This window comes from Pistacia vera, unplaced genomic scaffold, assembly GCF_008641045.1.
Source record: "Pistacia vera cultivar Batoury unplaced genomic scaffold, PisVer_v2 Contig173, whole genome shotgun sequence".
Lineage (NCBI taxonomy): Eukaryota > Viridiplantae > Streptophyta > Magnoliopsida > Sapindales > Anacardiaceae > Pistacia > Pistacia vera.
Window position 1 is genome coordinate 1,104,256 of NW_022195823.1, and position 59,154 is coordinate 1,163,409.

A 59,154-nucleotide genomic window follows, 5' to 3' on the forward strand; every position below is an offset into this window, starting at 1 on the left:
GAACAAAACCCACCTCACCTCACCTCACCCCACCCCCGTTAGCCTCGCAAATCGTTGGCAAAGCCCGATTGTTGCTATTGCCAGTTTTTTTCGATTTTCGGTCAATTCACTCACCGGAAATCAACTCTGTTGCCACCATTACACTCACCAGAAGTTTCTCTTCAAAAGCCACAACATCCTGACCTTTAATTGTTCACCGATTCATCCTAAATTCTAGGGTTTTGGGTGAATAGGAAAAATGTAAACCCGACCCAGTGAAGCTTCTGGGTCTCAATTAAACTGGCTGGGTCGGGTCTCAAAACAATGGTTAATAGGTTTGAAATTTAGCAAATATACCCTAAATACAAATCGGTCGGCGATTGGTTGGCAGCAACGACACCCCAAATGCAACCTCAATCGTCTCTTGAGCCTATTCCCCTAAAAATCTACCCAAGATCTAGTTGAAATCGAACCACTGACTTTGGCGTCGGCATTCTAAGTCAGATCTCACTGACTTTGGTGTTGACAACTCTCCTTATCACCCTGAAAATATCCCCCCTTCCTCTCGACCAAAACCCACCTCACCCCACCCCACCCCACCCCCGTTAGCCTCGCAAATCGTCGGCAAAAGCTAGTTGTTGCCGCTGCCATTTTTTTCAATTTCTAATCGATTCACTCACCGAAAATCAACTCTGTTGCCACCATTACACTCATCGGAACTTTCTCTTCAAAAGCCACAACATCCCGATCTTCAATTGTTTGCCAATTTCATCCCAAATTCTAGGGTTTTAGGTGAATAGGAAAAATGTAAATTGACTTGGTGAAGCTTTCGGGTCCCGGTTAAACTAGCTTAGACTGACTGGTCAAACCGATTTGACTGGGACTGGGCCGATTGAGGCAAAAATCGAAAGCCTTAATCCACCCAGTTTAACCTATGGTTGGACCGTCAGTACTGTAGCAAACCGCCGGTCTAACCAGTTCTTTCCAATAAACCGAGTCAACTTAAAAAAAAAAAAAAAAAAAAAAAAAACCCTTTTTATCCCTAAACCCAAATTCCAGCGACATTCACCCATTTTGCGCCATTTCCCTTCGACTTTTTGCTTTGAAAATCTTCTACTGTGACTCCCATTTGTGTGATTTCCTCTCTTCACCATCGATCTCCTCCTCTTCGTCATCAACTGCAGCTCATCTTCACCAGGTATCGTCGTCCCTTCCTTTTAATGCTTTCATCTCTCATCGATTTCCTCCTTCAACGACAGCAGCTCATCTTCAGCAGCCTAGTTTCATCAGAGGTGGAGGCTTGCAGCCTTGTTTCATCAGAGGTGGAGGCTTGCTTTCATCCTTGGCAGCAGCTCATCTCGTCGTCAACTTTAGCTCATCTTCTCAGGTTTGTCGATCTCTTCCTTTCTTTTGAGAACTCGATTGAGGTTTGTGTTTTTGGTTTGAAGTAAATGAATGGAGGTGTTGACTGTTGATTATGGTTCTGGTGGGGAGAAGTAAATGAAAATGGTTTGTGTTTCTATGGGATTTGTTTGTGAACTGGGTACTGCATATTGTGAGCTTGATTTTTTGAGATGAAGGGAGAGTGATGAATAAGAGAGAGGGGTTTGTGGGAGTGTTGAAGAGAGGTGAGGTGAAGAAGAAGAAGAAGAAGGAAGAGTTGCGGTTTAGGGGACAGGTGGGATTGTTGGAGACATGCAAGGGGACTCGTGGAGAGAAATAAGAGAGTTTGTGAATTGGGTTTGAGTTTTGTTTATTTTGCGGTGATGATTTGACTTTTTCTTCTTTGAGTTGGAGGTGATTGGATTGGGTTTTTCTTAAGGCAGTGAAACACAACACTTTTATGTGTTTACTAGATGGCACGCCCGCGCATTGCGTGGGTTTATTTATTAAATTATTTTTATTTTATTATTGATTTTTTATATTTTAAGAAATCATAAACGATTATTGTTTCACAAAAAAAAATGTCAAATATTAATTATAATAGAATATTTTGTTATTATTATTTTTTTGTCGGGTTTTTTTATGTTTAAAGAATTTTTCTTTGGAAAGTTTTCGGTTCGATTAAAGTAGAGTATCTTCTGGCATAATGAGAGAGTTGTTATCTTTTATTCATAAGAAAAATACATAAAGTTTAGTTATAAATTGAAGACTGTAATAACAATTGTAATGGCGAGAGAAATTGTTTCAACATCAAATGGTCAGCATTTTTTATTTATAGGTTTCTAATTATTTACTTGTCTTCTAATTACAATATAAAATTTCTGCTGATAGGGTTTCTTAGGGTTCTTAGAAATAAAGCAACGATGGCTAGATTCACCCAATGTGATTGCACGATTAGAAAGAAATCAGAGGATTCTAGAACTTGAGAAGGAAAAGTGTACTGGGGACAGAATTTTGTTACAAAAAGAATCAAAGAAACTGTAAATGAATTAAAGACAAACAGGAGATTGTAAAAGTCGTTGGAAAATCTTGTGCAAGAGCCGAGGAACAACTTGATGTCCTTAAGAAACAGGAAAAAGAATTACTAGATGAAAATGCATACTTACAATCTGCTCTTGCAAAAACAGAAAGACAGAGAGATCAAGCTGCTGATATTGTGACAGACATGTTTATCAAAACCTGAAAAGCTTGTGCTAAAGCATTTAAATCGAGTTTCCCAAAAGCCAGTGCATATTTTTTAGAAGAAGCCATGCTGGAAGACAGTATCTTTGCTGATGTCAATAATCTTTGAAACATTAACTTATATAAAGTTCGCAGGAAAAACCTGTTAATTGCTTTGTATGTTTGAAACTGTTTGTAAATATTTATGTTGCACTAACAATTGAAATTTTGTATTCTACCAAAAAACATGTTGCTAAAAATAGATACGAATATCTACTTTGTGTTAGTTAGTAATAAATATTACATGATAATATTTAAAAACTTAAGAGAAAGAAGAAAAGGACAACAATTTTCTCAAAATCTCAATTTTTTCTTTCTAGAGCTTTGATATCTCTTACCAACAGCTGAAGGTTCATCAATAATATTTTCTATATGTTCACTGTATTCTGGCTCTTGGTGTTTTATTCCTTCACCCTTTTCTTTACTTATGTTTGAGGTACTTGAATTAGAAGATTGCATTGTACTGCATTGTTCTTGTTCTTTGACAGATGATTCAGTAGTTGATGTTTTGTTATTAATTTTTGGTGTTAAAACCTGATGTTGAATCGCATCTGCTGTTAAGGAATCCTTTCCATCTTCCTTTTCAACTGCCTGTAATTTTTGTATAAACTATTAATAGCATGTTAATGTCAAGCAACTATTGCTATCATTTGAATTTTTAAAAATGTGTTACTTAAAATAAAAAATAAAATATACTGACCTTTTCCAATTGCTGTAGCTTGTAATCATTTTCTAGTTCATCATTGACTGGAAAATTTTTGATACAGTATAAGACTCATATCCTTGTTTCAAATCAGTTTCTAACAACTTAATTTTGAAAACAAAAGTCTTTCCACTAAAAGCATTTACAACATCTGGAATTCTTTTATGATTGTTTTCTTGGGTTTTCAATAACTGGGATCATGACAATCCAACCAATTTCTGGCATACTGAATCAAACATTATAGAAGCCGCCTCAACAGTGCCATTTGTGACTGCATATCAACTTTATACCTGTTATAACAAAAAATATTCATTAATAAATATCAAATGTTAACGTTATAATGCATTGTCTTACAACAATTATTTAATTTTCAATAAAAAAACTGATTCACCTCATTTGTGGAAATTTTATCTCCTTGTTGCATTTAACACAGTAGAAATTGCTATTGTTCATATCAGGAATTTTCTTCTTACAAACACTGCAAGATAAGTAACACCAACCAAATCTGCCATTGACTCCAACTATTTTTGCCTTTATTGTATATTCTGTAATCCGATCCCAGTTATATCACATAAGGCTGGTAAGATATTTCAAAGATACTCTATTTTGAAACATCTCCTCTCAATCGATATCTCATTTAGCTTTCTCTTTTGCAATTTAACAATTGGAATATTTTCATTACTGCAAATTGTACAGCAAATGAAACATAAATTGTATAATTATTTTTTAAAATATTTGCAGAAAAGGCTACTAAAACATATACTTTCTCTGCAAAAGATGGACCTCGTCAATTTCCAGATTTATATAGATTCTTGATCCTGAAGTACTATTAAGATATATCTTGCCTGTATATTTAAAATCATGAATTATTAAACCATAAATTTCTATCCAATATCAAAAGCCTAAAATACCTTGGAACTCTTTAACGTTTGTTGATGTAATAATTATGACAACTGATTTGTCATCTCCCATTAGTAAGCTCTCATCAATTTTTTTCGAAATTTCTTCCCATAATGAAACTCTAAATGTCTCCTTGAAAATAACATCGATGTAAGATAATCAAATTGTACCACATTATTACGATATTCAGAAAAGAACTTACTGTTCAATCTGCAAATAATCCATTTTCTGTAGATAGCCAAGAGAAAAGGAAGAGTTAGATATTTAAGAATTAATTGACAAATAGAGATTTCAATAATACAACTTAAGTAGTACATCCTTACTTCCAATGACTGAGATGCCACATTTTTAACAACCTGAAATGCCATTGACCAAAAGTTAAATAAAACAGTACCAAATATATATTATAAATTAAATTTCGATCATACTGAATTAACTATCATTCAATTTTGAAGACGATAGCAATCAACTAATTAATCCAGACACAAACTCAAATTGGTTGCAAGTAACATTCAGTATTGTTTTAAAAATAGGAATTGACATAAACCACGGTTCAAACTCAAACTTATTGAAAATCTAAATAAACAAAATGAATCTACATGAAACTAATTGAAATTGTTTGTATTTTTCTCTAGCAGTTCCTATACAATTATGAATTAAAATTCTTAGTATCTTTATTTATGTATTATTCTTTACACTTCATCAGTAATAGAAATTGTTATGCTTGGGAACTTAAGGCTGACGTGGCACCCTGGTAAGTGCGCAAGGTCAGGCCTTAGGAAGAGCCTATTGCCATCTTGACGCAGCTGCTTCGTGTGATCACGGTGGCACCCACAGCTTCCTTTCGTCAGAGTAATGGGTGCACATCAGGCCAGCAAGGAGATGTGGTAATCCCGCGTGTCCAACCCCTGCGGCAAATCACGTGAATTACTCTAAACAAAAGATTTGCACGGATCATCTCACCAACTTGCAGATTCAGTGATGATTGCCTCAAGACATCCTACTATAAAATGAGAGTTCCTCTCTCATTAAAGGGATTCGCACATTTTTACTCTTGAGAAAAAACATCTCTCTCTAGAAAAGACAATCTTCGATACCTTGTATCATCAGTGTAAAGTCAGCTGTATAAAGCGACCTGACCTTCTTCATAAATAAAAATATCAGTGGACGTAGGGTTTGCTTCCTTAGCATCCGAACCACTTTAAAACTCTTTTCTCACTGTATTTACTTTCATTTTTCTAAATAACCTTTCACGTGTGTCTTTTGGGGGCAACTCAACATTTCACACGTGCTTTTAGTTGGTGTCAAAATCGTGCATCAACAGTTTGGCGCTAGAAGGAGGGCCTGATTTAGTGTTCATCCTTCATCAGAAGAATCTCCAACCTATCAGTCCTACAGTAACAAATGGCCCGCCAACCAGAACCTGAGCAGACCAACCGGGGCGCTGAGGGGCTTCTCCAAGTTCAGGGGGACACCTCTTCCAGAAAACCTCCAGCCCCGCCAAGTGCTGCAGGAGATATCCCGTCAAGTTCACAGCTTGACCCTGTTATCAGAAGCTACCTGGAGAGGTTTGATAATACTCTCCAGACAGTCAATCGAAGGCTGGACTGTTTGGACCAAGGCGTGCCATCCACGTCAGCTGTGGCAGTACAACTGCCAAAGACGCCTGCAAGTCGCGCGAAAGCACGGCAAAGGGAAATAGCCCATGCCGCGAGCACTGCAGCGCGTAGATGAAAGGGAAAACAAGTGGCAAAAAGCAAGCCCACGGGCTCCAAAGGGCCAACGAACTCTGATCGCATCCCGAGCAAAATACCAGTCTCGCTGAGACTTGGTGAAAGGACGCAGCCTAAGTTGTGCCATGCCACATCGCAAGAGCACCCCCCTAAAAGTGATGGTCGGGGCGATTCCTATCACCACCAGCAAAACGATTCTGGTCGTCATCCTGCAAGAGGGTCCCACACTTCGCGGGGCAGTTCTTACCACCACGAAGGTCGTGAAAATACCTCGTACCCCTCATCGCCATCACACGCCTCCAGCCGACGTGTATTGAGAGCGGTCAGAACAGCTGGCCGAGGCGAAGAGGAACCCGACCTCAGGACATTCCTCAACCGTAATTGTGAGGGTCGAACTCGCATGAGTGAAAGCAATCCCCAAGCGGCTCCATTGTCGCAAATTGAGGAGCTGCAGCGAGCTCTAGACAGACTGCAAGCTCAGCAAAACGAGTAGGGGCAGGTCGCATCTGCGTCCCCCTTCTCTACCGAAAAGTGCTAGCAGCTCCACTCCCACCAGGATTTAGGATGCCCGATATGCGGGCGTTTGATGGGAACTCCGACCGGTAGGACCATTTGTATGAATTCAACGACCTGATGGAGCTTCACCAGGTCTCAGATCTAGCCAAATGCCGTTGTTTGGCAGTGACCTTGACCTCCCATGCCAAACGGTGGTTCAGGTTGCTCCCAGCAGGGTCGGTCAATTCGTGGCCTTAGATGAGCGCGACGTTCCTGAGGCATTTTCAGGCAAATCAGAAGTTCTTGATGCCTTTGAGCTACCTTAGCAATATAAGGCAAGAAAGGGATGAATCCCTCCAGTCCTACATTGATCGTTTCCACAGAGAGCTCAACAAGGTGGCTCATACTCCTGAAGAGTCTGTTCGAACTCTCATCATAGCTGGAGTCCATCCACAGACCAACCTGTGGAAAGAATTACAGGCTGAGGACGATGTCTCCCTCACCGAATTCTATAATCTTGCGGAGAAGTACCTCCAAATAGAGAATTCAATGGCGGCACTCCACAGTCGCAACCACGACGCTTTGGGCAGTGCACCTGGTTGGCGAGATAATAGAAGAGCTGATCACAGGGGGGACATAGACGATCAGTGAAGAGGGAAGAAGCCTCGTTACAAACCTAAAAAGTCCTACGCCCCTGTCCCTTGTCGCGATCTTGACAAAAACCAATATACTCCACTAAACGCATCTATATCGGCTATCCTCGATAAATCTGAGGAGGCTAGCCTACTCGTAGAGCCCGAGCCCATGAAAACTCTAGCGACAGCTAGAAATAATAAAAAATATTGTCGCTATCATCGGGACAATGGGCACCATACCGATGAATGCCGAGCTCTCAAGCAGGCGATTGAAAACTTAATCAAGCAAGGACATTTCAAAGAGTATATTGATGACTCTGCTCCCTCGCAAGAGAAGAATCAGGGGGAGTCAAGTAAGAAGCGCCGCGATCAGAAGGGTGTGTGCACCCTCAATTTAATTTTCGGGGGATCGTACTTCGTGGGAAACTCGCGAGGTGCCCAAGAAAGGTATGCTTGTGAGGCACACCACGAGCCCATAAGAGCGATGAGCATGGCACAGCGACCACTAAAGGTTCACCGGGAGGAGGAGATTTCCTTCCCCGAAAAAGATGCGGCCCAGCTGCATCATCCTCACGAAGATGTCATAGTGATAACGCCCCTCATAGGGAGCCATAATGTCCAGAGAATGTTAGTGGACAACAGGAGTGCTGTGAACATCCTGTTCGCTTCAACATTTGAGAGAATGAATTTGGAGAGGCAGACCTGAAGCTTGCCTCGTTCCCCCTATATGGCTTCACGGGGGACCACCTGCTCCCTAAGGGCATGATCTCGCTCCCAGTCATGTTGGGTGACTTCGACGAAGTGACCAGAGTAATCGAGTTCTTGGTAGTAGATTGCCCATCCTCCTTTAATGGAATTCTGGGGCGACCTCTGCTGAGACACTTCAAGGCAGTCACTTCAGTATATCATTTGAAAATGAAGTTCCCCACCCCGACGGGGATCGGGGAACTTAGCGGGTCTCAGCGCGGTGTCCGAAACTGCTGTATGAAAGCAATTTAGATGGCATGCAAAGGCCAAGGCACTTCACGCGGCGATCACAACCAGACAATGGTGATCAACCGGATAGAGCCACAGCCTGGCCCAGTCGAAGATAATTTAGATCCTCGCATTGCCCTTCCAGTGGGCCAGTTGAAGACTTGGCTGAAGTTCTGGTCGATCACACGAAACCGAGCAGGGTGCTAAGAATCGGTAAAAATCTCAACGCCCAGCTTGCTACCGAACTGACCAGCTTTCTCAAGGAGAACATCGATGTGTTCGCCTGGTCGCACGTAGACATGGTCGGGATCAGCCCGAATGTTATTTTTCATGCCTTAAACATCGACGGTGAAGCCAAGCCAGTTCGCCAAAAGAGGAAAGCGATGGACCCGGAACGATATGTTGTCTTAAAGCTTGAGGTAGATAACCTCCTTCGAAATGGGTCCATCCGAGAAGCACTCTACCCGGCCTGGGTTGCTAACCCAGTTCTAGTAAAGAAGCCTAACGGTAAATGGCGGACCTGCGTCGACTTCACCGACCTCAACAAGACGTGTCCAAAGGACAGTTTCCCACTGCCAAGAATTGATCGGCTCGTGGACGCCACCTCGGGGCACGAGCTACTCAGTTTTATGGATACGTACTCGGGGTACAATCAAATTCTGATATACAGGCCAGACAAAGAGCATACATCATTTATTACAGATCGGGGACTGTACTGCTACAAAGTTATGCCCTTCGGCCTCAAGAACGCTGGTGCAACTTATCAGCGACTAGTTAACCGGATGTTCTCTGAACAGATAGATAGGTCGATGGAGGTATACGTAGACGACATGCTGGTAAAATCCCACGTCACCTCAGATCATGTAGTGCATCTGGCTGAGATGTTTGGCATCCTCCGGCAGTAGCGAATGAAGTTGAACCCCCTCAAATGTTCATTCGGAGTATCCTCAGGAAAGTTCCTAGGGTACATGGTTAACCAGCGGGGTATTGAGATCAACCCCGAAAAAATCCAAGCTTTCCTCGATATGAAGAGCTCGACCAGTAAAAAATAGGTTATGAGCCTGAACAGGCGCATAGCGGCACTAAGTCGCTTCATATCAAGGCTAACAGATCGCTGCCTGCCATTTTTCAATATACTCAGGGCCAATAAGAAGTTCGAATGGACTCCTGAGTGTGAACGGGCCTTCCAGAGAATAAAGGAACACCCCGGGAAGCCACCACTCCTGTCCAAACCTCTCCCACAAGAGATCCTCCTTTTGTACCTGTCCGTCTCGCAGTTCGCGGTCAATGCAGCTCTTGTTCGGGAAGAGAGCAGAACTCAATGGCCAGTGTACTATATGAGCAAGCGTCTGTTGGATGTCGAGATACAATATCCAGAAATGGAGCGATTAGCCTATGCCCTACTGATCGCATCCCGAAAGCTGTGACCCTACTTCCATGCCTATACAGTCCATGTATTGACTAATTACCCGCTCAGGCAGGTCCTCCAAAAACCGGAGGCGTCAGGAAAATTGCTCAAATGGGCCATGGAACTCAGCCAATTCAATCTCCATTACAAACCAAGAGTAGCTATTAAAGGGCAAGCTGTTGCCGACATCATCTCAGAGTTCTCGCATCATCCTGCGAACGAGTCGGAACAGCCCAATGAAGTCATCCAAGAAACTGTTCAAAATCTCTCGACGTGGACCCTCTACGTCGATGGATCATCGAACAGAAAGAGGGCTGGAGCAGGCCTTCTCTTGTTGAGTCCGGAAGGGGCCCGCATTCACGGCATTCTCCGGTTTAGTTTCAAAGCAACTAATAATGAGGTCGAGTACGAAGCTCTACTCGCTGGTATCAAGTTGGCTAGGGAAATGGGCGCAACCGCGATCAGCATCCACAGTGACTCCATGCTGGTCGTGAACCAGATTTTGGGAAAGTACCAAGCCAAGGAAGATAACATGATCAATTATCTGAAGAAAGCAAAGGCCGCACTCGAGCTGTTCAAGCACTTCGCAATCACTCAGATCCCCAGAGAAAACAATTCTGTGGTGAACGTCTTGGCAAGGATAGCCTCATCATTAGACTAGGATGCACCGGAGAGCATTCCAGTTCGATTCATCGAAATCCTAAGTATCAGCCCAAACGAACAGGCAGTGAATGTAACGGGTTCAGACTCATGGATGACCCCCATTATTCAGTATCTCAAGGATGGAACCTTGCCTGACGATAAGGTCGAAGCAAGGGTTCTACGAACGAGATTTGCTCGCTACACCCTCATCGGAGACTAGTTGTACAGGTGAGGATTTAGTGCCCCTCTCCTCCGATGTGCTACCAGCGAAGAAGCAGATTATATCATGCGGGAGATACATGAAGGAATCTGTGGTAACCACACCGCTGCATGATCTCTTGCGAACAAGGTTGTTCGTCAGGGGTACTATTGGCCCCGAATCCAAGATGACGCCTACAACTTTGTCAAAAGGTGTGATAAGTGCCAGCGATTCGCGAATATACCGCGAGCTCCCTCCTACGAGCTGGTAACCATGACTAGCCCTTGGCCTTTCTCTATGTGGGGAATCGATCTCATCGGTCCCATACCAATCGGTAAAGGGGGAGTCAAATATGCCGTGGTCGCAGTGGATTATTTCACCAAATGGGTTGAAGCTGAACCGCTAGCCGCGATCACGACCAGGAAACTAAAGGACTTCGTTTTTAAGAATATTGTGTGCCGCTATGGAATTCCTCATACCCTCATCTCGAATAACCGGAAACAGTTCGAGAACGAGGAATTCAAACAGTTTTATGATAAGCTGGGCACCCATAAAAAGCAAGACCACAAGCAAATGGCCAAGTTGAAGCTGTCAACAAAACCATCAAGCACACTCTGAAGGCCAAACTTGGCGCAGCCAAAGGAAATTAGGCCGACGACCTCCCTAAAGTCCTATGGGCGTACAGAACTACTCCAAGAACCTCCATCTCAGAAACACCTTTTTCGCTAGCTTACGGATGCGAAGCGATGATCCTTGTAGAGGTGGGAACTGGTTCACTTCGGAGGGACATGTATAATGACGCCAACAATGAAGCACTTATGAGAGCAAGCCTAGACCTTGTTGAAGAACATCGCGGCAAGGCATCGCTAAGGATAGCAGCCTATCAACAACGCGCGAAGAGGTTCTTTGATTCAAAGGTCAGGCGAAGAGACTTCCAGGTCGACGACCTTGTGCTAAAGGAAGTTCTTCTCGGTACCAGGGAACCAAGTGCGGGAGTGTTAGGATTGAACTGGGAAGGTCCATACCGCATCGATAAAGTGATAAGACCGGGGACTTATCATCTCAAAAGACTGAACGGTTCCAAGGTACCCCGAGCTTGGAATGCTGAGCACCTTCGACCATACTATCAGTAATTTCAAACTCAATTTTCCTTGTAAAATTAACTTGCGATTTTTGTAAATAATTTCCTTGTAAAGTATCATTTTGTTCGCATGTAATCTTGTTCGTGTGAATGTATTATGCCATCACACTTGTTTCAATTGATGTAAGCAATCAGGGAGTATACATGTATAATAAAACGAACAGAAAATTGTAAAGGCAAAAAATGTATTTCATTACTGTGGGGTACAGCAGGCAAAAAGACATGATTACAAGACCTAATCTGGCCCCTAGAGCCGACCTCCTTGTCCTAGGGCCTGTCAGCTAAGGGTTTGTCCGCGGTGTGTCCTGAACCTTCTGCTCGGGAGGCCGCCGCTTCATCATCCTCCCGCGCCATGGACATAAGTGTGTCTTGCCAGTCTTCTGGGAGGTCGGTCATGTCAAGTCGCGGGTTCTTCGGTCGCAGGGCATAAATAGAATCAATTGCCCATTCGACAGCCTTCTCCTTGACCTCCGCCGCCTAATCCTGCATCTCTTGCATCAAGGAGGCAACTCTTTCCTGACTTTCCTGAAGTTTAACTTCAAGAGCTTGCCTTTCCTTCTCGGAAGCCTCCCTCTTTTGCTTTGTTCATAAGACTTGCAGAGAGGTCACTTTGAGCTCCTGGTCCTTCTTCCCGGCCTCCTTAGAGAGCCTAGCTATGGTCCTTTGTAGCTCTTTTACTTCCTCTCCCTGCTTCTCAAGCTGCGCTTTCTGAAAGTCCACCGTGCGAAGAGCCGCATCTCTTTCGTTCAGATACCTGTTCGTCGACTCAGAAGACAGGTTTCTCTCTGTTTCGATAGCTTCTAGGCTTCGCTTAAGCACTGCGTTCTCTTCCTTCAGAGCAACACCTCCCTTCGCGGCTCCCAGTTGGACCTTTTCCATGGACATTCGCATGGAAAGAAGAGCCTGCGAGCAAAGAAAGAAAAAGTTAGCTAATCAAAAGAAGCTAAGTGAAGTCCTCGCCGAGGATAGTTCGCTCACCTTACTCAAGTGTTGGACCGACGTGGACATTAGGTCTACATCGCTAGAACTCGCGAACTGCTCAAAAGATTCCGAGAGTCTGCATTCCAGTAGGGCATATACCACCGGCTGCAGATACTCCGACAGGTTCCCCAATGAGTCCAACACTAGGGTGCCCTTCTTCGCGGCCTCAGCAGCCGCTGTGTCTTCTATAGGCGCCTTGCCCGACTTACTCGCATCTGGCCGCGACCTCTTTGATTGGTCGCCCTCAGACTCGGTCTCTGATTCTTTGACCTGAATCTGCTTCCTCTTCTTCCATTGGGTCGTTGTCTTCAGCCTCGACCGAGCAGGAGACGGCTCGGAAGCCTTCGTTTTTTACGTTGGTACGTCCTCTGACGGCTGTGCCTGAGGAGTCTCGGAAGGTCGCGTCGATGGGCCCAACGTCGCACCTTTGACCAGTGGAACTACAAACCGTATTTCCGCAAGCTCACGGTCATCACGAGTTTCTTCACGTCACGCTGATCCTCTGGTAGGGAGCCGAAATGCATGATCCTACATCTATCGAAGAGCAGCCCTAGGTTGGTCGTCTTGTTAACTATCAGAAAGAAACCAGGTCATTAGAAAAGCACGGTTCAAAAAAAAAAGGGAAGAAGAACAAAAGGGACCTACTCGGATCCTGGAAGCGGCAATGGCCATCATAACGAAAGAAGAAAAACTTCGTTTCATAGGCACCTGCGTTACTCAGATAGCTATGTATCCCATCGGTGATAGTGGGTCGCTTGGACAAGTAGTAGGAATCCTTGTCCTTACTCTTCTTCAAATAATAAGAGCAGCCGACGTCCATCGCGGTCAGCTCGCCCAGTCCGTTCTCTTGGCACGTGATATACATTGCAATAGCAATGACATACGCGTTTGGGGTCAACTACATCGACACAACCCGGAAGTGGTCTAAAAGCGACCTTATAAAAGGGTGGAAGGGGATCAATCCCCCACCCTTGATGATCTCCTCGGAAACCGTGGCCAGACCACTTAATGGGTATTGCGATGAGTGCGCCACGTCTAAGAAAGCATCCACCTCGATAGCGTATTGCTTTACTACCCTCTTGAGCTCCTCCCCGGTAAGCACCGAGAAGACCTCGATAGGGATGTTTGGAGCATCCTGTGGGGACGAACTAATTCCCTGTTCGGATCTGGTTATTGAGGGGTCCCTCTTGCCGGTCTGCAAAAGCGACAAGCAGAAGGGTCATTTAGCCTTCGTACGATGATGTGGGAGAAAACAAACTCCCAAAATCCCAAAGGAAACCCTAACGGCATGATTTGAGCCGCCATTCATGGCTCAAACTAGGCCTAAGTATTTCATCTTCGATAGGCTATCGGAAGACAGACGCCACTCAACCATGAAAAATAACGAAACAGAAACAGGGAGAAGCTCTTACCGTATGAAGCGTGAGAATGACTTCCACTTCGAATGCTTGAAAACGCTGGTTTGAAAGACAAAAATTCCAAGTTTGCGCAAATCCTTTACTCTCTGAGAAAAAAGGCTCTGGTAACATTGCCTGAGAACGACTCGAGGTTTTTATAGCATATGAATCGGCGCTTGGGTTTCTCATAATGGAAACGACGTTTGGGCGGCAAAGGTTTCTCACCATTGATCAAAGCCACGTGTCGTGCATCAACGGAGAAGAGTGAGCGTCACGACTGGATAAAGTCAGACCTTCATCCCTTCCATTGAGAAGCCCAAACGACGAACATTCTCTCTTTCTCAGAGCATTAATTGCGTTTCAAATCCACATTTAATGCTCTGGTAAAGGGCGTCGTTCCAACATACTGCACATTTAATGTCCTAATAAGGCGTACTGTGTCAGCGTACAACGCATTTAATGCATCTGGCAGACACTTATCATGCACAAGGCACGTCTGTCAGCATAGGGATTGCTTCATTAAATGCACCCATGGCAAATGGACAACAAGTGACGTCTGACGAAACTAGGTCGCTCGTCCCCTACAAACAATGGACATGTGAGGTCATTCTCGAAAAAGTTCCATCTCGACCTACTTTCAGGCAGGTCGAGGGTTTCCAGAATTTTTGGAATTTCCAGAATCCCCGAGAATCATCCAATTGCGGCATGACTTGTAGTTTTCAAGGTTCGGTTCTCGAACCTTAAAAACTAGGGGACTTCTGTTATGCATGGGAACTTAAGGCTGACGTGGTGCCTTGGTAAGTGCGCAAGGTTAGGCTTCGGGAAGAGCCTACTGCCATCTTGACGCAGCTGCTTCGCGTGATCACGGTGGCACCCACAGCTTCCTTCCGTCAGAGTAATGGGTGCACGTCAGGCCAACAAGGAGATGTGGTAATCCCGCATGTCCAACCCCTGCGGCAAATCACGTGAATTACTCTAAACAAAAGATTTGCACGGATCATCTCACCAACTTGCAGATTCAGTGATGATTGCCTCAAGACATCCCACTATAAAATGGGAGTTCCTCTCTCATTAAATGGATTCGCACATTTTTACTCTTGAGAAAAAACATCTCTCTTTAGAAAAGACAATCTTCGATACCTTGTATCATCAGTGTAAAGTCAGCCGTATAAAGCGACCTGACCGCCCTCATAAATAAAAATATCAGTGGACGTAGGGTTTGCTTCCTTAGCATCCGAACCACTTTAAAACTCTTTTCTCACTGTATTTACTTTCATTTTTCTAAATAACCTTTCACGTGTGTCTTTTAGGGGCAACTCAACATTTCACGCGTGCTTTTAGTTGGTGTCAAAATCGTGCATCAATAGAAATCAAACGAAATTAAAAGTGATAGTAAAAGTAGGAACCTAAGGGAAGAAGTTGGAGACATCGAAGCCCTGAGCAATGAGCGAGAAATCGCTTAAGAGCCTCGCACTTCTTTGAATCAAATATGTTGTCAAGTAAAGGCGCGATGTTAACGTTTTCCGTAAAGGCAAATTCAGAAAATACACAGATGAATTGAGAGGACACATACTCATGTTAGGCACAATCTCCATTAATTCATCTTCTGCCATAAAATAATCCTGGTCATCAACAATTCAAACACCGATTGCAAGTAAAAAACATTGAATTTTTTTTTTTATAAGTTAAATTAATATAGAAATCAAAACCTCTTCTGGAGAAAACAGAGAGATGGGAGAATCAGATTGACCAGCCATTCTTGCAAGTACAATTAGTTCGAATTTGAAGCTGGAGGAGACGTAAATGGGCCTTAGAGAGTCATGGAGCCATATGTGAAAGGTGGAGTCAGAGATTGATATTTCAACTGCAAATAAACACATATAAACAAACACTTGGGAGATGGCTCTTGGTCTGATTGCATGTCATCGACTACATTCTAAGACCAAATTTTGTAACATTACAATAATTCAAAACTTACCCAATTCTCAGTTTTACTTTTTCTGGAAGAAAATCATAATCAAATCAACAAACTCACTCAGGGAGGAAGAAGAAATGTTAAGAAATATGAATTTTAGAGATGAGACTAAGAACCGTGCAAGGTTGATTTGAACTTTTGGAATACCAATGCGTGCATTAATATCTCTTTAAACCACAACCTTTAGAATATTAAAAGAGGAATGTGGAAGATCTCAAATTAAAAGAGGAATATGAAAGATTTTTATTGAATACATTAATTGAATGCATGTGAATAATTCTTATGGGCTCGAGGCTTAGGCTTACACTAGAAAGAATGCTGCTAATTGCCCACCAATTATACTTAATACCCCCCACATAGTGTAAAGAGCCAACCCGATACGTCCAATTCACCCACGTAGTTTTTGGAATGAAGGTGGGTAAATTTTGTAACGGGAGTTAGAGAGAAAATTGGTGCAAAAGAAAATTCATTGGGCCAAGTTCAACCCAAACTAAGGCCCATTAAGGTCTTGAGAAACTTCTCCGCGAAGCCATTCTCTCGCCATTCCCCAATACTTTTGGCGCCCCACTCAACCTTTTCAAAACATCATCTCTTTCATTTCCCTCCATCATTCTTGGCCTCTTTCTCTAGGGTTCAACAAAGATTTCTGAAACTGAAAGCATAATGGAGCAGCAGCAGAGGAATCAGAAAATAGCGCAACATCAACAACAACAACAAAATGAGGAAGTCGAAGAGATTCAGCATGGCCCTTTCCCTGTCGAACAACTTCAGGTAACTACATATTTCAACGTTTTGTACTTCAAAAAACTCCATGGTTTTCTTCAATTCATCTGATTTTTTAGTACAAATGAGGATTTTTCGTTACTGGGTTCTGCGTAAACATGCTAAATTTGGGTTCTTTATCACATTTCTTGATCAGTTTGTTGAAATGGTATTTTATTTATTTATTTGTCTAAAATCTTTCAAACTGTCAAAAGGGTTTTCTTGAATTTTTGTCATAATGAATTTTAGCTAATGTTGATGACATAAGGACTTTTCCTGGATGGGTTTCTTTTCATTCTGTTTTAAAAAGTGATCTTTATTAGTTTTCTTGGCCAATTTGGTAACTTCTCTTGTTTACTGGAAGGGTTTTTTGTTAGACTTCTTGTACAATGAATCACAAGATTCTAAAAATGAAATCAGTTTTGCATTAGTGTTAATTTTGCCATTTTCTTTTTTGGATGTTGTCCAAGCTCGAGTCTACAATCCTGTGTTCTTTACTTAAACTCATTTTTGGATGTTACACACACACACGTACAAGATTGTAAATTTTTGCATGTTCAAGTTTTTTGCCGTACCCTACTTTTTTTTTGGGGGGTTCAGATGTTGCTTGGAATGTAACAAATTATCTTTCTTATTGCCTAAAATGTACTGCAACAGCTTAAATCTGTGTCTTGAATGCATTTTCAGCTATCTGAAACACTAAGATGAAATTCTGTTTTATTTAAGGATTGTTTTTATACGCCTTTTAATATTTTCTTTTTTATTAACTATGAGATATGTTTAGTAATAGTTTTTGTCTTTCTACTGTTGAACTCAAGGCATCAGGCATTGCTGCCCTTGACATAAAGAAGCTTAAGGATGCTGGTCTTTGCACGGTTGAATCTGTTGCTTATTCCCCTAGGAAAGAACTTCTGCAAATTAAGGGAATCAGTGAAGCAAAAGTTGACAAGATCATTGAGGCAGGCACGTCTTTTCCACACTAGATCTTTTGTTTTCTTCTCATTTTTGTCAATGGTATTTACCATCATTCCTGAAACAGCTTGAAATTCATGGTTGGTGTGTTTGCTTCCTGGCAGCTTCTAAACTTGTGCCATTGGGTTTCACCAGTGCTAGCCAACTTCATGCGCAGAGGCTTGAGATAATTCAGATAACATCTGGATCAAGGGAGCTTGATAAAATTTTGGAAGGTAGGTCATGTTCAATGTTCCAGTTAAACATTGAACAATGCTTGGAAACTGAGCATTTCATTTACCGATTTTGGAATTAGAGTTTGTATTATAACGGTCTAGTGATTTTCTGTCTTCTAAGTTCTAACACTCGTGTTTATTCTTTGGCAGGAGGAGTTGATACAGGATCTATCACTGAGATATACGGTGAGTTTCGCTCTGGAAAGACTCAGTTGTGTCACACATTATGTGTCACATGCCAAGTAAGTGCTCTTCTTTTTCATTTACTGGCTTGGCATTAAGACACACATCAAATCACTGCCATGTGAAATAGGTTTATACACTTTTTATTATGACTAAAATTAAAAGAGAAATCAACCATATCAGGGGAGTAAACGGAAGAGCCTTTGCCACTAAAATGCTTCTTACTGGTTTGGTTTCTCACTATGCATGAAATTTATTTTTATTAAGTGGGATTTTAAGTTTGTTTCCTAAGATCTTCCCGACACTTTGCAGACCTGTCAAACAATTATTTTCTTATCACTTACTGGAGGAACTTTAAAAGAATTCAAAGAGACACAGTTCTTATCATTGGTTTGTTACGTAATGACTAATTTAGTTATGAAACACTCTGCACTATGATTTTTCAGCTTCCATTGGATCAAGGAGGTGGTGAGGGAAAAGCTATGTACATAGATGCTGAGGGCACATTCAGGCCACAGAGACTCTTACAAATAGCTGACAGGTGTTACATTTCTACCTTGAGATGTATTACTGCTCTTCAGTGTGTGGTATTAACAGTGAATGTTGCTCAATGCTGCAGGTTTGGATTGAATGGAGCTGATGTCTTGGAAAATGTGGCCTATGCTAGAGCATATAATACTGATCATCAGTCACGGCTTTTGCTTGAGGCAGCCTCAATGATGGTGGAAACAAGGTATAATTGCGTTTGTTGTTGCAGCATTTCTTTTAACATTGTCATTAGTGACCACAATCAAGAAACAATATAGCATATGAAACACCCAAAAGTGTATGTGAAAGTTCCATAGCGCTTCCAAGTCTAGATCTTAGTATGTGTAATTGAGTTCTGCTTAGTCCAATCCTCATTCGCTAAAGCGTGATTAGTTTTTTAGTTTCTCAACGTACAACTTTTAAAGATTTTATGAACTGCACACATGTAGCTTGTTGGATATATGTTGAGTTTGGGATAACTGTTTTGGGTTAAAAGTAATTAATCAATGGATTCTGTAGGTTTGCTCTTATGATAGTGGACAGTGCTACTGCTCTCTACAGGACTGATTTCTCTGGAAGGGGAGAACTGTCGGCGCGGCAAATGCATCTTGCAAAGTTTCTCAGGAGCCTTCAGAAGTTAGCCGATGAGGTAGATACTCTGTATATCATACTTTTAATTGGTTTAGATTGCAAACATAATTGCTTGTTGCAGCATGCAAATAACGTACTTGTTCATCAAGATACCCTCTATATTGTCTGTGATTGTAGTTCGGTGTTGCTGTTGTGATTACCAATCAAGTAGTTGCACAAGTGGATGGCTCTGCCATCTTTGCTGGACCTCAAATTAAACCTATTGGTGGAAACATCATGGCTCATGCTTCTACGACAAGGTTTAATTTTTTTCATCACAATTTGACTTCTTGACTAGGCAGGGTTCTTTAAGAATTTACTGATTCTCTACTTATGACAGGCTTGCTCTTCGGAAGGGAAGAGGCGAGGAGCGCATTTGTAAAGTAATAAGCTCTCCTTGTTTGGCGGAAGCAGAAGCTCGATTTCAGATTTCTACTGATGGTGTTACTGATGTCAAGGACTGAACATTTTTTACCATTTCGGCTCCTATTCCAGAAATTCTGGGAGGTCCTTTTCTATCTCTTATGTTCTCGTATGTATCACTGGATTTGCAAGTACTCAATATGTCACAAATTTGTAATTTTTGTGTACAATTATATGCCCAATTTCTGAAGAGCTGTCCTGAAGAATTATGGCTGTGTTCGGCTGCTTTTGAGAGAATGTTCTCTATTTGTTTTTCTTTACCCTATATAATTTTTTTCAATTCATCTACACCCACTTATGAAATAGAAAGATTCAAATAAATTAAGAAACAAATTATGAGCATATTATATATATATATATATTTCTGATGTTTTACGGTTGGAATTATAAAATCATCTATTTGTTTTTTATTTTGTAATTATAGTGAAGTATACTAAAATAATTTATTTATGAGTATGCTACTTATTCTAAGTAGTATCTCAAATCTATTGTTTATTTATAATTTATTGGGATAGATAAGGGTTAAATAAATATTATGTTAATTAGTAATTTATATGTTAACTTGATGGTGGAATAATTTTTATGCCCATATTAAAGTCAAGATATACAAAATTTTAATTATATAAATATTTTTAAAATGCTTTTTTATTATAAATACAATATATCAATAATGTTACACATATAAAGTTAAGATCCCAAATTCATATTTTAATTTATGTGATAATCAATTTGACAGTATGTTCTTAATTGTAGGATAACAAGATCAGTGAATTAATTTGGCAACTATAAATAAAATACTGTTAAATGTTTTTATCGTAAATGTGAACATTTTCCTAAATTCTTCTCACCCAACCTTTTTTTTTTTTTTTTTTTTAATAGGGCGAGGGATTTTGATTTTTGAGCCATTTTTTTTCTCTAAATTACCTGCGTGTCCTTGCAGAGGAGGTTATCGCTGTCCTGTCCTCTCGTTCAATTCAAGTCTTCAAGGACAGTAGAAGCTACAAGCCTACAAACAAATGCTAACTTACCGGAGAACGTAAACGAGCTCCCTCTCTTAATCAAACCAATAAAAATTTATTTAAAAAAATGGCAACCAAATCAACTCCTCCAAGTCTCCCAAAATCTGGAGCCGTCTCCAAAGGTTACAACTTCGCTTCTACTTGGGAACAGGTTTGTCTCTTAGATCTAGCTTTACTCCCCTAACAATGCATCAGATCCGTTGCAATTGAACCATAATTCGACGCCCTTTCGCATCGATTAATGCTTTATTCTTTGCTTTTGCAGAATGCTCCTCTATCAGACCAACAGCAATCGGCTATACTCACTCTGTCTCATGCTGTCGCTGAGCGTCCATTTCCTCTCAATTTGGTTCAAGAGAATGTCCACGGCCAGGACAATGGCTTATCCGTGGCTACCAAAGACTACAAGTTTGGAGATTCTGACACTATCGAAGCTGTTTTGGTCAATACGAATCAGGTGATCATAACATTTTATAATTTCCTAAATTGTGACTGAAACTATTGGATTTTGAGAATTTGATTAATTGTGATTCTAAATAGTTTCTTTCTTTTACGTTTATTTTGTGCAGTTTTATAAGTGGTTTACAGATCTTGAATTAGCTATGAAATCCGAGGTTAGTGTTGTTTGGTTGTGGAGTATATCTAGAAGCGTTCTTATTTCACCTAATTGCATCATTTTCTTAGACAGAGGAGAAATACCGGCATTATGTTAACACATTGACGGAGCGTATACAAACATGTGATGATATTCTTGGTCAAGTATGTTTATGTTGTTTATGTCTCAGTGAATTTCTATATTTGTTTATAAATTCTGTTGCAGATTTTTTTTTCTTTAATTTAATTTTAATGTAATCTTACCATTTTTTTGCAGGTGGATCAGACACTTGATTTGTTTAATGAACTACAGCTTCAGCACCATGCAGTAGCAACAAAGACAAAAACTCTTCATGATGCATGTGATCGATTGGTGTGATTTTATGTCTTTTCTCAGTGATTATTGAATGTTCTTTTACAGTTTGCTTTTGTGTCATGAGAATTATGAAGTAGCATGATCAAGTTGAATCATGGAAGAAACCTAATTTTTGAAGCATGTAAATGGGTTTATGAAGTATTGCTGCAGATCAATTATTTCTCACTATGTCAAATATTAATAGTCATCTAAATTATTTAATATGTTTGTCTCATTTTCTTATTCATTGCAGGTAATAGAGAAACAAAGACTGATTGAGTTTGCAGAAGCACTTCGGAGTAAGCTCAAGTATTTTGACGAATTGGAGAATGTAAGGTTTGAATGCTATCTTACCTAGATTCATAGTTTCTTATGAAAAAAAATGCTATCTTACCTAGAGATCAATTTGTTTCAAATGTTGGGTTGTGTCTTTCTTTACTGTTAATGCTTAATTTTCTTTCCATTAGACTTGGGTTCTGTTTGCTGGTTTTCCGTATATCAGCTATGTAATATCTTTGGAGTATCAAAAATCATCCCTGGACCTTTCACATACCACACTGTATGGCGTACTTGACATCTTAAGTCGAACGGAGGATTTGAACTTCAGAATTAATTATCAAAGGAACTTTATAGCATATCAATGAGTTACTCTCAATTGTTGTACTGTTGTGCATATTAAGTGTAATGGTATGCTGTCAGTGTGAGTTATAATCAACTATAAATACAGAAACCCTAGCCATATAGAATATCACTGAAATGGAAGAAATCTATAATATCCACCAGGTCCTGTATTTTAGAAGCAATAACTCCCTCTTAAACTTATATATTTGATGTATCTACAAACAAATTGTAATCTGTATAACTTGTTAGTTACAATAAAAGTCCTTAGTTTCAACAAGGGGCCAAGAGTTCAAATCCCCTGGGGCCACCTTCTTGGGAATATTATATCCCGCAAGTTTCACTTGTAGGGTCTGGAAATAGCGTCCAGTTTAGATTAGAGCTTGGTGAACACATAGGGAATGTTGAGGAATTCTGGATCTCGAAAAAAAGAAAAATGATTAATTTCCATATAGTTGTGTTTAAAGTTATGGTGATTAGGAAAGTTATATGCACATGATAGAACATTTTAACAACTATGTTCACGTATGTTGCCTCATTTATTATTGATTAATTCTATTTTCTAATTGAATTTTTTATTTTTGTGAAAAGAAGTATGTATGGTGGCCAAGCATGACATGTTTTGTCAATTGGAATTTGAGAATGTCGACTTATATTAAGATATCATATGACACATATGAGAAAAAATGTATACTTGTTTCTATAAATGGCTGTGAATTTTTATTAATCGTCCAATTGTACATCCATGTGCAGATTGCTACCAATTTTTATTCTCCAAACATGAATGCTGGAAATGGAAACTTTCTCCCGCTGCTCAAACGTCTTGATGAGTGCATATCGTAAGTGATGAATTTAATATTCTCTTGCATTGCTTTGTGCAAACCTGCAAACTGGAAAACTTTAAATGTTGTTATGATTATTTTAGGTATGTTGAGAGTAATCCCCAATATGCAGAATCAAGTGTTTATTTGCTCAAATTTCGACAACTCCAGGTACATAATTTATCGAAGTAATTTATGAAGTGATCAATAAGATAAATACAAACCACAAATTCATTATTTATGCATCTCTTGTTTTGGTGTTGGTGGTTAGGGTGGCAGTGGGGTTTCAAAACTTTTTTCCATCTCTGACATTTTTTTTGAGTAAAAAAAAAGATCTGAGAATTTACATTTTTTGTCAGTCTCGAGCCCTGGGCATAATCCGCTCTTATGTACTTTCTGTTCTCAAAAGTGCTTCATCTCAGGTGAATTGCCCTTATGGAAGTTAATAGTTTGTTTTCATGCATTTATTACGATACTCTATGTTGAGCATATTATTGCCTTCGTCAGGTCCAAGCAGCAATCCGGAGCAGTGTTGGTAGCAAAACATCTGTTTCTGAGGGTGTAGAGGCTTCTGTGATCTACGTCCGTTTCAAGGCAGCAGCAAGTGAGGTAAGAGTGTCCTGTCTCTTCCATTTTGGTTTGAAAGCTGTCCTGTGCCTGAACATGAATATAGGTTACCTTTACAACAGTAAGTGGAGTGGAATGTGAAAACTGGGTGAACTTTGGTTATCTTTCTGACAGAAAATATTTTAGATATGGGGGAATGATGTTATGTTACAATTAGCTTTCCTTTCAGCTTAGGTAATTAATAAATTTAAGTAATTTCAGCTTAAGCCAGTGTTGGAGGAAATTGAAAGCAGATCTTCGAGAAAAGAGTATGCTCAGATCCTCGCAGAATGCCACAAATTGTATTGTGAACAGAGGCTTTCCTTGGTGGGTTGTTGGTTAGATGCTTGGTTCATAATTCTGTTCTGTTACTCCAACTTAATAAGTTCTAATTATATGCTCCTCTGTTCTATGCTTTCTAGGTCAAAGGTATAGTCCAGCAGCGGATATCTGAATTTGCCAAGAAAGAGGCTTTGCCATCATTGACTAGATCAGGATGTGCATATCTAATGCAGGTAATGTTGATTTACAAAAGGTATTTATTAATTAGTTCATGTTGGTGGTTGTCAAACCAAGATCTCTTTGTTTATTGAACAACATGTCAAATGCGTGTTTGAGCCATAAGTTATTTAGGCTGTTGAATTTATCTGGGTATATATATTTGTATGGGTTAATTCCATGGTCACTCTTGTTTACCACAAAGGTGCTTATGGGATTTCAAATCAAGTTATCTTAATGAGGATCCTCTAGCTTTTAGTGGTGTGCAATATTTTAAGATAGAAAATAGTGCTACATACCAAAATATTAGTTTCCCATGGTTGTTTTTCCTAATTTTTGAAATACATGACATCCCCCATTCTATTTGTTTAAGTGCAGAGGGAATCATAACTAGTCACTACACTGTTGCTGTCTCGGTGATGTTTATTGGATCATATGTTGACTGACAATTACGTTTTTTTAATTCTGAATTATTCATTCTTTAAGCATATGATAGTGCCTGAGATGGGCATTTACACATAAATTTTATAGGTGATGCCTTGTATTTCTGTAGTTGATGTTGAGTACTTATTGCGATCCCTTGTATTTGTGTAGTTAAAAGTCATATAATGTAAGATGAATGTCTGTTATGGATTAAGCTTATTCATAATGTGCAACTTTTTTGTGTAATAGAATTTTGTTGAGTAAAGTTGTAAAATACAAACTGAATAATGGACTGATGTGAATGGGTACAGGCTGACTAAATTGAATGTGCCCATTTTCAGGTTGGCCTCAAGATTCCCTTATTTTACCAAATTTACCAAAACCTTTTGGAAGGTTGTGCATTGAGGTTATAAGTGGGCCATGATTAAAAAAGTGGATGGAAAAAAAAAATTACAGCTTATCATATCCTGCAACATTTTATTATAACATTCCTCTAGTTTGGAAATATTGCACTTCAAAATTCAACTGCATTGTTCTACAGGAGTCTCTTTTTTTCCCCCTTATGCCAATGATGTGTGTGTGAGCGTCTAGATATTTTGTCTGGATCTATCATGTGAATACTTTATTCTTTACATGAATCAGAAGTATCCATCTTATGGGAATGACAAAGTTTTGGATGATAGAGAGAATTTCTGGATGGTTCTTTTGACTTTACCATAAATTGCAGGTCTGTCAGCTGGAGCATCAACTATTTGATCACTTTTTCCCATCTTCTTCAGAGGATAGTTCAAATTTGGCTCCATTGGTTGATCCTTTGTAAGTTCTATCCTCATGTTGTGGGTCACTTCTTGTTTTAAACCTTTCCATCTGTCCTCTTTTTAGGGTTAATGCAACCACTTTGTTATGATATTATTGCTTTATTATAAACTGATTGGAAACAAATCAAAGAATTTCTTTTAGTCTAGAATAAGTACTTTTTGGTTGAGCAATTGGATACTTTTCATTGGATGTCTTTTTGGAAGATGATCTTCCTGTCGCTTAAGGTTATGGCATTTAAGTTGTTTCCTTTTTTTTCTTTCTGTAATTTTTCTTCACTTCTCCAATCTTTTACCAAAGTACCATATCCCATGGTGTAGTCCTTCCTTTATTAACAGGTAAAATTTTAAATTCGTAAACCTTCTTAAATAGGAAGACCTGTGTGCACGTAAAAGATTTTGTTATTTCTAAATACATAGTCTCAGATTGTCTTTTTTGTGCTGGAGTTTCAAAGGGATCTCCATTGGTCTTTCACACCATACATATCTGTCCTGCTTATCCCCTGGGAGCCACCTATTTGGGATATTAATCTCATGGCTTTCATAACTACTGAAGATAGTAGGTTTTGACCAATTTCCAACTGAGCCTGGCGCAGAGCTAATATGGCAGTCGAATTTTTGGCTACTAATAGGAGAATATAGCTGTTCTGCTTACACAATAGTGCTAATTTTTTTTGCAGGTCTACTTACTTGTATGACACACTGCGCCCAAAGCTCATTCATGAAACAAATGTAGACCTTCTTTGTGAACTTGTTGACATCCTTAAAGTTGAAGTCCTGGGAGAACAGCTCAGTAGACGAAGTGAGTCATTGGCTGGTCTGCGTCCTACATTAGAAAGAATCTTAGCAGATGTTCATGAGCGATTGACTTTCCGTGCTCGAACACATATTCGTGATGAGGTGTGTTTTAGTCTTTATAAGTTGTATCAACAGCATTCATGCCTTCCTATATTTACTATTTTTACAGGTGTTCCTTTCCATTTCGAATCATAGTTCTTTTACACGGCTGACCTTTGAAGTTATTCAGTCCATTCCCTTATCAGAAATCATGCACACAAACTGTAATTGCCATTATCTTCTAGACTTCCACAGTACCTTGTTGAAGTAGGAGCCCTTTTGAGATGATGGAATTTACTTCATTAGCAATGAAGAAATAAAATGCATTGTGAATGATCTATTGCCAGGAATATCATTCTTTGCTGTTTTATATGCATGGAAATTGCAGACATGTGTGTTTAAGTGCAGTTTTAGATTTTTAGTACAATGTCTCCATAATTGAGCATTTGCAGTATAATAAGTTTATCATCACTGGGAGTGGAAAGAACTTTAACAAGGTCACCCATGTTTGAGATTGAATTAGAAATTCCTACAGCCTTGATTTATGGTCTAAAATAGCATTGCTGTGAGAAATTTTTAATTCTTTATCAACTTTATTACCTTGTTGAACTAGTGCAAGATGTTGGAATTGCACCATGAACATATTTTCACTGAAAGCTTTTGTTTTTAAAACTACATTCATTTCATGCTGCATTTGCATGAGGCATCTCATTTGGAAGCTTCAATGTTGATGGATTTATTGTCTCCTTTTTCATAAGGGAAATCAGAGAAGTCTGATTTTGAAGGTTCTTCTTATTTCTTTTGCAGATAGCTAATTTTACTCCTGCAGATGAAGACTTAAATTACCCTGCAAAGCTGGAGCAATCTGCTGAGATAAAATCGGAAACTAATTCTGTACAGTGCCCTACACTTACTTCACTTTGTTCCATATAAATAAGAATGTGTTTTTTACATTGCTTGACTAGGTAGTCTGTATACTTGCATTCGTCATTGTTTCTCTTGTTTCAGTGCTCTTTGCATCTATATTATCAAATTTTGTTTGATTTCTGAGATTTAATTCCTCGGTTGCACCCTTTATCTCGTGTGCTAGTGTGAGAAGTATAGATATTAATTTCCATCTAGGTAGTCTGTATACTTGCATTCGTCATTGTTTCTCTTGTTTCAGTGCTCTTTGCATCTATATTATCAAATTTTGTTTGATTTCTGAGATTTAATTCCTCGGTTGCACCCTTTGTCTCGTGTGCTAGTGTGAGAAGTATAGATATTAATTTCCATCTAGGTGTTAATAAATTGTCCTATCTTGAAACCGTAGGACATGGGAACACTACTATAATCTGATTGCCCTTGTCCTTTTCTTTTTAGCCCTTGGAAAGAAAAATATCAAGTATGTATGTATTTTTTCTTGCTCAATATTAGTATATCCCCATAATAAAATATTCTGTGGCAAAGAAACTGAATACTAGAATTTGTTGTATTTGTTATTTAGTGAACCATGAATTCTTTTGTTAACTATGACACATTTCATACCTATCTTGACATGATCCTAGTGTAAAGGACGTGTTTAACATGTTCCACGGTATCCATGTAAAGTAGGTTTTTCCGCCAATAATGTGGTCTAAGTGGGTAGGCTAATATTAGTTCTACATCTATGGCTGCTGCTGGCTAATGCCATTTATTTTGTTTTCAAAATTATAAACGTGTCTTTTTTATTTTTTATTCTGTATCTCAATGTGTTCTCAACTTGCAGGCTGATGGAAATCCGGATGTGTTCAAAACTTGGTACCCACCACTAGAGAAAACTATATCCTGCCTTTCAAAGTTGTATCAATCTTTAGAACCAGAAGTCTTCACTGGTCTGGCGCAGGTGCTTGTTTCTTAGGAGTTTTGCTGAAAATTCTTGTCTTTTAATTTTGTAAAATAAAATATTGCCCATTTCTTATTTTGTTGAATGAAGGATTTTTTTTATCAAAATTTTCAGGAAGCAGTGGAAGTTTGCTCTGATTCAATACAGGTAAGCTACATAAATATTGTGAAAAATGTATTAGGCAGTGATTGAAAATTTGTTTGATATGTACAATTTTATATGGGATCATGGTTCTATCCTTTTTAACAAGTTGGATTTGATTTCCCAGAAGGCAGTGTTATCCATTATTATGGATAACCTGGTACCTGGTAAGTTGCCTTAACAGGTTGAATCCCTTTATAGGTCTAATTCCAGCATGTTGCAAGCATATATGTAAAATACTATATTTTTTTGTATGCACAGATTTGTATTAGTTGGTGCTCACCCTTAAAAAAAAAAAATTGCTGCAGAAAGCTAGCAAGCTTGTTGCAAAGAGATCAACACCTATGGATGGGCAGCTTTTCCTTATCAAGCATCTTCTAATCTTAAGGGAACAGGTTAATTCCCTTAATTTCTCTCTTTTCTCTCTTTAGTTGTTATTTTATTGAGTGATGCAATATGATTTCTTGACTCCTAAGTTTTGGCCTTCCAGATTGCTCCATTTGATATAGAATTTTCTGTCACGCACAAGGAACTTGATTTCTCGCATTTGCTGGTTAGTTTCTCTGGAACTAAAATACTGCCTGATTTGAATGCATTATTTGGCCGACAGCATCATATTTTTTCGATATTTTGGGATTTTGAAGGTACAATCACATGCTCATTTGTTTTGGGTTTATAGATGACCTTAAGAGTAAAAGCTAAAAGGTGAAAAATGAAAAAGATCATATATTAAAAAAAACTCATGTTGTTCAGTCAGTGTTAGCTAGTCCATGTTTCCATATTTTTTATTAATTATGTGTATATTATTCTGAAAGATGAAGTAGTCTATATGTCTTTGTGATAGAATTATTGTCTCATTTGTATCCAAAATGCTATGGGCAGGAGCACCTGAGAAGGATACTTAGAGGTCAAGCCTCGCTGTTTGACTGGTCTAGATCAACTTCATTGGCAAGGACCTTATCTCCTCGTGTTTTGGAAAGTCAAATAGATGCCAAGAAGGTGAATATATTTCAAATGAATTTATTTTGCTGTATTGTTGCTCTCATTTTGGCTGCATTTACTGCTGGAAGAATTCTGGATCACTATGCCATGTCTGTGTTTGAGTAGTGAAAGATCATACAGTTTTCTGCAGATGATTATATGCATGAATAAGTGAAAGAATTCAACTCACAAATGATGTATGAGAGTTATGATCAATGTTGTCCTGAAGCTACTTTGGAATATAAGATCCCAACACGCTCCTCTATCTTGTATCATGCATTCTTTTGCATTATAATTTACGGACATTAAAAACATTATTTTCATTGTTCACAATATCTATTTTTCCCTCCAGTAGTTTTCAAAGAATTGGTTGGTGAAACCTAGGAATAGTTTTGATGCTTCTTCCCCTGCTATCAATCAGTTTTGGGGTTTTATTTTCAATAACAAACATTAATTCTTCCACAAATGAGCCGAATTTACATTCATCTTTCCTATGAAGGTGCCATGTGCACCATCGAAGTGAAAATTTTGATTTTGGCAGTAGTTGGTTGGTAATTTTATTCAACTTCTGGTGATGCTGATATGTTAAGACATAACAATTTTTTTATCTGTTTCTTGCTGATTATTTATTTACTTAAATTTAATTTGCCTTGTTATCATAACATAATTTCAGGAATTGGAGAAAAGCCTAAAAGCTACTTGTGAGGAGTTCATTATGGTAGTTACTAAGCTAGTAGTGGATCCCATGCTTTCATTTGTCACCAAGGTTTGTCTTTATCCTCTGAATTATAAATTTAGAGAACTTACTATTTTTAGACATTATGTGGAGAAAGAGCGGGTGCAACTAAATAAGAGTTCAGATCCCTTGATCTAAATGTGGAGACCTTTAAGAAGTTACTGGTTATATGGACATGATAAATGTTATTTCCTTTTACCTTTATATGCAGAAGATACCAGAAAATAGTCAATTTCTGATAATATGGTGGCAGGGCTTCTATCTTCTCACTTCCTTAATCAACTTCTGAGGATCATTATGATATGAAAAATATTAAATCCATTACTTGATTAACTGGAACTGGAAGTAATCTACCAAATTCCATACATTTGTATGCATATTAAAATTATAAAGTAGATTTTTTTTTCTGCTGTAGTAACTAAATTTCTTCAAATTGTAAACAGTTGTTACAATTCTGTTGCTTCTTTAGGTGACGGCTGTAAAAGTTGCTTCCTCTGGTGGTCAGAATAAAAAAGTAGACTTGCTTATGGCAAAACCACTTAAGGATCAAGCTTTTGCTACTCCAGATAAGGTGGCTGAACTTGTTCAGAAGGTATGTCTTTGTGATTACTTGAATTGTTTGCTGGTGTATTTTAGAGAGTACAAGGCAATTGAGTTTTCAATTTTGAATGAAGACAAAATAAGCATACCATTCAATCTATAATAAATATTTAATTGAATCTGGATTCCTTGAATGGGTAAGGAACAACCTTCTTTTGTATCCCTGAATAGAAATACTTTTTATTTCCTATCATAAAAATAATAAAGCTTTATGTCAATAAAAGTGTGGATGAAGAAATTTAACACATGGTTTTTAGCAACAAGAATATCTAATTCTGAGACTGAGGCTTTAGAAATTCCGAATGCCCAAATGACCCAGATTTTGTTTAATACCCTACATGGAAGGTCGTCAGCATGTTCCACCTTAAAAACTGAGGTTGGAGAAGAGCCTCATTAAGAGTATTAGCCTTTGGATGGGGAGTGAAGCTGTCTTTCCACAGACTGCTTTGTTGACCACTGAAGCTTTTCCTATATATAACTACTACTGCTTTAAGGAAAAGTCATTGAGGTAGTCTCGCTGCATTTTGCTTCTGCACCTTTGGATTCAGAAGCATCATAAAACTTTTGAGGGTTTTTTAACAGGAAAAACAGTTGTTTTTTTTCTTTAATTCAGACCATAGGTTCAATGTGTTTGTCCCTCCTGTAACTTGTTGCGTGATCGACCTATTAAGAAATATTTATGCAACCAATTGAATGGAGACTGTTACGAAGAAAGATAAAGTTTTGTTTTAGGTTCTTTTTCAACCATCATGTTCATGAAAATGTTGATATTGAAGGATAGCATCACGTGCTTGATATGGGGTCATCTTTTTTGGGCTGATATGTGCATTAACTTGGAGATTTACTTTATTTAGTTATATATGGAGAATCAAAAGCGTGAAAATATAATAAAATGCTTTTTATTTCTGAAACAGGTAAATGCTGCAATTCAGCAAGAGTTGCCACCAGTGATGGCAAAGATGAAACTTTATCTGCAGAATCCATCAACACGAACAATACTTTTCAAACCAGTGAAGTAAGTGTTTTAATAGAATTGATATTTTTGTAGTCATCAGAGGATACATTTGCCAATGACTGAGAAATTAACTACCGGGTCATCTGAAACAGTAGGCCACATAAATTTTAGAATTAGCCCAACTTAATTGCTTTGTTGCAGTAATCTTCCAGTGAAATAGTTGGAACTTGTGATAATATTCAAAACTTACCTTCATCATCAGGAGTTAGTATTAGTGTCACCTGTCCATTATGAAAAATTTGGTCCATAAGGTCCTTTTGATGATGCATAATGTGCTTGTGCATTGAGTAGAGTTTATGAAGTGTATTATCTAGTCATTATTTGACAGTGCAATCAACACTGAATATATACATTTATGCAGGACAAACATTGTGGAAGCCCATATTCAAGTGCAGAAATTGCTGAAAGAAGAGTACTCCCCTGAAGAACAAAGTCTCATTGATATGGTGTCTATACCAGATCTTCAAGCACAACTGGACAGTCTTCTTTAGGGAGTTTGTCAAACTTATCATTCTTTTCATTTTTGGGTGGACTTTTGACTTTATATAATTTTTTAATCAAATTCAGCATACATAGTTAGATTTACTTTTATCGCTAAAAATTAAAGTTGGTAGGAAAATTAAAATTTAATGTTATGGGAGAATTATCCGTAGTTGAATACTTGAAACTGAGATAAGTATATTAAGCAAATTTGTAGTTCTTGTTTGACTGTGAGGAAGCCATATATGTTCATTACTTTGTAGTTCCCATTTGTTACAATACAACGGCAAAATTTAATGTAATGTTTTAACTCAGCACATTATATACATGTATTGTTACTTTTGTAAATTGTGTCTCCGACAATAAATTGTATTATGCATCCTTCTTTTAAATGTCTAATAGTAAGTACTCGATGTTTTGCATGACCTAATAATAATATCACTCAAGAATTGAAATTGAAATCAGTGTTTTAAAACTTGGCTCAACCGATTCAACTGGGACTTGGAGCCTTAACTGGGTTGGGTTATAAATTTTTCTATTCATTGAAAACCTTAAAAATTACAACATTAATTCGTAAATAATTGGAGGCTGAAATGTTAGAGCTTTTAAAGAGAAATGGTCGGTGAGTGTAATGGTGACAACGACGTCCATTTTTAGTGAGTGAATTGATTATTGCACAGCAATGTCGACAGAAAATGTTAGCTATTATCGATGATTGGGGAGGCTAACGTGGGAAGGGGTGAGATGGGTTTTCGTTACGAGGATGAGGAGAGTGTTCTTGTTGCCAAAAACAGGCATTATTTACTAACGTCAATGGTGGTGTTTGAAGTGTTTTTACAAAATTTTAAACTTATTAGGACTTACATGTAATTTTTAGAGGCACTTTTGTTAGATTTCAAACCTTTGGACAAAACCGGTCAACCCAAGACCCGGACACTTGTTGGGTTTCATCCCGAGTTAGGTTTTAAAACATTCATTGAAGTGTTTGAATCTCATCATCACTTTAAAAAGTTGATATATATTTGGTTCTTGTAAGGAACCTACCATTTTACGGCTATATGAGTCATAAAAGAATTTCTTGGTCAATACACCATATATTCGTAGAGATTCTCGAGTAATAGTGACAAAGCATAAATACTGCACACACAAAATATTATTGAAAAAATAAAGATTATCTTACAACCTAATTTTACAAACTTTTTCTCATAACCCCAATGTAATAGCTCACAATTGAACAGATAGAATCCATTGCTAGGTAGGTAGAACTCATTGCAAGCTACGTCGGATTTGTAAAATAAAATTTATAAGATTTAACTGTAGATATAGTATTGCCCTTGTTGAAAATGTAACAAGATACTTAAAAATTAAAATTATAAGAAAAAACTTAAGGAACATTGTTGTAATATGTTACAAAATGACATTTCAAGGTTGTAAAGTTTATATGTTTGTTTGTTCCTGAGCTATTAGTCAAATTCCTTGATTCAATACACTTATTTTGACAAATCACATAAAAATATCAATGTGATGGATAGGTCTTAAAGGTGCCTATCAATCCGGATATTTCCCGTCATCTCCATCTGCGGTGTAGTTTTGAAAAGAAGCCGCAACGCCTAACTGATAACATAAATCTACTGTTCAAAACTATGTACCTATTTCCTAATGAATTAAAAGATGACAAATGTGAAAGACTTTTGAACTGAACAGATATTACACATTTACACTACAGTGACTTTATGAACTAAACTATTTAAAAAAAATTAAACTATAATAACTGTGTGCATAAGTGTGTAGGTGCGCTAACTAATACAAGAAATTATTGTACAGTTACTCCAGAGAGCATCCACCACTATTGTCCCTGGTCAAAAAAATGTTGGCTTTAAAGAGCCTTTTTTCCTGCTGATAACAAAAAAAATATTAAACGATTGACCATATTAAAAACTAAAACTAAGCAACCATCTGTCAAAAAAAAAAAAAAAATACAATGAAAAGAAAGAAGAAATAAAATAGGGAAGTTTCCTATTTAACTTACATCTTGACATATACAGGCAAAAGGAACATAGGGTGTAGTTTTTGCGTTATGAATCAAAGGAGGTAACGCCCTGTGTGTTTTCTTCACAGAGATCTGATTGGGATTCACTGCGAATGATCATAGGGGGCGACCATTGATCTGGCACCATCAGAAAATATGTGCTCATAGCTTTCCTGAACCGTTTCTTGTATTGCTGGGGGGAGATGACAGTCGGAGTTGTGTTCTTGGGTCCGCCAAGGATTCCTGTAGTCTTCACCCAAGTTTCCAGGTGCTTGTCCCATGTATATTGCCTCATAAAATCAATGATCCCAAGCACCAGTTCGTGCTTTTCCTCGTCCACACCAACCAGTAACGAGTAGTCCATAACATCAATTGACTGCAACCACATGTATAAACATATCATGAAAATATAAAGCAAGTGAAATAGAAGAGCAACAGTAGCAGTATTGCAATTAATTTTAAACAGTTATACAATGCGTTAGAGAGAGACTAAATCCAACGTGGGTAGCCTCAAAGCCTTAAGATGATCACTGGGAAGATGAAAATCAAGGCACACAATTTCTCCAACATTTCTCTACCGCCCAAAACCAAAATATGGACATATGGATAGATGACAACAGATATAAATACTGTTTCACATACGATACTAAACTCGCCTGCCCAGTATCATTATTACCGACTCTAGCAACAGCCGTACCAGCTTTAATTTCTAGTTCAAACACTTAAAAAGTAAGATTTAAAAGGAAACAACAATAAAAATAAAATCCTGTATCTCATATTCTCATCCAATATACCAGCACAGAAAACAAACAGTTTATGTAGTATCAAGAGACGAGCAATCAATTCCAACATACAGCAAGAAATGCAGTATCATTCCAGACGGCTCTTTCCAGCAATCGCTTTGCCCTGTTTCCCACAAAAATTGGAGAAGTTGGCATAGTTTCGATCAAATTCTGATCTAGCAGAACTTTATTACTCCCACTGGTATCTGGGTTATACCGTGATCGAGAAGAACCCTTGAGGTCATAAAGTCGTGTAATGGTGCGCCTAAAAAGAAGATTCTCCATGACTAAAACATCCATCTTTGTTTCTTTCCCTCCTTTAAGGTGCTTTGATAAAACCTTAAACAAAAAACCAACAAAAGATAATAAATTAATATAAGAGTTGCATACAACTGGCTTAAATTGACATCTGAAACAAATGGTGTGAAAGCTTATGGAATGCAGTTGAAAACAAAATTAATCTTTTCAGTTAGTAGCACTTATACATTCAACTTCTCAGCATCAGAGAATCGTTAATTTTATACCTATAACCTGTAGATATATTAACATGTATTAGACATGGTTAACAATACATGTAGCTTGCATATAAGGCTCATGGAGAATACTTGGAAGCTCCAAGGTGTGCAACCATCTGGCTAGAGTACATTCCCAAAACATGAATTAAAGAAGATGGTTATCAATATAGAACAAACTCAAATACCGAGTCTTACACCATGGAGATTTGCCTTGAATTATTTTTCATAGGTAATTAAATGATGAAAAATGTTATCCTTACAAAAACCCATATAAAGAAGGCTACAAACTAACATCATCTAGAAGAAAAAAACAAAGAAAAAACGGAAAAAGAGAAAGAGAGAGAGAGAGAGAGAGAAATCATGAAAATCAAGGGTGTAGATTGTCTTTGTATACCCCCTTTGTATGTGTCTTTGTAAAACTAGCATTGCTCTTAAATGATATGGTGGCAAAAAGAAAGAATAATACCTGGTAAATACCTAGGATCTTTGCCAGGCAAGTTGGGCTTCCTGTACCAATAGAATGTGACAAATACTTAAAATAAGCTGGCCCAAACTTGATGAACGACTCCAGCTCTGTCTTTGTAACTTGTTTGACAATAAACCGATCATCTAAGGTTTTTGCAAAGAAGGCATTGCTTTTTCCACCTTGGGCCTCCCACTTCTTACAACGACTTAGAGATCGTATGAAATCTAACTCAGAAGGGCAACATTTTCTCCTCAGGGCATCAAAACGCTTAGCATAGTAACAGGTAACTGTGTACTTTACTTTCCCAAGAGGGCCATCATCTGCAAAAGAAATTCTGGCATGCAAGTCCTTTGTGTATGACAGTGGATCCAAAACTTGGGAGCCCCTGGACCCGGACATTGATAAGATGCTCTCATCAGTTGACCCAAGACTTTTAAAACTATCAAAAGAGGTGTCATCAAAGGAGTAAACCGAGGACAGATTCACTGAATCAGAAACTGCAGAATCAGCAGCATCTTTCAGTCTCTCAGACTCAGAAATCTGGACATGATAATCTGACGAGATAAGCGCATATGCTATAATACTAGTAGGTTCATCATCATAAACGGGCACAACAGTGTCATTAACACCAACAGGTAGAAGCAACCTGGCACCACTTTGCCGTTCCAACTCCCTAAACGACAGGACATACGTAGGATTGTACTCCGCAACAGCAAGCTTTTGAGCATTTAATGAAGTGTTTTTGTTAAATGAACTATAGAAATTCAGAAAAGGCATCCCAGCCCAACTTTTGGAGTAATCCACATTGTCAGTTCCCTTGGTAGATAATACAGAGCTAAGAGTACGTAAGACTTCAGCCCCACCCTGTTCCGTACTACTTGCTGAAACTGAATTTACCATGGTTGAGGAATCAAACAAGGCAGGATCAGGAAGAGAACAGTCATTCTCTTTAGCATTGATGTTTGCTTGGTGATTTTCACCAGTCCATGCTGCATCAAGGGTGTCAGATAAATTGGCCATTACAGGAAACTCCCCCTCTGATAAAGCTCTTCGGACAATTTTACCAGATTCCTGTCTTTCAAATTTATCACTAACACTTTGACAATGCTCCCCCTCATTCTTCAGGTTTAGGTCTTGATCTACACCAATTTGTTTGTGAACTCCATCTGGCTCACTAATGTCACCAGAGACTCCTCCTTGAGTACAATGTAGATCAGGCTTTCTGTCCAGAAAAACAGAGTCACAACTACTAAATCCTTTACCCAGCTTGGAAGTCAAATTCACTTCAGCAAACTTCTCTTTGACACTGACTGGCTTCTCCTTGAGTTTTGGGATACAACTGTTGCTAACTAAACTGGCTGCATGTATCAGGCGCTGGTCCCAAACATATGAATGGAAAAGTATCTGCCTTCTTAATTTGTTGATCTCAAGAATATCAATTGCAGGTTGGCCAAGTTTTACATCCTTACATACTGCTTTCCGCAAAGATTCCTAAACAATTACATACAGTTATCAGAAATAGGTAATACAAGGAATAAAACTTCATCTCATGAAAAGACTTTTTGCAGCAATAAGAAATAGGCTTTGCCTCCTTAACACTAAGCTAACTATGGCATACTTGCATGTAAAATTAAAAATTTGACATCAGAACGTTGCTTAATGACAGATGATCTTAAGCCGCAATCTGATGTCTTATTTTAAGCAGCATCCAATCCAGTACCTCAAGTTCTGATTTATCCCTTTGCAGAATCCCTTCCAATTCTGAGATACGAAGTCTTGATTCAGTTATTTTCGTGCCTCCATCCTCTGACCCTGCCCCTATTTTCACTGAAATCTGATGTAGAGCATTGTACACTTCATTAAATAGGAATTCTGCCCTGCTACATACCTATTAGGCAAGATAATTAATCTCATAAGCATTGCCAAATTGAGAACTGCTGGTTAGAACTAAAAAGAGTATTTGTAATCATTCTACCTCATTTGCTTCTTTTTGCATCCAATCTTGATTATCAGAGTTGAAATCAAGCTTTGATAGTGGAAGATAAACAGAATGAACATCAATTGAGGCATAGCGGAAGCAAGCAACCATTCTCCCAAAACTGCACATGTGACAGCAACTACTTTAGACAACAATTAAGAATAAAGTTGTCTCTTCGGGTTCATAAGCCCTTTGGTGCTTCAACCAATGCAGTCCTTTCAAAATTTATCATTCTTTATTATGTCAAACAACACATCATATTCATCTTCATACATCATTATCTGGCATATATAAGGGTCATTAACATCAAGTAGTAAAATGTCAGGACATAAGCAAAAACTTGTTGGCAACTTTACTTCAGAGTTCCAGGAAGTTTCTTTCATCTTTATTCAACATAAAGGGAAGCTTAAACTGCCTAGACAGGAAGTTTTTTCATCTTGTATGGTTTTTGTTGTCTTTGGGTTCTTGGGACAGCTTGTCCTATTTTTGTGGACAACTTGTCTATTCTTGTATGCTTTTTTGTTCTAAATAGTATCTTTGTTTCCTAGGCAACCAAAAAAAAAAAAAATTAACTTCTTGTCACTTCAACCTAAAATTTTCCAGGTGGAGTCTAGAAGAAGATCATATAAGCAAAACTATGCAGTCATGCAACCAGCATGTTAAATGCATTTTCCCCATAAATAAAAAATACTCATTGACATTTCATACCCTTGTCAAATGTATATAAAGATATCACTTTATGCAGGACAATCAAAGGTCCCTTTTTCTCTTTTATTATATTTTTAAAACCAGTGACATATCGAACATACAAAATGCACAGATGATGGACCAATCCTCCATGTGGGCATGTTTACAAGTAGTTTGTGCATATTAAACAATATATTAAAAGAAACTTGATACTTCAAGTGTGCAATGTAAAAATTCTTCAAGAGAAAGCATACCCATAGAACCGGAGACAATCCCTGTGAAGCGAATGACCACAACTTGCAACTCTGCTTGCAGCAGCATGATTAGAAAAGCTAAGCTCCAAAAATTTCCCAAAAGATAAACCCCAGGCAGCATCAGACATTACAACTCTCCTAGTAGCCGGAGGGAACCCATTGGTCCGAGGACATCGCAGACACCTGTGCCACATCCAAATTTTTCCTTCCCGTTCCCCTGGTAAGAGAAACTCTGGGAGTTTCTTAACAGATATCGTAAGACTGCCTTGTCGATGAGTGTAACAATGAACATGAGCATCTGATGGCTGGTCACATGAACGACAGCGATAGCTCTGACAAAAGAGACAAAGATCTAACTCAATTGACGGCCATGAAATTGCCAAGGGAATAAACGTCTTTTGGGAAAAGATTATAACAATAATTATGACTCTAAAACAAAAAAGAAAAGAAAAGAAAGGAGAACCTGATCAAACAAATGATCTCGTAAAAATCTCCCCAAAGGCTTATCAAAGCTATTATAGTATTTGATTCGTAAAAGATGGGCCCGTTCACACACAGTTCCCTTCCATACACAGCGTGTTGATAAGGACACTAAAATGCTCTGATGGTCTGAAGTTGAGGGAGGAAACTCTTCCTTTGAAGATCCCATCTCCTCACAGTTATTAACATTATCTTGCTTGGACAACAACTCTGGAGCAGCCCAAGAATTAGCACTCACAAGATTGCAACCATCATCTTGTCTTGATATGTCCGAGGTGCCAAAACCACTAGAAACTGCATGATCATCCAGTGCAGTTCCTCCAGCGTCCACTATTTTAGCCTTAAAAAATTCTTTAGGAGCCACTTTATTTTCCTCCTCAAAGGCATGTTCGGGTGAGGGATCAATATGGTAAGAATACGGGATATTCTGCCCAGTAGGAGATAAGGAAGCAGAGGAAGCAGCAGCTTCAATAGAGCTTGCAGAAGGTTCAGATAAGGAAGTTGAATTGACCCCTTTCAATTTGGACAAAGAATCTACATTGATGGTTGAGACTCCATCTGAGATAAGGCCTTTGTTGGATTTCTGTAGTTCACTTATAGGTTGAGGAGATGAAGGCTTTCCAGTGGCAGGGATCATAAAGCCAGGTACTGTGGAAATGGACCTATCAATGTTTGATGGTTTTTCAGGTAATGCAACAGTTATCGGAGACTTCAAAGGGAGTTCTGGAAGTGAAGCACCTTCATCAGCCAGAAATGATGTCTCCAGAGCCAGGTGATAAGCTGCAAAAACGCCATACTGCACCACATGTTTTACCTTCTTCAAGTCATCACCACTGGCACCCCTCAGCAAAATCTGAACAAAGTTAAGCAATAAGACCATCTTAATTCTTTTCACAACTTTTTATCCTGCAAATTACAGCCCCATAAATAATTCAAAGGGATGACTAAGGTGATCTACAGAAATACTTCCATAAACTTGAAGCACCTGCAGACACTGAAGAACCCATATCGCATATCCAAAAAGTTACTTCACCAATTAACCTGATTGCATACAACTCCCTAGTCTCTGCTACATTATACATGTAAATCGACACAAATTATTTTTGGTGTTACAAACAATGGTAGCCTAAATTCCATGCATGTAATTCAAATATGCATCAAGTCAGTCCTATAGGACACCAACACACTAGCAAGTTTCCACAAACATAGCAGAATGAATTCAAAACCATAGTGCTTGTGTAAATTGTACGTAAATGCTGCAGGACTTACAGTACAGCCCAAAGGCCTTGGACAACCCTCAAAGAACATTAGTGTCTTCATCAATTTCTTCCCACCTTGTCCAGCACTGCCATGTTCTTCAAGAAATTTGTCCACATGAAACATGTCACAATACCCCAGTTTCTGTGATGTGAGATGATCAATTGATGGGACAATTTGTGCACCAGTGCAGCGAGCTATTCGCTCTAAAAGCGGCCTCTTAATATTCAGAACAAGTGATATGTCTTTTGCAAGAAGGTACTCCTGTGCATACCGGGATACCGACTTCTCTACCAAAAGAACATTGGGGTGATGAGCAGCAATCTTTGCAACAGCCATCTTCAAATGGTCCATTTCCTGGAAAAGAGAAAGGGGCCCATAAAAACAAATATTATGACTTATTGCTTCTGGGTGTGGCAAATAGTGTGTGATTAAAGGAATGTTACCTGTGGTTTGATTCCTTATTAGAAATCAACAGACTCAACGTAATACTTTTACAAACCTAAAAAGAAGAAATAGTAAACAATATAAACCTGTTGCAACAAAGTGTCCACACTTGACAAGTGGTTAGCAACACGCTGATACTCCAAAGCTCCTCCAAGGATTAGAAAATGTGGTTTATCTATTTTTGATGTCATTCGCCGATGAGCAACATTTTTCTTACAAACAACTCCTTTAATCACCATACTGGAGAAAAATATCAGCATCAGCATAATTTTTAATATTGGTGGACAGTTAAAAAAAAAAAAAAAAAAAATTAAAACAACCTTCCAAAGATTACATGCAACAAGTGACATTGGCAACACATTTTTTGTTCACCATTCTGATCTATCTTAAATTTTCTTAGAGACAAAAGAACCGATTCTTCTTTGCATTCTCCAACCAGCTGCTTCAGAGTTTCATATCATACATAAGAGTTCACTGTTGCAGCAATTAATATTCAAGTATTATGTAGCATGCGGAACTTCACATCATAGCTGACCAACGATGTGAAGGAAAAGATTGCCAGTAAAATGCAATTGGATAATCAAGTCAGACCAAAAAAATCTAAAAATCTAATTCATGTTGCAAGAACAAAACTAATCCAAAACATCTATTGAAAACGAGAACTATCTACCCCACCAAAAAAGTCCCAGCAACAGGAAAACAAATCTAGGAATACAACATTAAAATATGATCATTGCCTATAAACACAGCCATATCTTCTAAAATCTATCTGTACAATCCATTATTAGCTATCAGAAAATTTTATTAGCAACACAGGATTATTAGTAGGTAAAAACTATCAAAATATGAACCATTGTAAAACCGGTCTATCAAAATAGCAAAACCCAAATGAGTGCACAGCTGCATTTGTAGGTAGATTCATAGACAAGTTCTCGATATATCTATTAATATTACCTGTCACTACGACACCCAGAAGCTATACATTTAACCTTCACATATCCTCCAGGATCCATCCCTCCACCCTTGCTAGTGTCTGGCTTAAGAAGTGTTGCAGCTTCCCATGACAAAGATGTAATTGTTTCCAACCAACTCTCTCTGTCATCTTCATCACCCACAGGTAGGTTTTCAACCTGCAAAAGCTGAGATACCAAAGCTCTAAAATGCCCTTCTACCACGTTCTTCATGGCCTTCCTATGCTCTTCACCTGACTTATCTCTACTACGGTACTCCCCACTACCAAAGCTGTTTGCAGAGCGTAAATATCCCCACTCCCCTGTTGCACCCTCATCATCATCATCATCAAATAGAACAGTTTCTCTCTCATCCTCTTCATCCTCTGGCTCTGGAGGGATCCAGAGCAGCGCATCATTCTCAAAATCCACAGGTGCACTATTGGTACCCTCCCCATCATATAAAGGAGCTTCACAATCACCAATTTCACCTTCCTGTGTTTCTTCTTGCAGATCCTTAATTTTTTCCGCCCCCTGTGTATCAAAACTCTCAGATAATTGTGAACAACTTAAACTTTTTCTAGTGATGTTCTCTCCTTCAGGTAGCACTTTATGTGGCCCATAAGTGCGATCAATTTCATCTATATTGACAACACCATAATAGTCATTGCCTTGAGAATAATGCCTCATCTCTGAATCTGAATGATAAACACGATAGTCATCATCCTCATCATCACTCCTGCACAAATGATAAGAAGCAACAAATGACAGATTAAGTGACAGTCAAGACGGCATTGGTAAAGTAAAAGCAAAACAAACATTAAGTAAAGGAGCAATGTCTAATTCTGACACCGTCATGTCTCCAACCCACCCCAAAAAAAGAAAATTTCTCCTCACACTTACACATGCAATAAACAAGAGCATTCATACAGAAGACACAAGAAACTTTAAGCTTAAAAAGTTTATGGGTGACATTGCTTTGTGAGTTACTCAGATTACCTGTTCATGCAAAAGCCCAACTGATTAGGAGTGGAATCAACCAATATAGCCGTATCAGGGCTTTTGCTCGTCACAGATGCTAGATTCTCTTGCTCAGCATTAGAAGGATCCATCTGTGCAGACTTTCGAGGGCTAATACAAGATGTGTATGGCACGTGTTGATAAGGTCCAGTTGAGTAAGGAGTTGAACCAACAGTACAGCTACTACTGTTACAAGTACAGCTGGACTTGGTGCTGGCCAAGCTTGTAGCAGATGGTGATGGACTGAGACCAGCACTGGGCGCATGGGTGGTCCCATCATCAACTGCTCCTATCCCCTGCTCCCATTGCTTGAAGCAATAATTACAAACCCTAATCCGCTCTGAATCTTCACAACTAGTCCTTGACTCATCAAATGAAACAGGAACAGAGTTTGCAGTGCACTTGGCACAGAAGACTAGTCCACAAAGACGACAATGATGCCTACGGTTGAAAACAGTGAATTGGGTGTCACACTCATAGCATACCCTACAGCTTTGATCGGGCATCCAAAAGTCCCTTGACACATTTGCAGGCTCACCTCTACGAGGTATCCAAGATCTCACCACGTCTAGAAACTCAGATAGTTTGTTGTCGGGGGTGCCCATCGGCAATGGTCCCACCCGAGCCTTCTCATTATGACACAATCATTGGCCACTCTCACAAGCTATCCACAAATCAGTATACAAGTTCCAGATGAGAATCAAAGCCGAAAACAGCTTAAACAAATCAACAAAAAAACTATAAAAACTCCATAAGAAAATTAAGAATTCGTAAATTCATGCATCCATTTTATAAGTAACATAAAGTCTAATGGCAATGAAGCCACAGCCGTGATAACTTGATTGAAAAACCGCATAATTTTAGAACATAGAATAAATATCGGTGTTGGAATTATTTTCACGCTATGTTTGCTAACATAAAAGAATTTTAGATGCATAACCAACCAATATTTGAGATACCAATCCATTTAATATATGTATATATATCTCAGTTCTATCTAATTCCAATTCATGACCTAAATTCAAAAACATTCCAAGCTTTCTGTCATATTTATACAGCTTCCCCACAATATGTAATAAAAAAAAAATTACACTATCCATTCAATTATCAAATGCAATTTTCTGATTCGTAGTGAAAGTACCTGCTTAGCCGCAACAAATTCTTTAGCAACTTATAGCAGTTACTCTCACTTCACAAAATGTTCACTGCAAAATAAAAAATGAAATATAAATAACCAATGCATGCAGCTGGTAAAAAGTTATTCCACCAACCTACACTGAACAAATCAAATCCCTCATCAATTAAAAACCATAATTCGACCAAAAAAAAAAAAATATGAAAATTATCATTCTGAAACCGTCAGTTTCAAATAAAAACAATCGCAATCAGATCTCTTCTCCACAAAATATACAACAAAATTTCCATAACCTGATTTCGGAAAATTGAAGTTGTCAAATTATCGAGAACAACATACAATAATTCTACTCCTACACGAAGAAACTGTTGAGAGAAATGAAATTATAAGGGCGAGAAATGGAGTTAACCAACACCTGTAAATTCCAGCCGGTAAAATAGTGTTCCGTTGTAGAGAGTATAACTGGTTAATAATTGAGAAATTAAAATTGTAGTTCAATCTTCTTCTTAAAGCTTTGGCCGTTGAGCTGTGCCTCCCTTGCTTTGTTTGTGTTGTCTCAAAAATTATATTATTTTTTCTTTGGTGATTAATTTTTATTTTGGGTTTTTGTGTGTTTCTGGTTTGTTTGTTAGCTTTTTTTTTTCTGTGCACAAAAAAGCCTCCCTTCTCTTTTTACTCGAACCGCATGTGTCATGATAATATATTGGTTTCGTGATAAGTACATATCTAATTTCTTAATTAATTTTTTGAATATTTTATTCCATTCAGGACTCTCTCGTTTTTTCTTTCGAATATTATACAATTTTTTTTTTTTTTAAATAGTCAAATTTTCGTTCAAAAATACACAAACGTAAGCGCGTATGCTTCAAAACTTACCAAATCTATACGAAAACCTTCAATATAGCGAAATATTGGATTAATAAAATAATTTAATTGCAATAATGAAAATACCCAAAAAAGGAAAAAGGAGGTCCTAGTCACATGATAAGAGCAAAGATTGGCAGGACGAAAAGAGGAAAGTAGGAGATGAAAATTAAGTGCTTTTTCAAGTCAAATATTTTATTTTATTTTATTTACTAATTTAAAATGTAAATATTAATTAATTAAATTATATGAATTGAGTTGACATTGGTGTACGATTACGAACCGGTGAGACGCAAAATTTCTTTTGGGTTGAAGATGAGGTGAGGCGTGAGCGTGAGTCAAATCTGGAGCACGTGAAGGATCACGATAAAGGAACTGAAAAATAAGAGAAAAAACGGAAAACATATGTAAGGCCTGGAACCATTCAAAAGCCGATGAAATATTGGCGTCAAGTCAACCCTCAAGACTCGAGTTTGCGTGAAAAACGAGAAAATTGGAAACACAGCAACGTAACCTATTTTTCCAGAGAATGATTCAATTTACAAGAGTTTACTTCTTTGCTGCCCATACTGAATTCCCCTGGAAATTAAATTTATCGTAATAGTATCACCATGTATAGGCTGTTTAAGAGCTTTGGCTCCGTTTGGTTCACAATTTTGTGTTTTTGGAAAAAAATTTTTGAAAAAAGTTAAAAAAAAGTTAAATTGGGCGGGTATTACGATGTAGGATTTACAAATTGTAAAATACCCACTATGTTTATTTTTTTACAAAACACCCCTTATAATAAAACATTAAAAGTTAACAAAAATACCCCCAATCCACCCTCAAATACGGACAGCCGGCCACCACCACCGGAGGGTGGTCGGAGTCGCCGTAACAAAAACATTAAAAATATTTAGGGGTATTTAATTGAATTAACAAATTTAGGGGGTTTAAAAAATGTTGAATAAAGTTGAATAATATTATGAGTTTTTGGGTATTTTACTGTTTAACTTTTTTGGAAATACTAAAAGTAGTATTCCCAATATCCAACCAAACGAAGCCTTTGTTTTTGTTTTTCACTGTGGTTGACACGTCAACTTCGTGATTATAAAATTAATTTTATTAATACACAATGTTAGTATGGTGAATGCATTGTAATAATAATTAGTATACAAAGTTCTAAGTATCATAACTTGTGATAAGTATGACATTGCTTTTATTATCATGGTTTTAAAACCCAGCCTGGTCCGGCCAGTTGAACAAGTTCGACCAGGAACCGGTGATTAGGTCAGGTCGGTTCATATAAAAAATTGGAAATAACAATTGACCCGTGTTCACTCGTGGTTGAACCGGTTTTTTTGCAACGAACCGCCGATCCAACCGGTATAAACCGAGTCAGTTATAGTAAAATATTAAAAAAAAAAAATTCAAAAAGTAACCCTTTTCACTTTCAACTTTTCTCTTCTCCCTTCCCCAATTTTATTCGACAAAACCCAACACCAGAGAGAAGAAAAATAAAAAACCCATTACCAAAAACGAAATCAGCTTCTACGATCTTAGGCTTCTTTGATTCCGATTTCAATCATAAAAATCTTCAACTGATCTTCAATCTTCGGGCCTTGGACAACTTCTAAATCTCTAATTTTTCATATTCGGTTTTGATAACTTCTTCTTCTTTTATCTTCGATCTTCGGCAGCTCCCACAAGGTATGTGTATTTCATTGTTGTTAACTTCTTATTGTTATTGTTCTTTGTAACTTTGATTTTTGTTTTGCTGTGAGATTGTTTGAGATAGAGTCATAGAGATTGTTTGATATTAAAGAAGTGGGCTTGAAACTTGATATTGAAGAGGTGATTGTTTGGTGTAAGATTGGTTGTGTTTGAAAATTGAAGTGTGTAAAAATGGCTAGTTTGATTGGTTGTGTGTAGTGTGCAAAAATAGACTATAGTGTGCATTTTGACACTTTGTTTTTGCACACTACAGTTTGTGATTCAGTGTGTACTTGCACTCTGCAGTGTGTATTTGCACTCTGCAATGTGCAAATTCACATACTGCAATTTTGCACACTGTAGTGTGCTATTTCTCATATATGCAATGTCCCAAATTTATTTGCAATTTTTTAATTCATTGCTTAAAGAGTATAAGTTAAGTGCTAACATTTATCTTTGTTGTTGTTGGTTGCCAAGGAATAGACGAAAATCGAGAATGTCATCATCTGGGTCTGGGCAACAGTCTTCGCCCATGGGTACTTCCTCACAATCTTATCGAGGAAGGAGTGTTATAGTATGGGGACATGTTGTTGAGGGCATTGATGAAAATGGAAGGAAGACATTAACATGTATATATCGTTCAAAGGTGATTAAAGGGGGAGGTATTTATCGTATGAAACTCCATCTAGCAAGAGTAAAGGGGGAAGTTGGAATGTGTTCTAGGGTTCTTTTTTATGTTCAATTTCGGATAAAAGAGGCACTAAATGATATTGGGGTAAAGAATACCCCAAAAATAGAGACTTGTAAGCGTACACATCCTTATGGTGCTAGTGTTCATGGATTTGAGGGTGACATGTTGGGTGAAGATTGTCAAGAGCTGCATCCATCAGAAAGGGTTGTGAATGAAGGTGGTTCTGCTAGAAAAAAACCACGTACAATCCCTAATACTAATAGAAATAAACCAGTTGGGATTAGTAACTACTTTGCTCCAAGGACTACTCTTGGGTCTCAACCCTCAATTAAGAGTGTTTTGGTTAAGAAAGATGTTATGTTGAGAGTTGATATGGCCTTTGCAAGGTTTTTTTACGATGCTTGCATCTCTATCAATGCAATAAATTCAATTTATCTTCAGTCATTGGTGGATGCTATAGCTACAATAGGTCCTGGGTATAAACACCCAACTGATTATGCTATGCGAGTTAATTTACAAGAGATGCTAAAAAGGAAGTGCAGCTACTTATGGATAGTTATAGGAAAACATGGGAAGACGTTGGACGTACGTTAATGGCAGATGGTTGGCTGATACTTGCCAAAGGTCATTGATTAATTTTCTTGTGTACTGCCATAAAGGAGCTTCCTTTGTGAAGTCAATGGATGCTTCATATGTTGTGAAGGATGTCGGGACATTGTTCACCTTACTTGAGGAAGTGGTTGTATGGGTTGGACCAAATAATATTGTCCATCTTGTCACTGACAATGGAGCAAATTATAACGTTGCAGGAAGAATGTTGGCTGAGAAATATAAGAGTATAACTTGCTCATCTTGTGCAGCACATTGCATAAACTTGATGTTAAAGGATATGGCTGAGATGAATCACATAGCCACTCTTGCGAAACGTGCATCTGAGGTGACAAAGTTTGTGTATAATCATACATTTTTGATAGCATGGTTGAGGAAAAGACAAGTAATGTATCTTTAGCTTATTTTATTGTGAAGTTATAAGTCATAACATATTAATTATTTCTGGAAAACAATTTTACTAACATGTATATTTGTCTTCTATCACTTGAACAAGGTTGGACCGAAATTGTACGCCTAGGAGCAACTCGTTTTGCTACAACTTGTATTGCCTTAAGAAGTCTACAGGATCACAAACATGACTTGTAAGCCATGGTGACGGATAGATTCTTCGTGGATTCTAGGTATGCAGAAAGTCATAAAGGCAAGGAAATTATTCCCATAATTCTAAACAACGAATTATGGGATGCAATGTGTATAGTTTCCAAAGTTGTGGATCCGTTGATACGTATGCTATGAATTATAGACTCGGATGAGAGACCTTCCATCAGATATGTGTATGATGGTATGTACAGAACGAGGTTGGGGATCAAGAAGTTGTTTAAGAATAAGAAGAGATTGTACAAGCCTTATACAAACATTATTAAGTGCGATGGGATAGGATGTTACGCCGTGATATTCATGCTACAACTTACTTTGTAAATCCAGCTTTCCAGTATGATAGTGGATTTAGCTCCAAACCGGAGGTTCAATGTGGTTTTCTTGATGTTGTTGAGAGTAAGGCAAGTGCGTTTAAATTAAACAAGACTGCGTTGGTGGAGGAGAGTAGAATATTTCGAGACCGCGAGGGGAGCTTTTCTTGGGAACTTGCAATTCAAACATGCAAAACCACACGACCGGGTATGTATTATGTAATAGTTATTTAATTTGTGAGTTTTAAGTTTGATTTCCACATTGTAAATTAAAGTTTTTTCTTGTGTCTAATTTTCATTTAGATGAATGGTGGAGAACATATGGGTATAATACTCCAAATTTACAAAAGTTTGCAATCAAAATTCTCAGCCAGACTTCAATCTCTTTCGGGTGTGAGTGAAATTGGAGTGTTTTTGAGCACATACATTAAAAAACGAGGAATAGATTGGAGCATCAACGATTAAATGATCTTGTCTTTGTTCATTATAACTTGTGGTTGAAAAACAGGTATAAAACATTGTTGATTACGCTGTACTCATTTTCTCATTATTCTTATTTTCCTTGATCTTTTTATTTGTCATGCTTTAAATTTTAATAGTTAAAAATGGTCTTCCAGGATGAGTTACAAGAAAACTAGTTTCGATCCTATTGATTATGAGAGCATCGACAAGACTGACTTTTGGGTGGTTGATGACGAAGAGGAGGATGCTGGCCTTAATTATGAAGAATTGGAACAAACACTTTATGGAGAAGGATCTATTCCTATTGGTCCTATTATGATTTTACAGAAGCTGCTAGAGGTTCTAACTTCTAACTTCTAAGTTTCATTTATGTTATTTAATTTAACTTATATTATTTAATTTAGTTTGTTAAATTTTATATTACATTAGTCCATTTAGTTTACAATCAAAACATTTAACTAATAACTTTATTTTTGCTTGCAATTTTTTGTAGATGCTGGTTATGCTGATGATGACAATGATGAAGATGATCTTGATATAAGTAATTTTGCTTCTGGATCTGATGTCCAAAGTCAACCTTGACTTGAATTAAATGGAAATGTAATATAAATGTAGGATGTTGGTTTCATTTTGATTATGTTGTTTTAATTTAATTTTAAACTACTTCTTAGTTGTTACTTTATAACTTGGTATGTTGTAGACTTGTAGTTTTAATTTCATTTCAGATTTGAATATATTTGTTACAGGGAAATTTTGATTATCAATGTTAAAAATTAAAATCTGCAATTTTTTTTTTTTTTTGCTGACACCATGCTGCCGGTGGCTTAGCTAGGTTGGCCCCTGGTCGGGTTTTAAAACATTGTTTATTATAAGTGTCACATCAGCAAAACTATACAAGCATGTTAATTAATTATGATTATTAAGAGGATCTCTTCAAAAAATTTAATATATGATATTCCACTGCTTGGTGGATAAAGAAAGACGTATTGCAAATCTTGTATATAATTATATTATATATTATATTTATCAAATTATATTAAACAATTTCATGGGAGTAGATAAATATAATTTTTCTTAATTAACAAACTTGATACGTTTCATGCGGAGAAGATTATTTATCAAATAAAGTTCCATTATACTTGAAATATTATAAAAAAAAAATACTAATAAAATTTTGAAAAATCAATCAGAAGTTATGACGTCATTGATGAACATAGATAATGTAAAAGTCAATCATGTCTTTGAAAAGTCCAATGATTCTAAAATGAAGTCAATTTGATGTGGAGAGCGTGCATGTATTCAATTTGATATCTTCTTATTTAATAAACCATTTATTTATATAATCTATTTTTGTGGGGGTGTTAAATTTGTATTAATTAAGTGTTTAACAATAATTGATTTATGAAAAAGTAAAGATGAGTATAATTTTTAGAACCTAAGTGAATTTCTAGATTGTTTTATTTAATAACTTATCAAAAGGATGGAAAGACTAAATTGATTATCATACAAATTTCTTAGTAATGAGAAGGGGAAATGACAATTTACTCCTTCAAGTTTGGTTTAAATAATGGAGTAAATGACATGTTTCTGCCCAAGGTTTGGCAAAATTGCAAGTTTTCACCCTTGGTTTCATAAATTTCAGATTCTTACTGTTAAATTAACAGAAAATCGTTTAATGTTACGGTCAAAGGGTAATGTGATCATTTATACTACATTAAATCTGAAATTAAAATAAAAATTTCAAAATAACCCTCCACATCTAAAATTTTTCTCACAAGCACCCTCTCTCTAAAACTACTTCTTCTCTTCCGCCATTTCTCTCTCCCTCCTTAGCCACAGCTTCTCATTTCTCTCCCTAACCAGCAGCCACAAGCCCACAAACTCTTTGCTTGTGCGCACACTCTTTTCCTTCTCCCCCTAGCCAATCTGACCGTTTTTCTAGCCGTTTTCAGCCCTTTTTAGCTACTCAAGCGACTGCACACCCTCTTGGTTTTTGCCCGATCTAGGTTGTTCCCAATGGAGTTGAACCCCTCTGTCACCTCCATCATCTTCCTCATAGTCCATACTCCAAAACCCCCTTGTTTCTTGTTTCTTGACTCATTGACCCTTCTGATCGCCAACATTGTTAGGTTTAGGGTTTTGTTGTTCTTCACTTGATTCTAGCTTATTCCAGCAACCAAAATCCAATTGGACACAACCACTGCAACTAGCAACTTCCACTCTACAAAACCCCTCTATCCCCATAAACCAATCAGTCGTTATTTGCCAACCGAGAGGTTTGTGTTCTTCATCGCATTTTTGGTGGAATTGTGTTAATTTTGAGATTTTTTTAGAGAATTGGTTGGAGATTGAGAGCTTTAGTTATGATTGGAGGTTGATAGTGTTTGTATTTGGATTGTTTGTTTGATTTTGTTCCGGTTTTGGACAAATCGGGTGTTAGAGATTAAAGAACAACAGTAGTGGATTGATCGTTGATTTGTTGAAGTGGATTTGTTTGTTTGGGATTTCTTGAGTTGATTGGTTGATTGGTTGATTTTCAAAGTGTTTGGGTTTGTCGTCGACAATAGTGGCTAGGTGGTAGTGGTGGTAATGGCAGTGGATGGGTGGTTGGAGATGAGATGATGTGAAGGTTGAAGAAGACGGTGTTATTGAAATATATTTGAAAGTAAGATGGTTATTTTTCTAGTTGTATTAATTTGGGGTTAAAAAGTAATTTATTAATCATTTGTCAAAGGCAGCATGGTAATATCACCCTTTACACTTATGTCATAACCTAAAGATCACTAACGGTATTGGTTTAAGAGTGGGAATCTAGAATTTATGAAACTAGGGGTGGAAACTTGCTATTTCACCAAACCTTGGGTGGAAACATGTCATTTACTCTAAATAATACTTTAATCTTATAAATTTTATTTGGTAATATTTCAGTCTCTATCACGTTTTGTTCCCTAACAATAGCTTACCTCAAGGACCAAAATGCTACTGGCAAGGACCAAAACATTAACTAAAAGAATATATAGAACTAAAGTATACTTAAGTCATACCTCAGAACTAACCTTATTATCCCTAAGTTGAAAGATGACAATATGGTGTATGTGAACATACAATGTGTTTAAAATTTAAATACACAAGTATAGTATTATTAAAATCTGCAATGTGAGATGACTCAGATTATCATAGTGTAAAAGCTCATTGGCCAACGACTCATCATCCAAAAAGGGAAAGAGCTCGTAGCTCTACTAATCGCCTGAACAACACGTCGCCAATGACAGACTCTCCCTATCGCTTAAGGTCAAATACAAGGGGAAAGAGTATAGGACAATTGTAAAATTTAATCTTAAAGCGACTGTATACCAATAAATTAATGATAAGTGTTCTAACTTAAGGATGGTCACTTTTGGAATCACTAACCCTTCACCTCTACATATAATGCCTGATTTTGGAGCCAAACAGTTATTCAACTCAAGTTTCAATTTTAATTTTTTAGTGTTCTTTTACTCTTTATTTCTCTTTTAATTAATATTGTTGAGAACTTCTTTCTCTAGATTTTCTAGTACACTATAATTTGACTTGAGCATCAAAGGTTTACGTCAAAAAACTCTTTTGTTGGCTCTCCATGACTGTAACTTGTTTTATAGAGGGCAAAGAGGACCACTCATTGAACTTACCCTTGCTTGGACAAACTTTGAACTTGATCGGACTTAGACCTTCGATTATGAACCTGAATTCTAACAAAGATTGGATTAAGGACACGTTGCCACTAATTGATCAACTAAGCACTTGAAGTTATCGCCCAAGTAAAATCTACACCTTAAACTCGAACTTGAATACTCAACACTTGTGTACACATCATAGTTAAGGTTCGCTTAAAAACAATCATGTTAGAATTGAGAGGGCAAGATAGACAATTGAATAGAGTCGAAGTATGCCTGAGAGATATCTTTGAGAGGGCAAAAGTGTATTCAATTGAATTGAATTGATTGTATTGAGCTGTTGTGTATTGCATGTGAACACACAACCTATTTATACAAAAGTCTTATAGCTATGTAAAGATAGAAAATATTACAATAAAGATGCAATCTCTGCAATAAAGGAAAGAGAATAATATCTAAAATACAATAGGAATGAGATTAATGTCACATATTCTCATTCCATATTCGCGTGTCAACATGTTAGAATTGAGAGGACAAAAGAGGCAATTGAAGAGAGCTGCACTATGCTTGAGAGATATCTTTGAGAGGGTAAGAGAGGCAATTGAAGAGAGCTGGAGTAGGCTCAAAAGATATCTTTGAGAGGCCAAAATTATATTCAATTCAATTGATTTGTTTGTATTGAGTTCTTGTGTATTGCATGTGAATATACAATATATTTACACAAAAGTCTTATAGCTATGTAAGGATAGAAAATATTACAATGATGATGCAATCTTTGGAGTAAAGGAAAGAGAATAATATCTAAAATATATTAGGAATGAGAATAATGTCACATATTCTCATTCCATATTCACATGTCAACACTCCTCTTTAAGCTTGTGGTTTGTATAAGTCATAACCTTCAAGCTTGCGTAATAGATGCGAATGCTATCTGCCATTAGATGTGAGGTAAGTAGTCCCCGATGAGAGAGCTAGAGTTGTTGGAAAGACATAATCAATTGTCTAAATGGGAGGTCAAGCAAGACGGGAGGACCGTTGTTGAAGGACTATCTCCAAGGAAAGAACAACATGAGTCACTAGGGAAGATGTTGGACGACAACTCAATAACCCATGATAGTTGTAAGTGTTGAAAATGATTTAATATGCACTAGGAAAATTCTTAGGAAACACTGGAGGGGTACCAACGGTCCCACTTCAAACCTAACCTCCTTAAACATTTAACTTCTTGTTGACAGAATTTTCCTAAACATGCATATCTATATATTTATATAAATCCTGAAGCCCAAGCTATTTGAGCACCATGTATGATCTTAGAAGCTTTAAAATTGCTGCAAGTGCTTGCATGTCATTGGTTTAGACTATTTTGGATTATTAATGACATATATTAATATAATAACAAGATTCAATGTTTGTTGGATGTCTTTAATTATGTAAATACAACATTTGCTGGGATTTTTGGGAAGCCTCTTCACCTTCTATAGCCTTTTATCATTTCAGTTACATTTTATTTAATTTGATTCAATGTTTTTGTTTAATTGAATTTGAAGAGCTAGAGATATATGAATATTTATCATTAATATGAATTAATGAATGTGAATATTAGGGGATCGATAAGGTGTATTATTGGAATTTGTGAACGTGAAAAGATACTTTGTATGTGTTATATGGTAATATTTATGTGTAATTAATATGAAGGGTTAGATACATTTATTTTTATTATTATTTTAGTGAATATGAAAGGATTCATTACTTTGAATCCCATATATATATATATATATATATATATATATAGATATATTAACAGTTTGTTATATTATTCATATGAAGAAAGAAAAGTATTCAATTTAAAATTGTTATTTGTAATTGTTTTCTTTTGCTTTTGCCTGATTATTGTTAACCTTTTTTTATTCTGATTTGATGTAGGTATATACTATTGGTTGAAACATAATATTTGTTCTCATAATTGCAAATTATGTTCTATTGAAGGTAATGTATTCATTTTAATACGCCTCTTTAATTGCTCCTTATGGTTGCTACATATTTTTTTTGTTAGAATAGTAAAATTTGTTCTCATAGTTACAATTTATTTGCTACTGTATTACAATTCTCCTGTTCGATTGCTTATCATGTTTGCTATATAGTTTTATTAAAAGGTTATGTAATTTATTGTATGGTTTTGACTATTTGATTGTTTTAGTCCATATGGTGAGCCGTAAATTCTGCTACATAATTGTTAGTTCCATTTGATGAACTAGTAATTTGGTTATTCAGTTATAAGAAGACATTGCCCGAACCATTCTTATCCATTTATTTGTCTATTGTTGTTCTAAAAGAACCCATGTGACGAACTATTTGGATCAAGTATTTTACTGTTATTTCCAGATACATGTGCCGATCCATTTTGATCATCAAGTTGTTTACAATTGTGCAATGAAATTGTAGCCATTGGTTGAACCATACCGTTGAATTGTAAGAAGAAAGTTGAAAAGCTATATAGATTGTACTATAGAATTGCGAGATACCAGTTGTCGAACCATGATTCAATAACAATTGTAATATTTTCATATATTTTTTTAGTTAAAACTACATTATAAGTTAATTGCATGCTGGTGATTATAATTTCTGCAAGCAAGTTGCCGAACAATATTTTCGTCCACAGTTATAATAAACTGAAATCTTATGTAGTTAAAATTTGGTATCTTTATCTGTTTTTCTGTTGATGTTGTGCCAAAACATGTTTAAAATATTAATTTCTAGAATGTGTTTGATAGAATTGATAATTAAATGTATTATATATTGTTTGACACAATGTATTAGATAATTCATGTTGTTGATTATAATTTCTGCAAGCAAGTTGCAGAACAATATTTTCATCCACAGTGGTAATAAACTGAAATCTTCTTTACTTCAAATTTGATATTCTCTGTTTTTCTATTGATGTTGTGCCGACACATGTTTAAAATATTGGTTTCTAGAATGTGTTTGATGGAATTGATGATTAAATGTATTATATATTGTTTGACATAATGGATTTCAGAATAACAAGTTATTTTTTACAAATAATTTCATGCTGTTGATTGTAATTCCTACAGGCAAGTTATGACAATGTTGAATATTTCGTTTAAAGATCTTAACCAATCATGAGATGGTTGGATACTCACTTTCAGAGTATCTAGATTGTAGGAATGTTTGAATTTCAGAAAGAATAACGAGTTGATTAGTCTTGATATGATTTTGATTGATGAGCAGGTACAAGATATATTCCTAAAATAATATAATCTTTTCTTAATTTTTATATTACACTAGTTTGATAACCTTTTTTATTTCCAATTATTTTACAGAATAATGTTATTCATGGAACAGTTTCGAAGAATAGAGTTCCAAAATATAAGAACTAAATTGGTGAAGGTTTAATATATTTGATTAAAAATGTAAAAGTCTTACCATGTGTTTCTAATTACAGACCTGTTGAGGGCATATACCGTTTACAATTTCTCATGATTACTTTTGTTTAAGAGATTAAAGAAGTAAGAATTGTCGTTCCAAAGTATAAGCTTAATTTTTCTGGTATTCATGATCTTCAAAACAAATCAAATGACACAACTTTGTTGTCAGGTATAATTCTTTTTATTTATCCATATGAAACTGAAAAAATCATATCAACAAAAAATGATAAACGAGATATTATATTGTGGATTGAACAGTAAGTTGTTCTACCAATATCATTATCCAAAAAAAATTAATAACTTATTCAACAAGTGTGTTTAGTTATTAAAAATTGCCTGTTATTTTTTAAAATGTCCATTCTCAATTGTTATCAATGTATCCTACAATATTATTAGGAACACATGAATAAGTTATGGAAAAGCAAATACACACACGTATCAAAATATATCCTTCCTTAAAGTTAAATATGATTTATATAAACTAAAAAAAAAGATCATTACAAATATCTCACATATAAAATAATTTTAAACATGATAAATTATAATTGATGGCTCAAAAAGATTACTTTGTAATTACAAAAATATAAATATCATGTTCATCAGTGTTCATTATAATAACAAAACAACACCAAATCACATATAATTTATTTATCAAGTTCCTTTGTTTTAGTCGATAAACATTTTGGTTTGCGACCACGCTTTTTTCTAGGTCTTGATTGGCGGATATATTTACTGCACTTTCAGCAGATCTTGATTCATATGAGCTCAAAAACATATCCTTCCATTTGTCCATGAATGCTAAATATGATTTAATATGTTTCTCATTCTACAATCAAATAAAACATAGTTATATGCCAACATTACAAAAATTAAATGAAAATAAGCTACTTTCATCCTATAAACAATTAAAAATGCATGTACGTATGGGTAATGAAACAGTTAATACTTAATACAATATGATAAAAACATCAAATTCCAGTCTACCATAACTAAACATCAAAACATTATTTATATCTTAAATCAAATATATGATGTGAAAAAAGACATGTTTTCAACACTATTTTGAAACAACAACAATTCAAAAAAATGAATTCCCTATAAAAACAAATAAAAAAAACAGAGAAAAAAACAGCATATATGGTTAATAATGTATAACAAACATACCACATCAATACTTAATACAATAATAATATTTATCAATAACATGTTCTGAAAAAAGATTTGTTTTCAACACAGTTTCAAAACAACACAAATACAAACACATGAATTTGCTATACAATCAATTAAAAAAATCGACTTACTAAAACAACATATATGATTAATAATATATAATGAACACACTATTGAAAAAAGATTCCCACAACTCAAACGTAAAATTAAGGCAAGCAACTAAAAATAAAGAAAACCAAAACACAAAAATTTTAAAGTGGTTTGGCCCAATCAATTTAGCCTACGTCCACTATCCACTCAAATAATCCACTAAGCAAATGCTTACAACTATACAATTTTTAGAAGAGAAAAATTGCAAACTCCTTACACTATCCCAAAAAGCCCAATTACACCCTTAATAACATCTCACAATGACTATTTTTTTGGTGTCTATCTTACACTTTTTAAGATACTTTAAAAGTCTAATTTATTAGTCATTAAAGGGCAGAGTCCCCTTGCAACTCCCTTTCCCAAGCAATATGAGATTCAAGGCATAATCCCAACAATTCCTCCCTTGACTTGAATCCCCAAACATCACACTAGCATCTGAAAATCTTACTTGATTGACAGTCTTCTTTTCTTTCACAATAGGAACTGGAACAACTTTATCTCTTGATTTCTTAAGACACACATCTTCATCAAGCAAATATAGTTGTTTTTCATTCCTTTTGCCTCACAAAATCAGAACATCATCTTTATACCCTTTGCATTTATCTCTTTGACCAATGTAGGTATATCCACAAGACGCCAACTCACCCAAACAAATCAAATTGTGACTACAACACGGTACATACCTCACATGACAAAGCTTCTTGACAAAACCATTACAAACATGCATAGATGAAGCTTGAGACGAACACTACCAATGTCTTCAATCTTCATTTTCTCGTTACTACCGACAACAATATTTCCATAATTTTCATCTTCTTTCAATTCAACAAAATAATCTTTATCATTACAAACATGCATAGATGCAGCAGAATCTAAAACCCAACCTTTTTCATCCTTTGAAGTTTGAGTTTCATCTTGACATGTTACTAAAAATTCACCTTCATTATTAGCAACCCAAGCATCATCCTTCGAATCTTCATCTGTTGAGCTTTCTTGAAAGCAAGCATATTCTCCCTTAATTTCTTGCAGCGTGATTGGTTATGTCCTTTCTCTCCACAATAATAACACTCCTTATTACTGTAATCTCTGACTTTTGATTTATTACCTCTCTCTTGAGTCGTCCCTCGATTAGAACATTGTGCAACTAGTAGATCTCTTCAAAGTGATGAGTTCTCTAATCCCATAAACCTTTCATTCTCACGCAACAAGGTAGTCACATCATCTAATTTTAAAGTAGATCTACCTACCAACAAAGTTTGAACTAAAGGTCTATAATATTTAGGCAAAGATGACAACAATATCAATGTCTTTTCTTCATCCTTTAACTCATCAGAAATAACCAACAATTGAGATACTAGCCTATTAAATTCATTTAAATGATCATGGAGACTCGTACCTTCATCCATCTTCAGAGAGTACAGATCCATCTTCAAACATAGTCTATTAGTCAACGATTTCGATGCATAAATACCCTCCAATTTTTCCCATAGACCATTTGGTGTAAACTCAATGAGCACGCTGTGTTTTATCTCTGGAGCTAAAGCCAATCTGATTGTACTAACA

At 36.9% G+C, this 59,154-nt stretch overlaps 3 protein-coding genes across 4 annotated transcripts; 2 read left to right on the plus strand and 1 right to left on the minus strand.

Annotated features, from left to right (window-relative positions):
* The first annotated feature begins 16,422 nt into the window (after positions 1–16,422).
* LOC116125930 (DNA repair protein RAD51 homolog) lies at positions 16,423–19,797 on the plus strand. The gene is made up of 9 exons (XM_031411644.1): positions 16,423–16,598; positions 17,408–17,552; positions 17,666–17,776; positions 17,927–18,018; positions 18,406–18,500; positions 18,579–18,692; positions 19,007–19,136; positions 19,256–19,377; positions 19,458–19,797. Exons 1-9 carry the CDS (start codon positions 16,491–16,493, stop codon positions 19,579–19,581), a joined length of 1,041 nt encoding a protein of 346 aa, XP_031267504.1. The 5' UTR covers positions 16,423–16,490; the 3' UTR covers positions 19,582–19,797.
* A 702-nt stretch (positions 19,798–20,499) lies between these two features.
* Positions 20,500–32,304, plus strand: LOC116125927 (conserved oligomeric Golgi complex subunit 3). The gene is made up of 24 exons (XM_031411640.1): positions 20,500–20,710; positions 20,825–21,016; positions 21,129–21,173; positions 21,244–21,318; positions 21,431–21,526; positions 21,762–21,839; positions 22,880–22,965; positions 23,052–23,118; positions 23,307–23,369; positions 23,455–23,556; positions 23,776–23,880; positions 23,976–24,068; positions 25,202–25,290; positions 25,970–26,189; positions 26,934–27,020; positions 27,874–27,990; positions 28,105–28,137; positions 28,440–28,526; positions 28,622–28,684; positions 29,014–29,130; positions 29,786–29,878; positions 30,318–30,440; positions 31,363–31,463; positions 31,825–32,304. The coding sequence occupies exons 1-24, from the start codon at positions 20,627–20,629 to the stop codon at positions 31,952–31,954; spliced, it is 2,346 nt and encodes a 781-aa protein (XP_031267500.1). The 5' UTR covers positions 20,500–20,626; the 3' UTR covers positions 31,955–32,304.
* A 954-nt stretch (positions 32,305–33,258) lies between these two features.
* On the minus strand, positions 33,259–44,583 carry LOC116125905 (1-phosphatidylinositol-3-phosphate 5-kinase FAB1B-like). 2 transcript variants are annotated; one of them, XM_031411617.1, is made up of 14 exons: positions 44,359–44,583; positions 43,950–44,013; positions 42,788–43,472; positions 41,793–42,527; positions 40,925–41,078; positions 40,404–40,748; positions 39,118–39,987; positions 38,655–38,986; positions 37,711–37,834; positions 37,456–37,623; positions 35,736–37,226; positions 34,827–35,093; positions 33,973–34,348; positions 33,259–33,836 (listed from the first exon to the last, which is right to left on the minus strand). In XM_031411617.1, the coding sequence occupies exons 3-13, from the start codon at positions 43,411–43,413 to the stop codon at positions 34,019–34,021; spliced, it is 5,442 nt and encodes a 1,813-aa protein (XP_031267477.1). In that variant the 5' UTR covers positions 43,414–43,472; positions 43,950–44,013; positions 44,359–44,583; the 3' UTR covers positions 33,259–33,836; positions 33,973–34,018. The 2 variants fall into 2 exon arrangements, with proteins under 2 accessions (XP_031267477.1, XP_031267476.1); XM_031411616.1 differs by having other exon boundaries at positions 33,259–33,839.
* Between the last annotated feature and the right edge of the window lie 14,571 nt (positions 44,584–59,154).

Excerpts from the sequence above, each read along its gene's own strand:
- LOC116125930 (XM_031411644.1), top strand. The coding sequence starts at position 16,491 with ATGGAGCAGCAGCAGAGGAATCAGAAAATAGCGCAACATCAACAACAA. Across the intron at positions 17,553-17,665 it reads TGACAAGATCATTGAGGCAG|CTTCTAAACTTGTGCCATTG; the intron begins GCACGTCTTTTC and ends GCTTCCTGGCAG. Across the intron at positions 19,137-19,255 it reads TTCAGAAGTTAGCCGATGAG|TTCGGTGTTGCTGTTGTGAT; the intron begins GTAGATACTCTG and ends CTGTGATTGTAG.
- LOC116125927 (XM_031411640.1), top strand. The coding sequence starts at position 20,627 with ATGGCAACCAAATCAACTCCTCCAAGTCTCCCAAAATCTGGAGCCGTC. Across the intron at positions 21,174-21,243 it reads AATTAGCTATGAAATCCGAG|ACAGAGGAGAAATACCGGCA; the intron begins GTTAGTGTTGTT and ends TCATTTTCTTAG. Across the intron at positions 29,131-29,785 it reads GTCAAATAGATGCCAAGAAG|GAATTGGAGAAAAGCCTAAA; the intron begins GTGAATATATTT and ends ACATAATTTCAG.
- LOC116125905 (XM_031411617.1), bottom strand. The coding sequence starts at position 43,413 with ATGGGCACCCCCGACAACAAACTATCTGAGTTTCTAGACGTGGTGAGA. Across the intron at positions 35,094-35,735 it reads AGATCCTAGGTATTTACCAG|GTTTTATCAAAGCACCTTAA; the intron begins GTATTATTCTTT and ends TTTTTGTTTAAG. Across the intron at positions 34,349-34,826 it reads ATGATACTGCATTTCTTGCT|TCAATTGATGTTATGGACTA; the intron begins GTATGTTGGAAT and ends ATGTGGTTGCAG.